Here is a 70,691-nt window from a genome sequence, read left to right on the forward strand (position 1 = left end):
CTGACTGTTCTTTAGTTGACTGGAATTCTGTTCAACATAGTAAGTGGAGGCAGAACGCTGACTGTTCTTTAGTTGACTGGAATTCTGTTCAACATAGGAAGTGGAGGCAGAACGCTGACTGTTCTTTAGTTGACCGGGGATCTGTTCAACATAGTAAGTGGAGGCAGAACGCTGACTGTTCTTTAGTTGACTGGAATTCTGTTCAACATAGTAAGTGGAGGCAGAACGCTGACTGTTCTTTAGTTGACTGGAATTCTGTTCAACATAGTAAGTGGAGGCAGAACGCTGACTGTTCTTTAGTTGACTGGGGGACTGTTCAACATAGTAAGTGGAGGCAGAACGCTGACTGTTCTTTAGTTGACCGGGGTTCTGTTCAACATAGTAAGTGGAGGCAGAACGCTGACTGTTCTTTAGTTGACCGGGGTTCTGTTCAACATAGTAAGTGGAGGCAGAACGCTGACTGTTCTTTAGTTGACTGGGATTCTGTTCAACATAGTAAGTGGAGGCAGAACGCTGACTGTTCTTTAGGTGACTGGGGGACTGTTCAACATAGTAAGTGGAGGCAGAACGTTGACTGTTCTTTAGGTGACTGGGGGACTGTTCAACATAGTAAGTGGAGGCAGAACGTTGACTGTTCTTTAGTTGACCGGGGTTCTGTTCAACATAGTAAGTGGAGGCAGAACGCTGACTGTTCTTTAGTTGACTGGGATTCTGTTCAACATAGTAAGTGGAGGCAGAACGCTGACTGTTCTTTAGGTGACTGGGGGACTGTTCAACATAGTAAGTGGAGGCAGAACGTTGACTGTTCTTTAGGTGACTGGGGGACTGTTCAACATAGTAAGTGGAGGCAGAACGTTGACTGGTGGTCTGTTCAATATAGTAAGTGGAGGCAGAACGCTGACTGTTCTTTAGTTGACTGGGATTCTGTTCAACATAGTAAGTGGAGGCAGAACGCTGACTGTTCTTTAGGTGACTGGGGGACTGTTCAACATAGTAAGTGGAGGCAGAACGTTGACTGTTCTTTAGGTGACTGGGGGACTGTTCAACATAGTAAGTGGAGGCAGAACGTTGACTGTTCTTTAGGTGACTGGGGGACTGTTCAACATAGTAAGTGGAGGCAGAACGCTGACTGTTCTTTAGTTGACTGGGGTTCTGTTCAACATAGTAAGTGGAGGCAGAACGCTGACTGTTCTTTAGTTGACTGGAATTCTGTTCAACATAGTAAGTGGAGGCAGAACGCTGACTGTTCTTTAGGTGACTGGGGGACTGTTCAATATAGTAAGTGGAGGCAGAACGTTGACTGTTCTTTAGTTGACTGGGGGTCTGTTCAATATAGTAAGTGGAGGCAGAACGTTGACTGTTCTTTAGTTGACTGGGGGTCTGTTCAACATAGTAAGTGGAGGCAGAACGGTGACTGTTCTTTAGTTGACTGGGGGTCTGTTCAACATAGTAAGTGGAGGCAGAACGGTGACTGGGGGTCTGTTCAACATAGTAAGTGGAGGCAGAACGCTGACTGTTCTTTAGGTGACTGGTGGTCTGTTCAACATAGTAAGTGGAGGCAGAACGGTGACTGGGGGTCTGTTCAACATAGTAAGTGGAGGCAGAACGCTGACTGTTCTTTAGGTGACTGGTGGTCTGTTCAACATAGTAAGTGGAGGCAGAACGGTGACTGTTCTTTAGGTGACTGGTGGTCTGTTCAACATAGTAAGTGGAGGCAGAACGGTGACTGTTCTTTAGGTGACTGGGGGTCTGTTCAACATAGTAAGTGGAGGCAGAACGGTGACTGGGGGTCTGTTCAACATAGTAAGTGGAGGCAGAACGGTGACTGGGGGTCTGTTCAACATAGTAAGTGGAGGCAGAACGGTGACTGGGGGTCTGTTCAACATAGTAAGTGGAGGCAGAACGGTGACTGGGGGTCTGTTCAACATAGTAAGTGGAGGCAGAACGGTGACTGGGGGTCTGTTCAACATAGTAAGTGGAGGCAGAACGGTGACTGGGGGTCTGTTCAACATAGTAAGTGGAGGCAGAACGCTGACTGTTCTTTAGGTGACTGGTGGTCTGTTCAACATAGTAAGTGGAGGCAGAACGCTGACTGTTCTTTAGGTGACTGGGGGTCTGTTCAACATAGTAAGTGGAGGCAGAACGGTGACTGGGGGTCTGTTCAACATAGTAAGTGGAGGCAGAACGGTGACTGGGGGTCTGTTCAACATAGTAAGTGGAGGCAGAACGCTGACTGTTCTTTAGGTGACTGGGGGTCTGTTCAACATAGTAAGTGGAGGCAGAACGGTGACTGGGGGTCTGTTCAACATAGTAAGTGGAGGCAGAACGGTGACTGGGGGTCTGTTCAACATAGTAAGTGGAGGCAGAACGCTGACTGTTCTTTAGGTGACTGGGGGACTGTTCAACATAGTAAGTGGAGGCAGAACGGTGACTGGGGGTCTGTTCAACATAGTAAGTGGAGGCAGAACGGTGACTGGGGGTCTGTTCAACATAGTAAGTGGAGGCAGAACGGTGACTGGGGGTCTGTTCAACATAGTAAGTGGAGGCAGAACGGTGACTGGGGGTCTGTTCAACATAGTAAGTGGAGGCAGAACGGTGACTGTTCTTTAGGTGACTGGGGGTCTGTTCAACATAGTAAGTGGAGGCAGAACGGTGACTGGGGGTCTGTTCAACATAGTAAGTGGAGGCAGAACGGTGACTGGGGGTCTGTTCAACATAGTAAGTGGAGGCAGAACGGTGACTGGGGGTCTGTTCAACATAGTAAGTGGAGGCAGAACGGTGACTGGGGGTCTGTTCAACATAGTAAGTGGAGGCAGAACGCTGATCTAAAATACCCAGTATGTGTCCCAAATGGCATTCTATTTCCTACATAGTGACCAGGGTCCTGGACAAAATGAATGCACTTCACAGGGAATAAGGTACCATTTGGGATACAGACCATGAATTAATGTCGACTTGCTTGCCTCAGTACCTAACCCACTCTGTTATTCACACAGGAGAAAGCCCCAACCGTGGCTTAGACAGCGAAGAGAGTCCCCCTACATCAGAACATCCTGAACACCAGGAGAATCAGAAAACTAAGATATCCCACTGCTGCTCAGTGTGTGGCAGAGAATGCTATAAGCTCTCAGTACTACAGATCCACATGAGAATCCACACGGGAGAGAAGCCGTACCCCTGCCCGACTGTGGCAAGAAGTTCGCTCACCAGGGAGCCATGAGACGACATCTCCTCACACACACTGGAGAGAAGCCTTACTCCTGCTCTGTGTGTGGGAAGAGTTTCACCCAATCAGGACATCTGAGGGAGCACCAGCAGTCTCACAGTGGAGAGAAGCCTCACCTGTGTCTGGTCTGTGGGAGAGGGTTCTCTAGAGCGTCAGACCTCAGGATACACCACAGGAGTTCATACAGGGGAGAGGCCATACAGCTGTGATTACTGTGGGAAGAGATACGTCCGCTCTCAGAAGCTACGGGCTCACTAAACGGACACACCACAGTGACAGGACACCCACTGATGCTGGAGAGGAGATGGGCGATGGAGTGAAGAACCAGGAGGCTTTGACAATAACACATGATAAGCCTAGTGTTCCTATAGGGGATGTTAGTGAGCTGGACAAAAACAATGATACACTTCATCATCAGACAGGAGAACAATAGACTGAGAACCATTGGAATAGACAGATCTAAATTCCACCTAACAATAGAATGAGAACCATTGGAATAGACAGATCTAAATTCCATCAAACAATAGAATGAGAACCATTGGAATAGACAGATCTAAATTCCATCAAACAATAGAATGAGAACCATTGGAATAGACAGAGATCTAAATTCCACCTAACAATAGAATGAGAACCATTGGAATAGACATAGATCTAAATTCCACCTAACAATAGAATGAGAACCATTGGAATAGACATAGATCTAAATTCCACCTAACAATAGAATGAGAACCATTGGAATAGACAGAGATCTAAATTCCATCAAACAATAGAATGAGAACCATTGGAATAGACATAGATCTAAATTCCACCTAACAATAGAATGAGAACCATTGGAATAGACATAGATCTAAATTCCACCTAACAATAGAATGAGAACCATTGGAATAGACATAGATCTAAATTCCACCTAACAATAGAATGAGAACCATTGGAATAGACAGAGATCTAAATTCCATCAAACAATAGAATGAGAACCATTGGAATAGACAGATCTAAATTCCATCAAACAATAGAATGAGAACCATTGGAATAGACAGATCTAAATTCCATCAAACAATAGAATGAGAACCATTGGAATAGACAGATCTAAATTCCATCAAACAATAGAATCAGAACCATTGGAATAGACAGATCTAAATGCCATCAAACAATAGAATGAGAACTATTGGAATAGACAGATCTAAATTCCATCAAACAATAGAATGAGAACCATTGGAATAGACAGATCTAAATTCCACCTAACAATAGAATGAGAACCATTGGAATAGACAGATCTAAATTCCACCTAACAATAGAATGAGAACCATTGGAATAGACAGATATCTAAATTCCATCAAACAATAGAATGAGAACCATTGGAATAGACAGATCTAAATTCCACCTAACAATAGAATGAGAACCATTGGAATAGACAGATCTAAATTCCACCTAACAATAGAATGAGAACCATTGGAATAGACATAGATCTAAATGCCAAACAATAGAATGAGAACCATTGGAATAGACAGAGATCTAAATTCCATCAAACAATAGAATGAGAACCATTGGAATAGACAGATCTAAATTCCATCAAACAATAGAATGAGAACCATTGGAATAGACAGATCTAAATTCCATCAAACAATAGAATGAGAACCATTGGAATAGACATATCTAAATTCCATCAAACAATAGAATCAGAACCATTGGAATAGACAGATCTAAATGCCATCAAACAATAGAATGAGAACTATTGGAATAGACAGATCTAAATTCCATCAAACAATAGAATGAGAACCATTGGAATAGACAGATCTAAATTCCATCAAACAATAGAATCAGAACCATTGGAATAGACAGATCTACATTCCATCAAACAATAGAATGAGAACCATTGGAATAGACAGATCTAAATTCCATCAAACAATAGAATGAGAACTATTGGAATAGACAGATCTAAATTCCACCTAAATGATTTACCGAATTCTGACGCAGGACACAGGCTGCTTGGGAGGAGACAGATGCTGGGTGAATTTCCCCTAGGTACAGATCTAGGATCAGCTTCCCCTGCCCGAATCCTAACCTTAACCATTAGTGGGGAAAATGCAAAGCTGACCCAAGATCCAGCATCTAGGGGCAACGTCACCCTACTCTGTTGGGGGAAAGAATGGGGAGGCTTTATCAGTTAGTGTTGACAGTAGCACTATGAGTGATGTTAGCAGGGTGTACAAACACAACTATTAACCTCATGATGAAGAACTATAGGCTCGGTTGGAACAGTTACAATGGACATGGTTCTAAATTCCACTTGAAGAAAGCACACAGTTCTGACCGAGAGATGAAATGATCAGTGCCGTTGTGAGTTTGTTATTGAACTTGAACCAGGAAGTACACCCAATATGTCCGCTAGACAGTTCCCGAAGGAGCGGTGTTCTAAATTGGAATCGTGGAATGCTTGTTCTCAGTCCACCCCATCCAGTGTGAGGAACCCAGTTGAAATGATTGTTTAATAGGTTGTGTAATAATGATGTTCTTTTATTGTGTATCATCCAAATAAAATGTTCAATCCCATGACATTTGAGCACAGAGAGCGAGCTGTGGCTCCGTCCATGCTATCATTCAGGTCATTATGCTGCCATAAGCTAGTAAGCAAGGTGTATCATGATGATTGAATACATAAGCTAAAGAACCTGCCTCTAACTTCATCTATGAATCTATAAAAACAGTTTCTGTTTACAGTACCATTTTATGCATGCTCTTTTCACACTACCGAGCCAAGCTGATGGATATCAAGGATAGGGTTTTATTTGCAATGCTTAAAAGACGGGCTTGGTAAACGTGGGGCTTTATATGGCGTGCAGAAAATGTAACCGGGCTATATTGAAGTGTTTACTATTATTTCTGCAGGGGAACTGTCAGTATACTCAGTTGAACTGTTGCCGATAAATAATAGTCACCCTCCAGTGGGTGGAGGACGAACAACCTGTTAGAATGATAGTATGCTCAGATTCTCTGTCTTGAATAGTTTATCATCTGGTAAATCTAATAGGAGTGACCTACTATTGGAGGTATTAATGTTATTATGGAGAATTGAGAGAATGGGTGTAGTAGTGAGATTTTTATTTAACATTTTACCCCCTTTTTCTCCCCAATTTCGTGATTATGATCTTGTCTCATCGCTGCAACTTCCCAACTGGCTCGGGGAGGCGAAGGTCACCAGGTCTCCAAGCTGCGCTTCTTAACACCCGCTCCCTTAACCCGGAAGCCAGCCGCACCAATGTGTCGGAGGAAACACTGTACAACTGACGACCGAAGTCAGCCTGCAGGCGCCCGGCCCGCCACAAGGAGTCGCTAGAGCGCGATGAGCCAAGTAAAGCCCCCCCGGCCAATCCCTCCCCTAACCCGGACGACGCTGGGCCAATTATGCGCCGCCCTATGGGGACTTCGGTCGCGGCCGGTTGTGACACAGCCTGAGATCGAACCCCCAGGCTGTAGTGATGCAGTGCCTTAGACCGCTGCGGCACTCGGGAGGCCAGTAGTGAGATTCTGCTGGGTCCCAGCACATTCGGGTGGAAGGGGAATGAAATTGTAGACCAGTTCGCCAAAAGAGCTTTGAAACTAGATATAATTGATATTAATGTTCCACTGGGTACAGGTGAAGCCAAATGTAAGATCAGAGCCATTTTGATAGATGTGTGCAGAAGAGATGGGACTCTGAGCACAAGGGCCGGCATTTATATGCCCTCCAAAGAAAGGTCGGTGGACCAAGATTCAAAGGTCAGATTATGAAGGAAGAGGTGGTGTTTGCTCGATTGCGCTTAGGACGTTACATCTGATTGGCAAGCATGTGAATGGTCGATGAAACGGTGGAGCATGTGTTGTTATATTGTCTTAAGTATGTTGAAGAGAGGGAAAGATTGAAGTGTAGGGTCATTGAGGTTGGACAGGGTTGGGGGGGGTTTGGAAGGGATTTTGGGGATGGGGGAGAGTCTATTAGAAGTTAGTAGGGATCTTTTTTATTTTCCCAGGAATACTGAGTTAGGTTGGATGATTTAGAAATGTTGTAAACCGTGATTGACCACACATTCCAACACAGTAGGTGGCGGCATGCACCTTTAACGTTGGTTTGCGGACCGCCATTATATCATAGAAGAAGATTACTGCAGGTTGTAAGCGACTTGCAGTGCCTGCCTTGTCACTCCTGCACACAAGGTGGCGCTATTGCACCAGGTAGTTTACTCATGCAGAAGAATCATACCCGGAAGTACGGTGATGCAGTAATGCAGCCAGTCGGCTTATTTACCTCAATTCAAAACAGTTTAGCTGGCTAGTTACTGTTAAAATGGCAACATATATGATTTATGCATGTATAGCCTTCGTTTAGCCAGCTGGCTAGGTTTCAAATCGTTTCACGACCAGTAAGTTGTTCAACTGACGTGAGTGACCTCGAGCTGAAGTGAACGCAAAAGAACAACAACAATCAATAACATGTCGGCAGAATTCACTCCTCTCGGTTCTGACCGACCAACAATGGACGAGGTAAGACACGGGAGGGACGAATGCCCGTTAGCTAGCCAGCCAAATCTACTAGCCTTGTCCTAGCTCATCTGACTCCAATGCATCACAGTACATGAATGGGCAAGCTTTGTCCCATAATCTGTTTGTGAAAACTCCATTGCTGTAATTGCATGACAATAAGTGACAAGAGTTGGCGTAAAAGAACGAACAGGTTATGCTAGGTGATTTTATGCTCCGTCATCTGGAAACTGATTTGAGTGTGGTTGTCAATTTGACAAAGTATCAAACTGTCCCGTTTGTTTACTGCTGCTGCTCAGTCAGTCTGTAGTCGCAACTTTGACACCATGCCACTGGGTGGGTCTTGTAAGGCAAGGCCAATCTTATCTGCAGAGCGGGTGGGAGCCGTCTTTTGTTCCTACCAAGCACTAACATAAACACACTGATCTAGGATCAGTTTTGCCTTAGGATTACCTGGACAAGGAGGGTCTGAGGTCAGCATTCCTACTGTTAGGTGCTTTGTGAAATACAGGCCCTGATTCCCTGATCAAAGTCTTGGACACTCATATAGGCTACCACAACAAGACACTCATATAGGCTACCACAACAAGACACTCATAGGCTACCACAACAAGACACTCATATAGGCTACCACAACAAAACACTCCATATAGGCTACCACAACAAGACACTCATATAGGCTACCACAAAAACACTCATATAGGCTACCACAAAAACACTCATATAGGCTACCACAACAAAACACTCATATTGGCTACCACAACAAGACACTCATATAGTCTACCGTAACAAGACACTCATATAGGCTACCACAACAAGACACTCATATAGGCTACCACAACAAAACGCTCATAGTCTACCACAACAAAACACTCATATAGGCTACCACAACAAAACACTCATATAGGCTACCACAACAAAACACTCATATAGGCTACCACAACAAAACACTCATATAGGCTACCACAACAAAACGCTCATAGTCTACCACAACAAAACACTCATATAGGCTACCACAACAAAACACTCATATAGGCTACCACAACAAGACACTCATATAGGCTACCACAACAAAACACTCATATAGGCTACCACAACAAAACACTCATATAGGCTACCACAACAAAACACCTACATAGGCTACCACAACAAGACACTCATATAGGCTACCACAACAAAAACACTCATATAGGCTACCACAACAAAACACTCCATATAGGCTACCACAACAAAACACTCATATAGGCTACCACAACAAGACACTCCATATAAGCTACCACAACAAAACACTCATATAGGCTACCACAACAAGACACTCATATAGGCTACCACAACAAAACACTCATATAGGCTACCACAACAAAACAAATGTTCCCCTCTCCAGAACTTAGTAGTCAAGGCTGCCTTCCGCCCTTCACCGTTTTTTAGGATGTTGTTGACAACCAGCCTCAGCCCGTCCCCATCCCACAGCCCCCTGCATCAGGAGAACCTGATCAAGAGAACCAAACAGAACCAACCAAGACCTTTTCTCACTGTTGTCCGGACTGTGAGAAAGAGTTACCCGCCCATGTGACCTGGGTGAGTTTGATAGGTTTTATTGGGCAGTTTTAAAAAGTACATATAACACAGTACATGAAACCTTACGTGATAACACCAAACAAGTCAATGACTTATTTCCATTGTGTTCCATAAGGTTAGACACCAGAGAGTACACACAGGGGAGAAGCCCTACTCCTGCTCTGACTGTGGCAAGAGGTTCGCCCACTCAGGAGGCCTCCGAGAACATGAGAGGATACACTCCGGAGAGAAGCCTCACTCCTGCTCTGTGTGTGGGAAGAGCTTCACCCAGAAGGGAAGTCTTAGGGTTCACCTACGGACACACACGGGGGAGAGACCTTATTCTTGCTCCATCTGCGGCAAGAGTTACACCCAAAATGAATTTTTGAAAGTGCACCAGCGAACGCACACGGGAGAGAGGCCCTACTCCTGCTCTGTGTGTGGCAAGGGCTTTGCTCAGATAGGAAACTTGAAGAAACACCAGCGGATTCACACCGGGGAGAAGCCTTACCAGTGCCAGGAGTGTGGTGCCAGTTTCACCCAGAAGGACAGCCTGAAGATGCACCAGAGGTCATTTATTTGTTCGGATTTGATCTCTTTGTTGTTTTACTGTTAAGTCTGTTGAGATTTTAAATGCATTTTAGATAAAGTTTGATTTGATTTAGGTCTCACACGGGAGAGAAGCCCTGCGTCTGCCCTGAGTGCGGGAAGGGTTTCCGCGACAACGGGCACCTGAAAGTCCACCTGAGAGTGCATACAGGTGAGGTTGATTTAACGACGTCTCCAAAACTCTGAGTGGTCCACAATGTGGTTATTTAATTAAACTTTAAACTTTATGCAGCAATTGGTCGCATACATTACAGATTTGTCGATACGGGATACACATGGTATACACCGTCCAACGAAATGCTTACTTGCAGGTTCCTTCTCAACAATAAGAAATAATAAAAAATAATAATACGAACATAAAGTAAATGGCTCATTATTGTGGAGTGACACTGTCTGTCTGTCTTTCCCACCCATCTGTCCATCCATCAGGTGAGAAGCCGTGACTCCTGCCCTGACTGTGGGAGACGGTTCCAGCCAGGCGGACGTCCTGAAGAGACACCAGATGGTGCATACAGGGGAGAAGCCGTACTTCTGTGGCCTGTGTGGGAGGAGGTTCGCCCAGCCTGCCACTCTGAAAGTACCACCTCCGGACCCACGCAAGAGAGAACCAGACAGGAGGTGAGTTCAACAACACTTCCCTTTACAGCCAACATGTTGCCAGAGTAACAATTTCAGTTGAACGATTTGAATGAACATTCCAGAATGTTACGGTGAAGCTGCAAATAGCTCATTTTTCTATGGATTATTTACTGATGCTTTTTAGCTGTAATATTCAAACTGCAAATACTAATCTTACTAAATGTAATAGAAAGCCTACATAGCAACTATTATTTGTAGTGGCAGTTTAGACACACAAACAGATACTTATGTTTGCCGCACACAACCTTCTCAGACTGTCAGCTACTTCGCTGCTAACACAAAACAAATACAGTGTTGTTGCTAACTTTCTAATGTTCACAAACCCTTTCCCTAGGGTGTCAACGCTGCCCAGTGTGTGGACAGGACCTCCCTACAGAGCAGGCTCTGAGAAAACACCTACAGACACACATGGGGGAGGACCTCGGTCACACCGGGGGACAGGAAGACGGGGAGGAGGAAGTTGGAGGTCTGATCAATTCTGATGGAGAAGACGTCGGCTGGGACCCTTCTCATCTTAGTAAGTGGAGACAGGCACCCTATTCCCTAAGTAGTGCACTACTTTTGACCCTCCATCCATTCATCAGATGAGAAACGGGAGAGAGTCCTGTCCATGGCTCTGGTAGTGTCATTATAACCAGTAATACCAACCTATCTCCACAGGAGAGAGTCCTGTCCATGGCTCTGGTAGTGTCATTATAACCAGTAATACCAACCTATCTCCACAGGAGAGAGTCCTGTCCATGGCTCTGGTAGTGAAGGAAGTCCCCCTACATCACACATCAACAAGGTGGGAGAAAATGACGATGAACTTTTCACATTTTACTGTAAGCTAATGTCATCTATTTCAGGGGCCAAAATGTATCAAGCATCTCAGAGTAGGAGTACTGATCTGGGATCAGTTTAGCCTCTTAGATGATGAAGAATGGACAAAGGGGGACCTGATCCTAGATCAGCACTCCTCCTCTGAGATGCTTTATTAATACGGACCCTGATCTTCAGAGGGTGTGTTACTTCCTTTATTATCGATCACTGTTTTCATTCTAGAATCCAGGTGACCAATCCAGATCCAAACCCAGGTCACTGGGTCCTGACCACAGAGGGGCCTTCAGTCAGACACTGGGGGGATGAACATTAAAGTAGTGGAAGAGGAGGAGCTGGAGGACTTGAGTCAAACTGTTGGGGTGACGGTTAAAGAAGAAGAAGAAGAAGAAGAAGAAGTCAGCTGATTCATTCAGTCCCCAGTAGAAGAAGTGGACTGGGAGGCTGTTGACCTTAGTAAGTGGAGGGAGTTCTGTTGAACTTAGTAAGAGGAGGGAGTTCTGTTGAACTTAGTAAGTGGAGGGAGTTCTGTTGAACTTAGTAAGTGGAGGGAGTTCTGTTGACCTTAGTAAGTGGAGGGAGTTCTGTTGAACTTAGTAAGAGGAGGGAGTTCTGTTGAACTTAGTAAGTGGAGGGAGTTCTGTTGAACTTAGTAAGAGGAGGGAGTTCTGTTGAACTTAGTAAGAGGAGGGAGTTCTGTTGAACTTAGTAAGTGGAGGGAGTTCTGTTGAACTTAGTAAGTGGAGGGAGTTCTGTTGAACTTAGTAAGAGGAGGGAGTTCTGTTGAACTTAGTAAGAGGAGGGAGTTCTGTTGAACTTAGTAAGAGGAGGGAGTTCTGTTGAACTTAGTAAGTGGAGGGAGTTCTGTTGAACTTAGTAAGAGGAGGGAGTTCTGTTGAACTTAGTAAGAGGAGGGAGTTCTGTTGACCTTAGTAAGAGGAGGGAGTTCTGTTGACCTTAGTAAGAGGAGGGAGTTCTGTTGAACTTAGTAAGAGGAGGGAGTTCTGTTGAACTTAGTAAGAGGAGGGAGTTCTGTTGAACTTAGTAAGAGGAGGGAGTTCTGTTGAACTTAGTAAGAGGAGGGAGTTCTGTTGAACTTAGTAAGAGGAGGGAGTTCTGTTGAACTTAGTAAGAGGAGGGAGTTCTGTTGAACTTAGTAAGTGGAGGGAGTTCTGTTGAACTTAGTAAGTGGAGGGAGTTCTGTTGACCTTAGTAAGTGGAGGGAGTTCTGTTGAACTTAGTAAGAGGAGGGAGTTCTGTTGAACTTAGTAAGTGGAGGGGGAGTTCTGTTGAACTTAGTAAGTGGAGGGAGTTCTGTTGACCTTAGTAAGTGGAGGGAGTTCTGTTGAACTTAGTAAGTGGAGGGAGTTCTGTTGAACTTAGTAAGAGGAGGGGAGTTCTGTTGAACTTAGTAAGAGGAGGGAGTTCTGTTGAACTTAGTAAGTGGAGGGAGTTCTGTTGAACTTAGTAAGTGGAGGGAGTTCTGTTGAACTTAGTAAGAGGAGGGAGTTCTGTTGAACTTAGTAAGAGGAGGGAGTTCTGTTGAACTTAGTAAGAGGAGGGAGTTCTGTTGAACTTAGTAAGAGGAGGGGAGTTCTGTTGAACTTAGTAAGAGGAGGGGAGTTCTGTTGAACTTAGTAAGAGGAGGGAGTTCTGTTGAACTTAGTAAGAGGAGGGAGTTCTGTTGAACTTAGTAAGAGGAGGGAGTTCTGTTGAACTTAGTAAGAGGAGGGAGTTCTGTTGAACTTAGTAAGAGGAGGGAGTTCTGTTGAACTTAGTAAGAGGAGGGGAGTTCTGTTGAACTTAGTAAGAGGAGGGAGTTCTGTTGAACTTAGTAAAAGGAGGGAGTTCTGTTGAACTTAGTAAGAGGAGGGAGTTCTGTTGAACTTAGTAAGAGGAGGCGGATGGTGACCTTAAAGAAACATGAAGTAATGAGGACTTACTATCACTGTGTCCCAAATGGCACCCGATCCTCTACTTTAGACCAGAGCTCTATAGCTGAATAGGGAACCATTTGGGACACATATCTTAAAGGTTGCGTCCCCAAAGGGCAGTGTATTTCCGATATTGTACTATATGTAACCTGTACTTGCTGTTCCCCTAGGAGCGTGTCCTAACCACTGCTCAGACAGTGAGGAGAGACCTCCCCACCAGGAGAATCACACAGCTAAAGACCGTCACCACACAGAGAACACAAGCCTCACTCCTGCTCTGACTCTATTTGAAGGACCTGATCAAAGCCATTGATTATGAAATAATTAGTTTCATGATATCATTAGCTACTGTACCCTATTGCAGATATGTATGTTTAATAATTGTGTTTGATTTAATAAATAACGGTTGCAACAACCTGCTTCTCTGCTCTATCAATCAATAGACCATTCAGTAAATGATCCACTGTTTCACATTCTAGTTGGCCTCTCACTCCAGTACGCAAATAGAATGAACCTAGGGAGATTTGGGGCAAAGATATGAATATGAATGAGCTGTGGTTTAGAACGCGCTGTGTGATTGGCTGAGCCATACATGGGATGAGCTCACCACCTGTTGAAAGGTACCAGCGCTCACCCATGACGGCAAAGCAGAGACCATCTGTGGGCTAGGGCGTCGAACGGCTTTTGTTGTTTTGCAATGAAATAACTTGTCTGTAGTGGATGTTTTGACGTGTCAGACAGGTTCACCGACTAAGCAGCTAAAGTGGCGGATAGCCTAGTAAAAAGCACGCCCAAAATAGTTAGTATGAGGTGCTGACTAATGGAGAGTAAACTGTTGTGGAAAATAAAGTGAGTATCACACGCTATACACAAGCGCCCAGTAATTTATTGGGTAAACCACCAACGTTTCAGCATGACTGTGCCTTCTTCAGGGTAAACGTCACGAACGCTTGAACCAGACTATGTAGACAAACAGTGCAATTATGACAACAGTGAGGGGTTGTGTCATAGTACTTAGGGTGATGAGGGATGGAAAAGTCGAATTGTTAAAGAACCAATAGATTGCAGCATGTTGAATATATTAGGCTATTATTTTCATCGTCATATTGCAACGTGATTAGATATTGTATATAATATTAAACATCATAAATCATTATTGTTTCATTAACCTGTTAGTTTAGCCAGAACTAGCTAAATCTGTTAATTAAGCCTAGGGTGACCAGACGTCCCCGATTTTGGTGGCCAGTTACCGGATATACAGTGGGGGAAAAAAGTATTTAGTCAGCCACCGATTGTGTAAGTTCTCCCACTTAAAAAAGATGAGAGAGGCCTGTAATTTTCATCATAGGTACACGTCAACTATGACAGACAAATTGAGTAAAAAAAATCTAGAAAATCACATTGTAGGATTTTTTAATGAATTTATTTGCAAATTATGGTGGAAAATAAGTATTTGGTCACCTACAAACAAGCAAGATTTCAGGCTCTCACAGACCTGTAACTTCTTCTTTAAGAGGCTCCTCTGTCCTCCACTGTCACCTGTATTAATGGAACCTGTTTGAACGTGTTATCAGTATAAAAGACACCTGTCCACAACCTCAAACAGTCACACTCCAAACTCCACTATGGCCAAGACCAAAGAGCTGTCAAAGGACACCAGAAACTAAATTGTAGACCTGCACCAGGCTGGGAAGACTGAATCTGCAATAGGTAAGCAGCTTGGTTTGAAGAAATCAACTGTGGGAGCAATTATTAGGAAATGGAAGACATACAAGACCACTGATAATCTCCCTCGATCTGGGGCTCCACGCAAGATCTCACCCCGTGGGGTCAAAATGATCACAAGAACGGTGAGCAAAAATCCCAGAACCACACGGGTGGACCTAGTGAATGACCTGCAGAGAGCTGGGACCAAAGTAACAAAGCCTACCATCAGTAACACACTACGCCGCCAGGGACTCAAATCCTGCAGTGCCAGACGTGTCCCCCTGCTTAAGCCAGTACATGTCCAGGCCCCGTCTGAAGTTTGCTAGAGTGCATTTGGATGATCCAGAAGAGGATTGGGAGAATGTCATATGGTCAGATGAAACCAAAATAGAACTTTTTTGGTAAAAACTCAACTCATCGTGTTTGGAGGACAAAGAATGCTGAGTTGCATCCAAAGAACACCATACCTACTCTACTGTGAAGCATGGGGGTGGAAACATCATGCTTTGGGGCTGTTTTTCTGCAAAGGGACCAGGACGACTGATCTGTGTAAAGGAAAGAATGAATGGGGCCATGTATCGTGAGATTTTGAGTGAAAACCTCCTTCCATCAGCAAGGGCATTGAAGATGAAACGTGGCTGGGTCTTTCCAGCATGACAATGATCCCAAACACACCGCCCGGGCAACGAAGGAGTGGCTTCGTAAGAAGCATTTCAAGGTCCTGGAGTGGCTTAGCCAGTCTCAGATCTCAACCCCATAGAAAATCTTTGGAGGGGAGTTGAAATCCGTGTTGCCCAGCGACAGCCCCAAAACATCACTGCTCTAGAGGAGATCTGCATGGAGGAATGGGCCAAAATACCAGCAACAGTGTGTGAAAACCTTGTGAAGACTTAAAGAAAACGTTTGTCCTGTGTCATTGCCAACAAAGGGTATATAACAAAGTATTGAGAAACTTTTGTTACCGACCAAATACTTATTTTCCAGCATAATTTGCAAATAAATTCATTAAAAATCCTACAATGTGATTTTCTGAAAATTTTTTTGAATTTTTTTCTCATTTTGTCTGTCATAGTTGACGTGTACCTATGATGAAAATTACAGGCCTCTCTCATCTTTTAAGTGGGAGAACTTGCACAATTGGTGGCTGACTAAATACTTTTTTCCCCACTGTAGCTGTCCCAGAAAATGTCCCTGATTAGCCTTCAGAAAGAAAAAAACAACTCTGAAGTTAAATTGAGGCTGATATTTCCATAATCAAGTGCGGTATCCAATCAGATTTGCATGTAAAAATGCATCCCGCGTATGAGCCTCTTTCCTGGTGAGGGGGCCTCCCTGTCTCCCTCCCCGAGGCTGAGTTAGCAGTGGAGCCCTGGGCTTCACTTTGTTCGACTACAGAGATTAGCTCACTCCTTCCTACTGTTAACACTTCACGGGTAGTTTGTGACACGGTATACAACACGTCAACTATTTCTGTGTACAACACCAACAAGCAATCCAATATTTATTTATAGTCCGCTCTGCGCTATTTTAGCGTGTTATCTCGCCTTTCATGCAGGATACGTTCAACCATGAGGGTTATACTATTTTTTTTAAATAAACGCTGCATTGTCTCAGTCACTCCTGCTAAGCGTTTCTAGTTGACCGGACAACACCCTCACGGGTGAGTCACACTCGCTAAATCCCGTAATAGCGTTTCAGCTAAAACTAATTTCTTGAAATTAATTCTTAACTGAAAGCACTTCATCTGAGTAAGGACAAACTATAGATACTCAGTGCTCTTCCCAGGGTTACCCTCGAGCTCCCCTGTGGTTTCCTGCTGGAGCCCACAATTATGGTCTGGTCGCGGGACACGTAAGGTGAACCCCCCTGAGCCTGTAGTTGTTATCATGCTACTGTTCTTCTTCAGCACTTTATTCAACAAGTCATTTAACTAGTTAATGAAAACCAGTAACACTTCTCTTTTGGTTCCACGGTTTCACCACTGATGGATTTTTTTATATATATAGCAATTACAATGCAGTAGCTTCTAACAATAGTAATTAAGTTCTGTTCTTACCTTACCCCAAAAGTCTTCTAACTTCTAATACATCAATCAGCTCCTGATCTGTCTTCCCAGAATCTCCTCTCCGGTCCCTATCTTTTATATTGGTTTTATACCCTTAAATTGCCCAAGCCCATGCCTCCTTTGACTACAGCCACACAAGACATCCTCCTCCTTCACGTGACATTTAAGCAAAGTTCCATAACACATTTATTCCTTTACACGTGATGTCTACACAGAGTCGGGTACCACGGTGGTACCTTCGTAAGTGACGACAATCCGTCGTGTCATCTGCTTCATGGCCCACGTGCCATCAGGTAACTCTACCAATTCCATCCCAGCGCCCGAGATCTGCGGGGGTGTTGCCATACAAGATGAACCTCCGCCCTCTGGCAGAGGATCATCTGCATACAGTCCACCTGCACCCATCATTTCCTCTGTCTCTGACTGGGTTCTGCTTCTCCCCAGCTGTCTGTGGTTGAGGCCTATTCTCTGTCTCTGACTGGGTTCTGCTGCTCCCCCAGCTGTCTGTGGTTGAGGCCTCTTCCTGTCCCTTCTTCCGCTTCATCTTCCTTGTCTCAGCGTTACCATAGCTCTGTCTGGAGACTGGAGGAGTCACCTGGTCATACTGACTAGACTTCTTCACGACACACCTCACGGTTCAGCTGTCAGATATTTCAGCACTAAATGTATCAGGGCATTGCATGCAAAGGTCTATAGGCTTAGGTGTCCACTGTATGATCTTAATATCTTAATATATACAGTACCAGTCAAAGGTTTGGACACACCTACTCATTCAAGGGATTTTCTTTATTTTTACTATTTTCTACATTGTACAATAATAGTGAAGACATCAAAACTATGACATAACACATATGGAATCATGTAGTAACCAAAAAAAGTGTTAAACAAATCAAGATATATTTTATATTTGAGATTCTTCAAAGTAGCCACCCTTTGCCTTGATGACAGCTTTGCACACTCTTGGCATTCTCTCAACCAGCTTCATGAGGAATGCTTTTACAACAGTCTTGAAGGAGTTCCACATGTTGAGCACTTGTTGGCTGCTTTTCCTTCACTCTGCGGTCCAACTCATCCCAAACCACCTCAATTGGGTTGAGGTCGGGTGATTGTGGAGGCCAGGTCATCTGATGCAGCACTCCATCACTCTCCTTGGTCAAATAGCCCTTACACAGCCTGGAGGTGTGTTTATGGTCATTGTCCGGTTGAAAAACAAATGATAGTCCCACTAAGCACAAACCAGATGGGATGGCGTATCGCTGCAGAATGCTGTCTTAGCCATGCTGGTTAAGTGTGCCTGAATTCTAAATAAATCATTGACAGTGTCACCAGCAAAGCACCCCACATCATCACACCTCCTCCTCCATGCTTCAGGGTGGGAACCACACATGCGGAGATCATCCGTTCACCTAGTCTGCGTCTCACAAAGACACGGCCGCTGGAACCAAAAATCTCAAATTTGGACTTATCAGCCAAAGGACAATTTCCACCGGTCTCATGTCCATTGCTCGTTTTCTTGGCCCAAGCAAGTCTCTTCTTCTTATTGGTGACCTTTAGTAGTGGGTTCTTTGCAGCAATTCGACCATGAAGGCCTGATTCACGCAGTCTCCTCTGAACAGTTGATGTTGAGATGTGTCTGTTACTTGAACTCTGTGAAGCGACTGCACTTTAAGAAACTTTCCAAAGTTCTTCACATTTTCCTGACCTTCATGTCTTAAAGTAATGATGGACTGTCGTTTCTCTTTGCTTATTTGAGCTGTTCTTGCCATAATATGGACTTGGGTCTTTTACCAAATAGGGCTATCTTCTGTATACCACCCCTACCTTGTCACAACACAACTGATTGGCTCAAACACATTAAGAAGGAAAGAAATTCCACAAATTCACTTTTAACAAGGCACACCTGTTTATTGAAATGCATTCCAGGTGACTACCTCATGGAAGCTGGTTGAGAGAATGCCAAGAGTGTGCAAAGCTGTCATCAAGGCAAAGGGTGGCTTTTTTGGTTACTACATGATTCCATATGTGTTATTTTATAGTTTTGATGTCTTCACTATTATTATACAATGTAGAAAAATAGTAAAAATAAAGAAAAACACTGGAATGAGTAGGTGTGTCCAAACTTTTTGACTGGTACTGTATATATATATATATATATATAGATATATATATATATATATATAGATATAGTGCCTTCGGAAAATATTCAGACCCCTTGACTTTTCCACATTTTGTTAGGTTACAGCCTTATTCTAAAAATGGATTAAAATGTTTTTTTCCCTCAATAATCTACACAAAATACCCTATAATGACAAAGCAAAAACAGGATTTTATAAATTTTTGCTAATTTATAAAAAAATTGAAAACTGAAATATCACATTTACATAAGTATTCAGACACTTTACTCAGTGCTTTGTTGAAGCACTTTTGGCAGCGATTACAGCCTCGAGTCTTCTTGGGTATGATGCTGCAAGGCTTGGCACACCTGTATTTGGGGAGTTTCTCCCATTCTTCTCTGCAGATCCTCTCAAGCTCTGTCAGGTTGGATGGGGAGCGTTGCTGCACAGCTATTTTCAGGTCTCTCTAGAGATGTTCGATTGGGTTCAAGTCCGGGCTCTGGCTGGGCCACTCAAGGACATTCAGAGACTTTAGGTGCCTTTTCGCAAACTCCAAGCGGGCTGTCATGTGCCTTTTACTGAGGAGTGGCTTCCGTCTGGCCACACTATCATAAAGGCCTGATTGGTGGAGTGCTGCAGAGATGGTTGTCCTTCTGGAAGGTTCTCCCACCTCCACAGAGGAACTCTGGAGCTCTGTCCGAGTGACCTTCGAGTTCTTGGTCACCTCCCTGACCAAGGCCCTTCTCCCCAGATTGCTCAGTTTGGCCGGGCGGCCAGCTCTAGGAAGGGTCTTGGTGGTTCCAAACTTCTTCCATTTAAGAATGATGGAGGTCACTGTGTTCTTGGGGACCTTCAATACTGCAGACATTTTTGGTATCCTTCCCCAGATCTGTGCCTTGACACAATCCTGTCTCGGAGTTCTACTGGACAATTCCTTGACCTCATGGCTTGGTTTTGCTCTGACCTTATATATGACAGGTGTGTGCCTTTCCAAATTTTTACATTTACATTTTAGTCATTTAGCAGACGCTCTTATCCAGAGCGACTTACAGTTAGTGAGTGCATACATTATTTTTCTATTTTTTCATACTTGGCCCCTGTGGGAATCGAACCCACAACCCTGGCCGTTGCGAAACGCCATGCTCTACCAACTGAGCTACATCCCTGCTGGCCATTCCCTCCCTACCCTGGACGACGCTGGGCCAATTGTGCGCCGCCCCACTGGGTCTCCCGGTCGTGGCCGGCTACGACAGAGCCTGGATTCGAACCAGGATCTCTAGTGGCACAGCTTAGCACTGCGATGCAGTGCCTTAGACACCACAAATCATCTCCAATCAAGTTGTAGAAACATCTCAAGGATGATAAATGGAAACAGGATGCATCTGAGCTCAATTTCGAGTCTCATAGCAAAGGGTCTGAATACTTACGTAAATAAGGTATTTATTTTCTTTGGTTGTTGTTTTTTAGAAAAAAAATTCTAACAACCCTTTTTCGCTTTGTCATTATTGGGTATTGTGTGTAGATTGCTGATGATTTTTTTTTTAAATCCATTTTAGAATAAGGCTGTAACGTAACAAAATGTGGAAAAAGTTGAGGGGTCTGAATACTTTCCGAAGGCACTGTATATAATGCCTATATAAAGGAAAAGAAGCTTAGGTCTAACCCCAGAGAGATAGAGATATGCCGATGGCATGCTACGACACCGACATGCATTTCTTTATGTCAGATGGCTACTGCATCTTCTATACAGATATAGATGTACAGAAGGAGGGTAATCTGATCATTTGTATAAAGATGAGCATTATAATGTTCGATTATAGGAGTAACTCTGGTAGGCCTAAAACAGTCTTCCTCACCTCAAGTTCAACTGTCGGGGTCAGTTCAAGCGGGTGCACTGCCTTCATATCATAGGCCTGCAGTAGCTTTAAACGCCAAACCTTCACAAATGTTTCTACACTTTATTAGGGTAATATCAAAAGTAAGTCAAGCCATTTTTTATAGGGAAAATATGAGCAGAAGAGTGAATGTAAACCAGGGGGAAAATGCACAACCCTCCCTTTAATAAATAACACACACTACCCTCCCTTAAAAAAAAATAACACACACAACCCTCCCCAAAGCAAAATACAAGTTTGACAACCCTCTCCTATTTTGGACCACCCCTTCCCCCCCACCCCGCCCCGAGTAAATGTCGATCTGTCCTTTACTGCCCCCAACTGAACTATAGTACAAATCCATTACACATTGTGATACAAAATGAGAAAAGGGGAAACAGGAAAAATTAAATAATATTTTTTAATAACCCTTCCAACTAACCCTACACTAATTAAAACCCCACTACCCCATTCCACTACTTTGACCCTCCCCTGCTCCTGCACCCTGCCAGCGGCCTGGGAGGACGGGACACCACCACTCAACACACCCTGTAACTCTTCTGAAGTCAAATCTTGTATACCCAAATACTACCACAACATCTATTTTCTGTGATTTACGTTCCATTTCTGTGGTACAGTTGATAACCATTGCTATGAATGCTAAGAAGCCAACCTTACTGAAGCATATAAATCACTGGTTGGCCTTTCCCTCGGTGCTGGCACAGATCTACTACTCACAGGGATCCTCTCAGGATCCCTCACCCCGACCCATCCTCCTCTACTTTCTTCACTGCCTCAGTTTAGGACACCTTCTGCACTACTCTGATTCTGGCCACCTCAACCTGCCTCTCTCACACCGGACACTTCCGATCCCCAGTAACATGGGCACCCCTATAGTTGACACACATAACTTTATCCACCGAAACTACACAATCCTCTATCCCATGCCATCATGCACACTTCCCACATAAACTAAGCTGACATATGGAATTGTTTTAAGATGGTCATACTATGGATTATTTAGGTATTTGATTTAGAATTTTAGGACCCCTTTAGGTATAAAGATAATATTATTTTTTTTTAAAGATTTTATAAAAATTGAATTTGGCCTTTAATACTATAGCCCAGAGAAACGCATTGAATAACAAATTTAATGGCAAAAATACAGTAAAAAATAAATAATTAGAAACAAGGTTTTTAAGTGTTTGTCCTATAAATAAGACACATAAGAAAGTTCTGGATATATATTTTTTATACACATTTTTAACCCCTACCTTCATACTTCCATAAAAACATTTTTTACCGGTACTGGTTACCTTCAGACGAGTGACACTTGTGGGGGTCGTGAGAGTCTCCCCCTTTCCATAGAGTGGTCATAATAGTTTGTGGGTCAAACAGTTCGGACGCTACAGACGTTTTTCGTGAGAAGACACTCGATACTGTGTGCTCCTTGTGCTCGCTGAAATCTACGACCACCGGGCAAAATTGCGTGAAAACTGTTTGTCCCATTGTAGAAATGTCCTTTCGTATGATACCCGGAGGCAAAGTCATGAATATCTGTCGGGTGATTGGTTGAGGCTCCTGGAGTGCGTGACATCACTCGAGCCCTTACCAAAACATGGCGGACAATTTCACTCGTCTCGGATCTGAAACCAGTAGTAACCACCGATTTCAGACAAATATGTTCAACTCATCGTTTATCCACTGACCAGTGCATTTACGGGGATAGTTAATGAAATGTAACTAGCTAGCTCACTGGCCAGGCAGTAACGTTAGGCGCTAACTAATCGTGGACTCGTCCTATTTTTTCATACAAGCAACACATACCAGACAGTTTGTGGAAAGGTAGAAATAACAATTAGTGGGCCCGTTTTTTAAATTATCGGACAGTGAAACGAAAATATATTGGTAGCTAGCTGAGCTAGTCATTTATTTCCCAATTCATTTGGTGGTCGGTTCTACTGCTCATACCGGCAGCATGAGTGGGCTAAACAGAAGGCTGTAGAGCGTCTGTGTGACATCACGTGCTCAAGAAACTCAACCAATCACCCAACGGTTTTATGCCAAGATTCATGAATATTAATGATGTTGAGTCAAACTGTTGGGGTGACGTTAAAGAGGAGGACTTGAGTCACACTATTGTTTTTTTTAACCTTTATTTAACTAGGCAAGTCAGTTAAGAACAAATTCTTATTTACAATGATGGCCTACACCGGACGACGCTGGGCCAATTGTGCGCTTCCTATGGGACTCCTAATCACGGCCGGTTGTGATACAATCTGGAATCGAACCAGGGGTCTGTAGCGACACATCAAGCACTGAGATGCAGTGCCTTAGACCGCTGCGCCACTCAGGAGTTAAAGAGGAGGGGGAGCTGGAAGACTTGAGTCAAACTATTGGGTTCATGGTTAAAGAGGAGGGGAGGAGCTGGAAGACTTGAGTCAAACTGTTGGGTGACTGTTAAAGAGGAGGAAGAAGAGGAGGAGGAAGTCAGTGGATTAATTCATTTTATCCCCAGTAGAAGAAGTGGACTGGGAGGCTGTTGACCTTAGTAAGTGGAGGACAAATGGTGATTTTAAAGAAACATTAAATAATTGTATTTTAATAATGACAGCCCACACAATAAATTATTTTTAACTTTCAAACCCACACCAGTGTCTGGACTTGGATTTTTTATACCACCCAGCACACATTTGTGGTAATAATTTTTCCTTTTGCTTTTCAAACATGAAGGAGAATCACACAGCTAAAGGCCGTCACCACACAGAGAACACAAGCATCACTCCTGCTCTGACTCTATTTGAAGGACCTGATCAAAGCCATTGATTATGAAATTATTAGGTTCATGATATCATTAGCTACTGTACCCTATTGCAGATATTTATGTTTAATTAATTGACACTACACATTTTAGTCATTTAGCAGACACTCTTATCCAGAGCGACTTACAGTTAGTGAGTGCATACATGTTTTTTGTGTGTTTTTTTCATACTGGCCCCCGTGGGAAATGAACCCACAACCCTGGCGTTGCAAAACGCCATGCTCTACCAACTGAGCTACCGGACTACACAGCACATTATCTTTCCTTTATTGAAGCTCCCTGATGGTGCTGAGAAACCTGATGACTGGCAGCGGTAGCATACCTACATCATGGGATGACAGTCAGTGTGACCTTCTGCGTAAAGGTGATCGTTGCAACAACTCGCTTTTCTGCTCTTGTCTATTCAAAAAAACATTCAGTACCTATTCGGAAATTTTCCAGTTTTACTTCTGGTTTGTCTTCACACCCCGGTACAGTAGGTGGCGGTAATGGGCATTTTCAGTTGGTTTGCAAACATAAAAAAATAAAAAAAATAAAAAAATAACACTACAGTAGAAGAAAAGGGTAAGAAGAAAATAGGAAGTGGTCGGTGAGAGGTGTGCAGAAGGACATGAGACAAAGGAATGTGTAGCATTGGGGTAAGTAGTGGTATGTGCTAATTGTAGGGGGTGGCCATGGGGCTGGGAATCAGAAATGTCCCGTGTGAGAGAAACAGGTTGAGGTTTCCAGGGTAAGAGTATATTTACATGTACATCATTTAGCAGACGCTCTTATCCAGAGCGACTTACAAATTGGTGCATTCAACTTATGATAGCCAGTGGGACAACCACCTTTTTTTTCTTTTTTTTATGGGGGTGGGGGAAGAAGGATTATTTTATACTATTCCAGGTATTCCTTAAAGAGGTAGGGTTTCAAGTGTCTCCGGAAGGTGGTCAGTGATTCCGCTGTCCTGGCGTCGTGGGGGAGCTTGTTCCACCATTGGGGGTGCCAGAGCAGTAAATAGCTTTGACTGGGCTGAGTGGGAACCGTGCTTCCGTAGAGGTAGGGGAGCTAGCAGCCCAGAGGTGGATGAACGTAGTGCCCTCGTTTGGGTGTAGGGTCTGATCAGAGATTGAAGGTAAGGAGGTGCCGTTCCCCTCACAGCTCCGTAGGCAAGCACCATGGTCTTGTAGTAGATGCAAGCCTCAACTGGAAGCCAGTGGAGGTGTGCGGAGGAGCGGGGTGACATGAGAGAACTTGGGAAGATTGAACACCAGACGGGCTGCAGCGTTCTGGATGAGTTGTAGGGGTTTAATGGCACAGGCAGGGAGCCCAGCCAACAGCGAGTTGCAGTAATCCAGACGGGAGATGACAAGTGCCTGGATTAGGACCTGTGCCGCTTTCTGTGTAAGGTAGGGATCGTACTCTGCGAATGTTGTAGAGCATGAACCTGCAGGATCGGGTCACCACTTTGATGTTAGCGGAGAACGACAGGGTGTTGTCCAGGGTCACGCCAAGGTTATTTGCACTCTGGGAGGAGGACACAATGGAGTTGTCAACCGTGATGGCGAGATCATGGAGCGGGCAGTCCCTTCCCGGGAGGAAGAGCAGGTCCGTCTTGCCGAGGTTCAGCTTGAGGTGGTGATCCAACATCCACACTGATATGTCTGCCAGACATGCAGAGATGCGATTCGCCACCTGGTTATCAGAAGGGGGAAAGGAGAAAATGAATTGTGTGTCGTCTGCGTAGCAATGATAGGAGAGACCATGTGAGGATATGACAGAGCCAAGTGACTTGGTGTATAGAGATAATAGGAGAGGGCCTAGAACTGAGCACTGGGGGACACCAGTGGTGAGAGCACGTGGTGCAGAGACAGATTCTCGCCACGCCACCTGGTAGGAGCGACCTGTCAGGTAGGACGTAATCCAAGAGTGAGCAGCGCCGGAGATGCCCAACTCGGAGAGGGTGGAGAGGAGGATCTGATGGTTCACAGTATCAAAGGTAGCAGATAGGTCTAGAAGGATAAGAGCAGAGGAGAGATAGTTAGCTTTAGCAGTGCAGAGAGCCTCCGTGACACAGAGAAGAGCAGTCTCAGTTGAATGACCAGTCTTGAAACCTGACTGGTTTGGATCAAGAAGGTAATTCTGAGAGAGATAGCAGGAGAGTTGGCTAGAGACGGCACGCTCAAGAGTTTTGGAGAAAAAATAAAGAAGGGATACTGGTCTGTAGTTGTTGAGGGATCGAGTGTAGGTTTTTTGAGGAGGGGTGCAACTCTCGCTCTCTTGAAGACGGGAGGGACATGGCCAGCGGTCAAGGATGAGTTGATGAGCGAGGTGAGGTAAGGGAGAAGGTCTCCGGAAATGGTCTGGAGAAGAGAGGAGGGGATAGGGTCAAGCAGGCAGGTTGTTGGGCGGCCGGCCGTCACAAGTCGCAAGACTTCATCTGGAGAGAGAGGGGGGAGAAAGAAGTCAAAGCATAGGGTAGGGCAGTGTGAGCAGGACCAGCGGTGTCATTTAACTTAATAAATGAGGATCGGATGTCGTCAACCTTCTTTTCAAAATGGTTGACAAAGTCATCCACAGAGAGGGAGGAGGGAAGAGGAGGAGGATTCAGCAGAGAGGAGAAAGTGGCAAAGAGCTTCCTAGGGTTAGAGGCAGAGGCTTGAAATTTAGAGTGGTAGAAAGTGGCTTTAAACGCGGACACAGAGGAAGAGAATGTAGAGAGGAGGGAGTGAAAAGATGACAGGTCCGCAGGGAGTCTAATTTTCCTCCATTTCCGCTCGGCTGCCCGGAGCCCTCTTCTGTGCGCTCGCAATGAGTCGTCAAGCCACGGAGCAGGAGGGGAGGACCGAGCCGGCCGGGAGGATAGGGGGCATAGAGAGTCAAAAGATGCAGAAAGGGAGGAGAGGAGGGTTGAGGAGGCAGAATCAGGAGATCGGAGGGAGAAGGATTTAGCAGAGGGAAGAGATGATAGGATGGAAGAGGAGAGAGTAGCGGGAGAGAGAGAGCGAAGGTTGCAATGGCACATTACCATCTGAGTAGGGGCAGAGTGAGTAGTGTTGGAGGAGAGCGAGAGAGAAAAGGATACAAAGTAGTGGTCGGAGACTTGGAGGGGAGTTGCAGTGAGATTAGTAGAAGAACAGCATCTAGTAAAGATGAGGTCAAGCGTATTGCCTGCCTTGTGAGTAGGGGGGGGACGGTGAGAGGGTGAGGTCAAAAGAGGAAAGGAGTGGAAAGAAGGAGGCAGAGAGAAATGAGTCAAAGGCAGACGTAGGGAGGTTAAAGTCACCCAGAACTGTGAGGGGTGAGCCATCCTCAGGAAAGGAACTTATCAAGGCGTCAAGCTCATTGATGAACTCTCCAAGGGAACCTGGAGGGCGATAAATGACAAGGATGTTAAGCTTGAATGGGCTAGTGACTGTGACAGCATGGAATTCAAATGAGAAGATAGACAGATGGGTCAGGGGAAAAAGAGAGAATGTCCACTTGGGAGAGATGAGGATTCCTGTTCCACCGTCGCGCTGAGTAGTGAAGAAGTTGTCATATGCTGAGGCAGTGAAGAAAGTAGAGGAAGAGGGGTTAAGGAGGGGGGAGTGGTGAGAGTAGGAGATATGTACCTGTTTAGAGGGATAGGCCAACAAGTGATAAATGTTTCAATAAGATTGGATTTTTAGCGTTTATAGCAATGGTTATTAATTGTAATTCGACGTAAGTCTAAGAAAATTGAGGTTGTGGTGGCAGCTGCAGAGAAGTATTTGGGTGAGCGAGACTTGACATCAGAAGAGTTACAGGGAGTGTTAAGGGGTGCTGTCCCATCATTTCAGGTTGAGTGCATGAGGTAGGAGTGAGTGTATTTAAATAGTGGAGAAGGGTGGGGTTAATTATTTTTCAAGGAAAGATAAGGGAGTTGTACTCCAGTCTAGTAGGTGGCGGTAATGTAACAAATCGGATGCCAACCGCCGTTAAACCTCATTGAAGAAGAAGAAGAAGAAGTAGGAAGTAGTCGACGAGAAGCTAGCTAGCTAGCATGTTTATTATTTAGCTAGCTAGCTACTTGACTTCAAAAATATTGTACTAACTAATTAACATTCTCTTTTACGGATTTTAGCTGTCTTGCCATTGACTACATTTTTGTTGGCACGTGGGTAGGACAATATGAGTGGAGAGAGGGAAACGTTGTTGGATGGAATCGAACAGAGTTTGTGGAATTTAACCGAGAACAATTTACGTTACCTGTGTGAACGTTGTGGAATAGCTGGCCAAGATGGCTCCGAAGTTAAAGGAAAGAATTATCGTTCGTTGCGTCGTAAAATAGAAGAATATTGCGAAAGTGATGATTTAATGAAATTAGAGGACCAGGGAATGTCTTGGTTACTGCAACTGCAAAACGACATCAAAACAATACAGGAAGATGCTATCCTCAGCCAGTCAGCGCAAGTGGACACACTGGACAGCACCGAACCAAGCAGAACCAAGAACGAGGAGGGCGCTGAGAGGTTGACAGACCCAGCTCCAGAGAGAGACATATCACCAGAACGGAGGGAGAAAGGGAGTGGCGTGAGTATTATTACTCACAATTACTTGTCAGATAATTATAGTAGATCGGAAAACAGATACAGATTATCTGGGCTTCAGCAGCCTAGATCTAGGAGCAGTTTAGCCTTTTAGATCATAACGAATGAATATTATATAGATAGGGGGGCGGAACCTGATCGTAGAGCAGTACACCTACTCTGAAACGCTTTATGAATATATGGGCCCAGATCCTTATAACTGTGTTAAGACTACACTGACACACTCTCTATTTTGTATCGTAGGACTCAGAAGACCCATCCAGACAGTCCCCACCCAGTTCTTCGGAACCCCAACACTCAGCGTCATCACCGGATCCTGACAAGAACCATGGTGACCAGAGGTCAAAACTGGGTAGTCTGCGAATAGTTCTACAAAAAGTTGTTGTCGTCAAGGAGGAGGAAGACGACTGGGATTGTTATGTTAGAGGTAAGTGATTAGATGATTCAGGACAGGTGTGTTGAGATAAGATGTACTTTAATGTCCATTAACCTACAGAGAACGAAAATGTGTCTTTGTGTTAGTGCTGGGTTGAACGAAAGACTGCACACTGTAGGTAATTAAGCAAGCCTAGGGACAGGAGTCTATCTCCTGTTTCTGTAACGGGAGGCAGCTTGATGTACAAGCCTAGGGACTAACGGGAGGCAGCTTGATGTACAAGCCTAGGGACTAACGGGAGGCAGCTTGATGTACAAGCCTAGGGACTAACGGGAGGCAGCTTGATGTACAAGCCTAGGGACTAACGGGAGGCAGCTTGATGTACAAGCCTAGGGACTAACGGGAGGCAGCTTGATGTACAAGCCTAGGGACTAACGGGAGGCAGCTTGATGTACAAGCCTAGGGACAGGATATACAAGTACAGCCCCCTCCCGTCTCTGTCCCATAGGTGAGAGTCCCAACCAACCATCTGCCAGTGAATATAATCCCTCTTCATCGGAAGATCCTGAACATTCCGAATCCGAAGATCCTGAACATTCCGAATCAGAAGATCCTGAACATTCCGAATCAGAAGAACCTGAACAACGACGAGTGAAAGGCAAAACTAAGACTCACAGCTGCCTAGCGTGTGGGAGGAAGTTTGTCTCCTTGTACACACTAAGGAGACACCAGAAGAGGACACACACAGGAGAGGAGACAGAGAACAGGACACATACAGGAGAGGAGAAGGAGAAGAGCAGCCTTCCCTCTGACAGTAAAGGACAGAGTCCTGCTTCAGGAGAACCTGAACAACAGAAGAGGAAATGGGGGGTCAGGAAGACCCACTCCTGCCCCGAGTGTGGGAGACACTGCCCATCCTTATCAGCACTGAAGGTACACCAGAGAATCCACACTGGAGAGAAGCCTTACCTCTGCTCTGAGTGTGGGAAGGGCTTCACTTATCAAAGTAGCTTGAGATTACACCAGAAGAAAGACTCAGCGGACAAGATTACCTGCTGCTGTGGACAAGAATTCTCCTCAAAGTGTGTTCTGGAGGTACACTTGAAGGTAGACACTGGAGCCAAGCCTTACACCTGCTGTGTGTGTGGCAAGGGGTTTGGTAAAAAAGAACGGTTAAAAGAACACCAGCGATCTCACACGGGAGAGATGCCTTACTCTTGCTCTTTCTGTGGCAAGGGTTACTATCAAAAACCGGCTTGGAAAGCCCACGAGCGAACACACACCGAGGAGAAGCCCCTGTGCTCCGTGTGCGGACGGACCTTCTCCAATAAGACTACGTTAAAAGTCCACCAGCGAACACACACAGGAGAGAAGCCTTTCCTCTGCTCTGAGTGTGGCAAGGGCTTCCTCAGTAAAGCATACCTGACGACCCACCAGCGATTCAACTGTTCTGGGGGAGAGGAACGACGGCGAGCAAAGAGGTTTCACAAGTGTCCGGACTGTGGGAAGGAATTCACTCAAGCAAACAAACTGGAGAGACACATGAGAACACACACAGGAGAGAGACCTTACCAGTGCTCTGTGTGTGGGATGAGGTTCAACCAGAAAGGGAATCTCAAAACGCATTTTAAAGTGCACACAGGTGAGTGTCCTCCTTTACCATTGATACATCATGATGGACTACAAGCAAACTGTCAGTGATCAAAACCATATTGTTTACAACATCTAGACCATGTCTTAGTAGACTCAACCACACCTTAACAATAACATTGTTGCATGTTGCATTGTTTGAGTCCCAAATGGCACCCTATTCATCTATAGTGCACTACTTTTGACCAGCGCCCTGGGCCCACTGTCCATCCGTCTGTGTGTCCATCCGTCTGTGTGTCCGTCCGTCTGTGTGTCTGTCCGTCTGTATGTCTGTCTATACAGGAGGGGATCCCAGTTTACTGGCTGACATCGACATGGAGGCGACTTCCTCTGAACAACCTCGGGACAACAGACGTAAAGCTGGGAGACCACAACGCTGTCTGGATCAGCATGACGAGGAGGGAACCCACAACCTACCGGCACCACAAACCCACAACCTCCCGGCACCGCCGAGGGAGGGAACCCACAACCTCCCGGCACCGCCGAGGGAGGGAACCCACAACCTCCCGGCACCGCCGAGGGAGGGAACCCACAACCTCCCGGCACCGCCGAGGGAGGGAACCCACAACCCCCCGGCACCACAGAAACCCACCATGTCCCCCAGGGGAGAAAAACACTATCTCTGCCCTGAATGTGGCAAGACTTACACCCGGGAATACGACCTCCGAGTCCACCTCAGAACGCACACAGGAGAGAGACCGTACCAGTGTGACGAATGCGGAAAGACCTTTGTCCGGAAACAAGGGCTCCGTCAACACCGGCGGTCACATGCTCCCAAGCCCATGGGACCGACCCGCCAGTTAGGCAGGCCCGTCAGCATGGGATCCAGTAGTAGAAGGTCTAACCAATCTCCCAGGGTGGGAAGCTCTAAGCAGCAGTTATCCAGGGTTGATAAACCCATGCCTCCATACCCTAGTGTAGAGAGACCCATGCCGTTCCATACAGTGGAAAGACCCATGCCTTTACATCGAGTGGAAAGACCCATGCCCTTACCAGACATGGAGAGAGAACACTGGCAGTACTGGCACCTTTAAACACCATGGCTATGTCTTCATCCCAAATGGTATTCTATTCCCTATATAGTGCACTACTTTTAACCAGGGCTCATTGGGTTCTGGACAAACGTAGTGCACTATAAACCGAATAGGGTGCCATTTTGGGGACACCATGTCTCTCATGACTAAACAGAAATGTTCTTCTTGCTTCCGTTGTGTGTGTCTGTGTGCGTGCATGTTGTTGCTTCCTCGTTTATGATCAGTATAATAATCGTGCCCACTGTGCAAGATAATCATGCCAACTGTAGTTGTAGTTCCGTACATATTTTATAAACTAAAATTAAGCGATTGCATTTTTGTCCTTTCTAGTGTTTAAAAAAAATCTTATTTTACTAATTGAAGCTGTAATGATACAACAAAATCCACTGTGGTCCAGTAAATGAGTGATGTCATAATGTCATGGTCCAGTAAATGAGTGATGTCATAATGCCATGGTCCAGTAAATGAGTGACGTCATAATGCCATGGTCCAGTAAATGAGTGACGTCATAATGCCATGGTCCAGTAAATGAGTGATGTCATAATGCCATGGTCCAGTAAATGAGTGACGTCATAATGCCATGGTCCAGTAAATGAGCGTTGTGGAAACAAACCTGGGCTCTTTGTATATGCCTTATAACATTTGATTTCATTAACTGACTACAAGCAGAGATGGCTAAATTGTAAGAGACCACTCTCTTTCACAGCCACTGTTCTTCCGCAAGAGACTTCATCTATTGTCTTTACCCTCCAGCCCAGATGGTGGCAGTGTGTGTGTTGCTTCCTCATCTGTGATCAGTACAATAAAGTCCACTGTGTTGCGTAAAATAATCATACCAACTGTAGTTGTCTTCCTGTGCATATTTTAATCAACAAAAATGAAGTGTTTGCATTTTAGTCCTTGTGTTTTTTTATATATATATATATATATATATATATATATATGTATGTTATGTTACTTATTGAAGCTGTCATGATACTAAGAAATCCACAGTGACTTGCATGTCATAATGCCATTGACCAATAAATTAACATTGGGGGGGGGGAAAAACGTATTTCTCTCTTTATTACCTTTTATCTATAAAAACATTTGATTTCAGGAACGATCAGATTGCTATGTTGCAAGAGACCTGTAATCTATTGTCTTTATCCTCCAGACCGCATAGCGGCGCTAAAGCGTACTCAAACGACAACCTCATACCAGAAGTCGGAAGACAGACAAGAGTTCGACAGTTTACCAAACTTCACTTATAACACCTCAGCGTTCAAAACACTAAGCAGAAAAAAATTATAAAAGACCGTTGCTTTTGATTAAATAGCATCAGGCGTTGGTATTTCCCAGCCTACAACCAACGAGACGCGAGGTTACGACCAACAACACTGCCAGTCAGCATGATAAATGTACAACTAAACTAGCTTTCTAGGTAGTTAGCTCAGGGATTCATTCCCGTAGCTATGGACGAGGTAAGAATCTCAACGTGTGCTAGCCACATCTCTTTTCTGCTCTGCAAACTGCTCGGTGGTTGCTGTACCAAATGTTGTGGCTAGCTAGCAAATCAAGTTGCTCAGTATTTTATAGAGTACAGTGAATGGTAGCAACATCAGTATTAGCTAGGAATGTTGTAGCTCGCTGATATGATTTTGTTTTCTAGTAAGGTAGCTAGTTAACTGGCCAGCTAGCTAGGTGAATGAAAATCCAATGAACAGTAGCTGGTATAATTAGGTTTACATTGGTTGATATCAAATCAAATATTATTGGTCACATACACATATTTAGCAGATGTTATTGCGGGTGTAGCGAAATTATTGTGTTCCTAGCTCCAACAATTCACAACAATACACACAAATCTAAAAGTAAAATAATGGAATTAAGAAATTTATAAATATTAGAACGAGCAACGTTGGAGTGGTATTGACTAAAATACAGTAGAATAGAATACAGAATATACATATGAGATGAGTAAAGCAGTATGTAAACATTTTTAAAGTGACTAGTGTTCCATTATTAAAGTGGCTATGTATCCATGTCTATGTATATAGGGCAACAGCCTCTAAGGTGCAGGGTTGAGTAACCGGGTGGTAGCCGGCTAGTGATGGCTATTTAACAGTCTGATAGCCTTGAGATAGAAGCTGTTTGTCAGTCTCTCGGTCCCAGCTTTGATGCACCTATACTGACCTCGCCTTCCGGATGATAGCGGGGTGATCAGGCCGTGGCTCGGGTGGTTGATGTCCTTGATAATATTTTTGGCCTTCCTGTGACATCGGGTGCTGTAGGTGTCCTGGAGAGCAGGCAGTGTGCCCACGGTGATGCGTTGGGCAGACCGCACCATCCTCTGGAGAGCCCTGCGGTTGCGGGCGGTGCAGTTGCTGTACCAGGCAGTGGTACAGCCCGACAGGATGCTCTCAATTGTGCATCTGTAAAAGTTTGTGAGGGTCTTAGGGGCCAAGCCGAATTTCTTCAGCCTCTTGAGGTTGAAGAGGCGCAATACCACACTGTCTGTGTGGGTGGACCATTCCAGATTGTCAGTGATGTGTACACCGATAGTTGTTAAACCAGTTATATTTAGCTGGAAAGGTTTCGTTCAAAGAGAAGTTGTCTTTTCCATAACAAGCAAAACATTTGCCTTGCTATTTACGATGGTGTCTTATTGCTAAATCTACCTTTAATAATGTAACTAGCTAGTGTGTTGTTAAAACTGCACTGTCACTATTCATCATAGGACTCTGAAGACCTGTCCAGCCTGTCTCTATCCACGGTGTCCCCGAGTCCTGACAGGAACCATGGTCACCAGGAGGACAGTAACCGTGGTGATCAGAAAGACACACCGCAGGGTCAAGACGTCAACAGTGAAACACCAACATTTAATATCGTAGTCAAAGAGGAAGAAGACTGGGAACTAGATAATACAGGTGGGTCGCTGGAGCCAGGCTAACTTGGGATGAGTCCCAAATGGCACCCTATTCCCTATATAGTCCATTACTCTTGACCAGAACCCTATGGTTTATAGGGTGCCATTTGGGGAGCCATCTTGGATAGCGTTGCCATAAATCCTACAACAGGAGAAGCACAGGAGAAGTTGTAAAATAAGGGAGAAACCCGGTAGGTATGCATATGCACACTGAGTCTGACTCAGTCTCACTGACTCTATCTGTCCTGTCTCGTCCCCACAGGAGAGAGTCCCAGCCATCACTCTGCAGGCGAGGAGAAGCCCTCTACACCAGGAGAACCTGAACAACACCAGATGATACGCAGAACAAGGCAGAAAAAGACCCACCCATGCCCAGATTGTGGGAGACACTGCCAAACATTATCTGCACTACAAATACACATGAGAACCCACACAGGAGAGAAGCCTTACACTTGCCTTGTGTGTGAGAAAACATTCACTATTAGACAAGCTTTGAAAACACACCAACGAACACACACAGGAGAGAAGCCTTATACCTGCTCTGAGTGTGGGAAGGGCTTCGCTCATCAAGATAGCTTGAGATACCACCAAAAGAGGAATTCTGAACAGATTAAAACAGACCCGGATGACAAGTTTGGCTGCTGCTGTGGACAAGAGTTCTCCTCAAAGTGTGTTCTGGAGGTTCACTTGAAGACAAACACTGGAGCCAAGCCTTACACCTGCTGTGTGTGTGGCAAGAGGTTCAATAAAGAATCGTTAAAAGAACACCAGCGATCTCACACAGGAGAGAAGCCTCACTCTTGCTCTTTCTGTGGCAAGGGTTACTATCACAAACCGGCTTGGAAAGCCCACGAGCGAACACACACCGAGGAGAAGCCCCTGTGCTCCGTGTGCGGACGGACCTGCTCTAACAAGTATACATTAAAAGTCCACCAGCGAACACATACAGGAGAGAAGCCTTTCCTCTGCTCTGAGTGTGGCAAGGGCTTCATCAGTAAAGGACTCCTGATGACCCACGAGCGATTCAACTGTTCTGGGGGAGAGGAACGACGGCGAGCAAAGAGGTTTCACAAGTGTCCGGACTGTGGGAAGGAATTCACTCAAGCAAACAAACTGGAGAGACACATGAGAACACACACAGGAGAGAGACCTTACCAGTGCTCTGTGTGTGGGATGAGGTTCAACCAGAAAGGGAATCTCAAAACGCATTTTAAAGTGCACACAGGTGAGTGTCCTCCTTTACCATTGATACATCATGATGGACTACTAGCAAACTGTCAGTGATCAAAACCATGTTGTTTAAAACATCAAGACCATGTCTTAGTAGACTCAACCACACCTTAACAATAACATTGTTGCATCGTGTCTGTCTGTCTCCATCTCTCTCTCTGTCCATCTGTCTGTCTGCAGACCGGGATCCCAGATTGCTGCTGCCGGACATCAGGGCGACTTCTTCAGAAGCAGCTAAACAACCTCCAGACAACAGACACAATGTTGGGAAACCACAACGATGCCTGAATCAGATTGGCAAGGAGGGAACCCACAACCTACCAGCAACAAAAACCCACAACCTTCTGGCACCACAAACCCACAACCTTCCGGCACCACAAACCCACAACTTCCCAGCACTGCAGAGGGAGGGAACCCACGACCTCCCGGCACCGCAGAGGGAGGGAACCCACGACCTCCCGGCACTGCAGAGGGAGGGAACCCACGACCTCCCGGCACCGCAGAGGGAGGGAACCCACGACCTCCCGGCACCGCAGAGGGAGGGAACCCACGACCTCCCGGCACCGCAGAGGGAGGGAACCCACGACCTCCCGGCACCACAGAGGGAGGGAACCCACAACCTCCCGGCACCACAGAGGGAGGGAACCCACAACCTCCCAGCACCACAGAGGGAGGGAACCCACAACCTCCCGGCACCACAGAGGGAGGGAACCCACAACCTCCCGGCACCACAGAGGGAGGGAACCCACAACCTCCCGGCACCACAGAAATCCACCATGTCCCCCAGGGGAGAAAAACACTTCCTCTGCCCTGAATGTGGCAAGAGTTACACCAGGGAATACAACCTCAGTGTCCACCTCAGAATGCACACAGGAGAGAGACTGTACAAGTGCTGTGAATGCGGGAAGACCTACGGCCGGAAAAACAATCTCCAACAACACCGGCGGTCACATGCTCCCAAGCCCATGGGACCGACCCGCCAGTTAGGCAGACCACCCAGTATGGGCTCTAGTAGCGGAAGGTCCATCCAATTACCCAGGGTGGGAAGAGCTAAGCAAAAAATACATATATCAATGTAAATATGAGAGACCGATGCCCTTACCGGACATGGAGAGAGAACACTGGCAGTACTGGCACCTTTAAACATGGGGCTAGGCCCATATCTTCATCCCAAATGGCACCCTATTCCCTATATAGTGCACTACTTTTGATCTGGGCCCATATGGGACCCATAGGGCTCTGCTGAAATGTAGTGCACTATATAGGGAATAGGGTGCCATTTGGGACATCCACTATGACTATACAGATACATTCTTCTTTCTGGCTTAGTGTGTGTGTGTGTGTATTTGTGTGTGCGGGTGTCCGTATGCACGCACGTGTTTGTGTGTGTGTGTGTTGTGAACAGTACAATAAAGTCCACTGTGTTGTGTAAGATAATCATACTAACTAGTTGTAATCCTGTGCCTATTTTAATCAATCAAAATGAAGCTATTGCATTTTAGTCCTTGTGTTTTTTGAAATATCTTATTTTACTTATTGAAGCTATCGTGATACTAAGAAATGACTTGCATTTCATATAATCCCATGTTCCAATAAATGAACATTAAGGGAAAAACTGCTTTCTCTTGTCGTGTCCCGTCGGCTGTTGGTGGCTATTGCTGTCAAACAAAGAGTCCGCTTAGGCTGCACCTTGATTAGAAGCTTTTATTAATATCACAAGTTTACAGCATAAGTTACAGACCCGCGGTGTCTGGAGAGGCACCGTCCCAAATTAATCTGAATGCTTCTGACTCCCCCTTTGTCTAGCTCCTACTTATAAACAATGGCAAAAATATGGGTGGCTCCCTCTTTCGTCCAATCACCTATCCCCCCTGGGGCGTCACCCTACAACTGCTACATTTGAACTAAGATAAACAACATTCCATTTCTTCATGAAAAACATTTAACAAAGGCATAATCCTAATACACTACATTTCCCCCCTTCGAGACTAACTAAAAGTCTCGAAAACAAACAGAATAGGATTATGACCAGTAACAATTTATCTTATTGAGTATCTTTAACATTAAACTAAAAACATTCTCCTCTAGAGTGTAAATACCTTTCTATGAAATATGAATAACTGTTTATGAAGTGTGAATACATTACTATGAAATATGAACAAATCTTTATGGAGTGTGAGAGCGAAAAACTGTCCGGCAGCCATCTTTCCAGATATCCATCCATCAATCAAGACAGTAAAATTCTCTCACGGTTCCTCTGCCCCAGGCAACCACCTAGGTACTCCCGATAAACTCATAAATCCCTATCAATGCATTTGAAACTATGATGCAATTAAATACACATGTAAGCCCCTGCAAACAAAATACTATCCACAAAATATCCACTCTAAGGCTGGTCAACCCATTGGACCCTACAGTGGACCTCTCCCTGCCTAGACTCCCTGTCCCTAAGCATCAACGAAATAAACAAAAACATCTAAGATCCCCACATGTATTCAATAACATCAAATATCATTCTACAAAAATTAATACCTAAGAATATGACACAAATTATGTATTACACATGCAAATATGTCTATATTTCATTGCAGACACTGGAATGTAGTCCACTACACTTAATCTCCCCGTAGTTTCGACTTCCAATGCATTGTTGATGATGGAATGGGAACCTTTCCCCCCCTTCCTGGTTCCATCTCCTCCAGTCATTGTCCTTTCATATTGTCCTTGTTTGAGTATTTCAATCTTTACATTTTCCCCCAAACGCTTCTGGAAGAAAAGAAAAGACCAAACAGTATCTTTTGCAAAACAAACACTTTCAAATTAAACATCAAGATCAACTAAGAATATAAAAATGATATATAAATGATGTATGAATCACATTATCCCATTCCCCCCTTTGATTCATAAAATCATACTAAAAATCACACTAATATTGAAAAAAATTGAAAAATGATCAAATAATCAAAAAGGATATTTATCCATTAATACTCCATCCAGACCCCCTTGTCCATCTTCATCCAGATCAGGAACAGTCAACAACGGCATCTGAGTGTTGTCTCCAGGCATCACAATTCCAACCCATCTTAATATCATAGCTTTCGCAAAGGTCAGTAACAAAGTACAAAAGCAAAACATCACACACAACGCTATCAGAGCTGCAACTAAAATCTGAACCATCACTGCTCCTATTGGGCCTAACTGATCTTGCAACCAAGACTTCACTGACCATCCAGCTCCCTCAGATCTCCCAAACGCATCCCTTATATTCTTCAACGCATCTATAACACTCGTGATATTATCGGAACTATCTGGGATCAAAGTATAACAATCATCCCCCGTTAGATTCATAGCCAAACATAAGCCACCTTGTTTTGCCAAAATATAGTCAAGAGCCATGTCATGTTTCAACAGCGTCAGTCTGTGACTTCTTTGAGTATTTGACAGAAGGTTAAACCCTCTTATTGTTTCATTCGCAAACCCCTGCAAAGTATATGTAATATTATCAATATGATCTGCCAAAAATGTTACACCATTGTCACAAGCCGGGCTAGAAACTCCGGTCTCAGATGTGGAGAGCTGGGGGTACTACCCCTTAGCCACAGAGGAGGTGTTGTAGGACCCAAATGAAACACCCAAGGCAATACTCCAGGCAAGTAGATTTAATGTTCCAAAACAGGAGGCAAAACAAAACAACTCCACGAGGGGAGAAAAACAAACTAAAGATAACTTTGAACAACTTACTAGGACAGACACGGTGGGACAAAGCAGGAGACACATAGTCAGGATGCAATAACCAAGTGAGAAACAAGGGGAAAACACACAGCTAAAATACACAAGGGGAAACAAGGCACAGGTGACCTGGATCAAGCTAATTAGGACACATGAGGAAGAACTAAGGCAGAGGGGAACACAGATGACCTCTAGAGGCCCGGAGACAAACAGGAGGCAGGAAGCTGACACACACGAGGAAGAACTAAGGCAGAGGGGAACACAGATGACCTCTAGAGGCCCGGAGACAAACAGGAGGCAGGAAGCTGACAGGACCCCCTCCTCTAGGAACGACTCCTGACGTTCCTTCCAGAACACCCTGGCCCCAGGGTGCGAAAATCTCGGATCAAACCTGGGTCCAGGATGTCCCTGGCTGGAACCCAGGAGCGCTCCTCCGGCCCGTAGCCCTCCCAGTCCACCAGATACTGCAGAGAGTTCTGGACCCTCCGGGAGTCCAGTATCCGGCGGACTGTGTAGGCTGGCTGGCCGTCAATGATCCTGGGAGGTGGCGGGGGTCTGCGTGGGGGGGGCAAAGGGAGAAGACAAGACAGGTTTAAGGAGTGAAACATGGAAAGTGGGGTTAACTCTAAGGGAGCGAGGGAGAACCAAACGATACGACACAGGGTTAACCTTTCTAGCAATGCGGAAAGGCCCGATGTATCTCTGGGAAAGCTTCCTGGATTCGACCCGGAGGGGGCAGGTTCTTAGTGGCCAACCAAACTCTCTGACCAGCTCGGAAACTAGGGGCCGTCCCGGCGGTGGCGATTAGCCTGACTTTGGTATCTCTGGGAGGTCCGAAGGAGGGCACGCCTGGCCTTCTTCCAGGTCCGCCTACAGCGTTGGACAAAGCGCTGGGCCGAGGGAACACCAACTTGCGCCTCCTCCTCTGGAAACAATGGAGGTTGTAACCGAACTGGCATTCGAAGGGGGACAATCCGGTGGCTGAGGACTGGAGGGTGTTGTGGGCATATTCAGCCCAAATGATATAGGTGGCCCAAGACGTGGGATTACTGGCCGCCATACACCGCAGGGTGGTCTCCAGATCCTGATTAATCCGTTCCGTTTGGCCATTAGACTCTGGATGGAACCCCGACGATAGGCTGGCTGTGGCCCCAACAAGCCTGCAGAAGGCCCCCAAAACCGGGACGAGAATTGGGGACCTCGGTCAGAGACCACGTCCCAGGGGAATACCAAATATCCGGAAGACATGGTTCATGAGGAGCTCAGCAGTCTCCTTAGCCGAGGGCAGCTTGGGCAGGGGAATAAACCGGGCAGCCTTAGAGAACCGGTCTACCACCACTAGGATGACGGTGTTGCCCTGGGATAGAGGAAGTCCCGTAACAAAGTCCAGAGAAAGGTGTGACCATGGCCTTCGAGGAACAGGTAAGGGATGGAGCAGTCCCTGGGGTCGCTGGCGTGTCGACTTTCCCTGGTTGCACACAGGGCAGGCCTCAACATAGACCTGCACGTCCTTCTTGATGGACGGCCACCAAAACCGCCGTCGGAGGAACTCCAGTGTGCGAGCACTGCCTGGATGGCATGTCAAGGGCGACTCATGACCCCACTGCAAGACGCGGCCCCGAACAGAGAGAGGAACGTACAGGCGACCGGCAGGACCACCGCCTGGATCGGGCTCCTGGACAAGAGCTTCTGTACCCTCTTTCTAGTTCCCACTGAAGAGGTGCGACGATCCTAGACCTCGGAATAATCGATGCCAAGGGCTTCTCTTGTAACTCGGGAGAATAGACTCGAGACAGAGCATCCGGCTTGACGTTCTTGGTGCCAGGTCGGTAAGTCAGGAGGAACTGGAATCGATTAAAGAAAAGGGACCATCGTGCTTGCCGAGGGTTCATCCGCTTAGCCTGTTGGAGATATTCCAGGTTCTTGTGGTCTGTGAGAACCTGGAAAGGGTGCTGAGCCCCTCAAGCCAATGGCGCCACTCTTCCAATGCCAGTTTTACCGCAAGCAACTCTAGATCCCCCACGTGGTAGTTGCGCTCGGCCTCAGACAGGCGGCGAGACATGAAGGCACAAGGGTGTAATCTCCCATCCGCACCCCTCTGTGACAGGACGGCTCCCACCCCCCACCTCTGAGGCGTCCACCTCCACCACGAAAGGTCTCTCTGGGTCAGGGGTCACCAGAATCGGAGCAGACGTGAAGCGGCGCTTGAGATCCTCGAAGGCCCCTGCTGCTTCCGGACCCCAGTGAATCTTGGTCCCTCCTCCCTTGGTAAGCGTCGTCAAGGGGGCTACCACCGAGCTGAAATTCTTAATGAACTTCCGATAGAAGTTAGAAAAGCCAATGAACCGTTGAACCTCCTTGACCGTGGCAGGTGTGGGCCAATCGTGGACCGCCTTGACCTTCTTGGGATCCATCTCTAGGTGCCCGGGAGTGACAATAAACCCGAGAAACTGAGTCTGAGAAACATGAAATTCACACTTCTCAGGCTTAACGTAGAGGTGATTGTCAAGGAGCCTCTGGAGAACCCTGCTAACATGCCCCTCATGCTCCTTCAGTGACCTCGAGAAGATGAGGATATCGTCCAGGTACACGAAGACGAACAGATTAAGCATATCCCGGAGAACATCATTAATCAGGGCTTGGAATACTGCGGGGGCATTGGTGAGCCCGAACGGCATCACCCGATATTCATAGTGCCCCGTGGGCGTGTTGAACGCCGTCTTCCATTCGTCTCCTTGCCGGATCCGCACGAGATGGTAAGCATTGCGGAGATCCAGCTTAGTAAAAATGGAAGCCCCTTGAAGCAGCTCAAAAGCAGTGGCCATGAGAGGAAGGGGGGTATCGATTCCGAACCGTGATCTTGTTGAGTCCCCGGTAATCAATACAAGGCCTAAGACCCCCGTCTTTCTTTTCAACAAAAAAGAAGCCCGCCCCAGCCGGGGAAGTAGAGGCATAGATGAGGCCGGCTGCCAAGGACTCCTTAATGTAGGTGTCCATAGCTGCGTGCTCGGGGGAGGACAAGGAAAAGATCCGACCTCTAGGAGGGCAGCACCCAGGGAGTAGATCAATGGCACAGTCATACGTGCGATGAGGCGGTAAGGAAGTAGCCCGGGCCTTGCTGAACACTGCCTTGAACCGATGGTAAACACTGGGGACTCGGGAGACGTCAACAGACTCTTGAAACTGGGTACTAGGGGCTGAGGGACTCTGAAGCATGCAGGTGAGTTGGCAGGCGGGACCCCAGCTTAGAATGGTGCCCGTAGGCCAGTCGATCTGGGGATTATGTCTGCATAGCCAAGGGTGACCCAGGATAATAGGATACTCGGGAGAGTCAATGAGATAGAAGGTCTCCTCCTGCTGGTGTTGAGAGATGGTAAGTCGCAGGGACTGAGTCGCCTCGGTAACCTTTCCTGGTTCCAGAGGTCTGCCATCTAAGGCTGTAACTGCCTGGGGTTGAGGAAGTAGTTGGGTAGGGATCTTAAGTTCCTTAGCCAAGGTTACATCCAGGAAATCACCTGCGGCACCGGAATCGATCATAGCCTGGACCCGATGCTGGTGGCCCCCCAGGACAGAGTGGCTGGAATAGCCAGGACAGCGTTAGTAGGAGGCGCTCTAACTCTCCCCATCACAGCCCTCCTGTAGCTGGGCGGGGACAGGCGTTTCCCAAAGCTCGGGGCAAGTGGAGCGGAAGTGGCCGGCAACCCCGCAGTAGAGGCACCGACGTTCCCTCATGCGACGTTCCCTTTCGTTGGGAGAAAGCCTGGAACGGCCTAACTGCATGCTCTCCGGGGAATCCTGGAGCAGTTCAGGAACCGGGGAAGCTCTGAATGACGGAGTCCAAACAGGAGAAACAGAGCTGCTCAGAGGAACTTGGGAATGAGACACCTGACGGCGAGCCGTTCTCCGCTCTCTTAGACGATTGTCCAGGCGGATGGCCAAGGCTATGAGGGACTCGAGATCACCCGCTGGTTCTCGGGTGGCTAACTCATCTTGAAGGGGCTCAGATAACCCTCCCTGAAAGCAGACCCTCAGCGCTTCATCATTCCATCCGCTCCTTGCTGCTATGGTCCGGAAATCAATGGCAAAATCTGCCGTGCTTGGGGCCCCTGACGGAGAGACAGTAGGCGCTTGGAAGCCTCCCGCCCACTGACAGGATGATCGAACACCCGCTTGAACTCTTCTACAAATGCAGCGTGGGAGTCACAACAGGCCTCCTGGGACTGCCACACCGCAGAAGCCCAGGCGAGCGCCTTGTCTGAAAGAAGGGTAATGATGTAGGCAATCTTGGAACGGTCTGTGGGAAAACTTGAGGGTTGGAGCTCGAAGGTGAGGGAGCATTGGGTGAGGAAACCCTGGCAAGAGCTTGGATCCCCAGAAAAGGGCTTGGGAGGTGGTAGTCGGGGCTCCGCCAACCGAGACGACCTGTCGTCACTGGGGGGTGACCTGGGGGAAGGGAGAGGACCAGGGAGGCGTTCAAAGAGCTGGCGGAGGGAACTCATCATTTCGGCCAGGAGTTGAGAATGACTAGCCATCAGCTCCTCTTGTCGGCTGAGAACGGCTTCATGGCGCTGGAAAGAAGCCTCATGTCGAGTGATCACCGCCAACAGGTCCGGGGAACTGAGTGTTTCTGGGTCCATGATTGACTTGGTTATTCTGTCACAAGCCGGGCTAGAAACTCCGGTCTCAGATGTGGAGAGCTGGGGGTACTACCCCTTAGCCACAGAGGAGGTGTTGTAGGACCCAAATGAAACACCCAAGGCAATACTCCAGGCAAGTAGATTTAATGTTCCAAAACAGGAGGCAAAACAAAACAACTCCACGAGGGGAGAAAAACAAACTAAAGATAACTTTGAACAACTTACTAGGACAGACACGGTGGGACAAAGCAGGAGACACATAGTCAGGACGCAATAACCAAGTGAGAAACAAGGGGAAAACACACAGCTAAAATACACAAGGGGAAACAAGGCACAGGTGACCTGGATCAAGCTAATTAGGACACATGAGGAAGAACTAAGGCAGAGGGGAACACAGATGACCTCTAGAGGCCCGGAGACAAACAGGAGGCAGGAAGCTGACAACCATACCATGGAAAAAGACCCCCCTTCTCCCTTAGACTTATCCTTCAATGATAGGCTTGAAGACTATGACATGTCGCCATGTCTCTTTTCACCCTATTTTCAACCCTAGATTTAGATTTATCTGTGTCCGGTGCTACCCCTCTTATAATGGTAGAAACCTCATATGGAAGCTTCAACGTTGACATGTAACAACATCCTATCCATCCATAGGGTAAGAATATATATATTTCATCACCACAAACCCTCCAAATATCTCTAAAATTCCCAATAGTCACATTGTCAGGCAAAAGTTAATCTTTCACCATCAAAGTATTGCTCTTCTTACTAACTGGAACATAAAAAGTAACATTATATTTCTCATTACTACCCTTAAGGTCATGCATACCCAAAGTTATCATATAACATCACAATCTGATATTCCCATAAACATACCCCTTACATCATATGTTTTATTAGAACAAATTATTTACTGTTGGAGTGACTACTGTAACATATTCTTCCTGAACTCCTTTGGTGACTGTGGAAACTTCAACAGATTTCAAATCTTCCATTATAAGCGTCATTCACGAATTACATAGCCTTTTAACCAATAATTCTTAACCGGAACAAATTTTAATGCTTGCACTAGATAAGTACACATATATTCTCCCTGATCTTTCTCTGTAACATTACGCAAAATAAATGAACAATCACTCATAACCCTCTTCCACTTCATATTGTTGTACAAACTATAGCTCCTTTGACTAGGTGCAACAGCTTCTACATCTGGTCCTGATAACAATACTTCTTCTCCATAATTATCTCTCCATGTGGGAGGAACGTCCCCATCCTAACCCTAATAACAGTATTTTCCTCTAAAATTGGTGCTGGAGCTATTGGTTCCCTTATAATCAAATGCGATATATTTATGGCTTTAATAACTATCAATGTTGAAAGAGTTAAATTGCTTCTCACTGTTGTTTTAATAGACTGAAGTGTTGATGCCATTGTTGTTACTTCATCCATTTTCCCCAAAGCTTTGAACTCTTTGCTTGTACTTCCATCTATCACCACTAGTGTCAAATGACGCAAATGTAACTTACATTCACTCTCTCTTCCTACTCTAAACCCTCACTTTCAAACCTTTGATTATAAAAAATACACCTACAATTACCTTGATCTTCCTACTCTAAAATGTCCTTCACCACTGTTCTCTCTCTTACTACTAACTTTGAAACTTAGCTTACTGTCTTAGAGTTATCTTCAACCCTAGTTCTCCTAACTTTTTTAATCTAATCTTTTCTCCTAACCTTTAAAAACCTTTTCCACTGATTTATTCACAAAATCCCTTTACCACCAAATTTTAGAATATGTGATTGGGAAGTCCCCACCTGCTTCTGACTTCTTTACACACAGACTTGGCAAACGACTAAACACCTTTTAGCCTAGCCTGAAATCTATTGGTGTAGGAATGTAACCCAGAATAACAGTCACCCCTTTTAACTTTATTTTTCAGACAGATTGTCTAATAGGCAGTCTAATAGATTATCATCCTTCCTATGATATTATCTTTTTAAGCCAATATGATTCCCAAAAACCCTACTTTTTAAAATCTTCTACCAGACAGCCGTCTAGTGTACATCTTATTGTACAGTTCAATTTACACCATGCATCTCTTTCCAACAATGCAATAGGTATATGTTCTAATATTAGTATGTCTATTTTAATTCCTCTTTGATTTTTTATAGCAGAGCTCAATTGGTTCCTTAAGAGTAATTAGCTGTTTTACTACCTCAAATCCCTATCCTAATTAGTTATTTTTACATAGTGAGATGTTTAACCTCTTTAGGCTGAACACAGATAAGTTTTTCCACTATTCACCATTATTTCTCATAGTCCTTTGTTTTCACTTCAATTGTTAGATATTTTTCCTCTTCTCTAATCGGTGCTATCAGCTGACACCCCCCTTCGGATCTTCTAGGCACTCTAGAATCCTTGCTCCTTTAAGGTTTCACCTGGAGAACAGGTGATCTTCACTTGCTCCTTTATCTTCCTCTGAAATGTCCTCTGTTGTTTCCTCCTGACTTATTGCAGTCACAGGTAAAGTGACCAACCTGTCCATAATTATAACAGTCTTCTGGAGATTGCTGGAAGTGTAGCTGAAATCTTCCTCCTCCTTCTAAGCCTTCTCGTCCTCTTCCTCTCCAATTCTGTGTCTGTCCAGAAACTGTCTGTGGACATGGATAACTGGTACCCCCCTTGGCTGGTACCATTGCATTTGATATTGTTCAGTTGAAGCTGTAACAGTGATTGTTGTTGATTTGGTTCACTCTGATTCTTCATAACCAAAGCTTCTCTTCTCCTCCAGTTGTATGATTGAGTTTTCTGAGAGTTTCTTGATCCTGTTCTTTCTTGCTGTTGACATATCAGGATTCTTCAAAAGCTTATATTCTAAGTTCTGTCCTCGAAATATAATCTTCCATCATCTTCTTACTATTGGCCTTTCTTTGACCTCAATGTATTATTCTTCTCCTCCAATTCTTGGGATTCTTTTCTCAGCAGTTTCTCCTTCTGTATCTTCTCTTCTTGAGTTGTTCATCCAGTTGTGTTACTTCTTCTAAACTATTCGCTTTATCCAGGCATGATAAGCATCGGTCTATATCTCCTTCTATTTCTTCTGTGCCAATCATTGTTGAATAAAATCCTTTTGAATACACAGCACCTTTAGTCTCCTCTTTATCGTTGTCTTCATCTGAACTCGAATCTCTTGTATCCTTCTTCCTTCAACTTCCATCAGAGATCAAATCTCTAGTATCCTTCTTTCCTCTCTTGCCAACTTCCTTCTGATCACAGAGTCATATCCACCCATGATCTCTTCTCAATCACTCTGATCTTCATCTTCATCATCTTCTTCAAGTTCCATCTTCCTTAACCTCACTCTTCTCTTCCAGACATCTCATTTTCTTCCTTCTGGAGTTTTGGATTCATCTTTATCGTCGTTTCTGCTTGTCCTCTATCTATTATTCGTTCATCTTCATCTCTGATGCAATAATCACCCTGCTGGAGGATCACCGGAAGCTGAGGATAAACATCCCTAAGCTCTACTTCCTTCTCGTAAGGTGGGTGTCTTTTTGCTGAATCCGTATGTGAGAAAGGTGTACTAACTTCTGCCATTAGTTTTTCTGTCGCCTTTCCTTCCTTTAGCATTTTCCTCTATACCTTTGTTTATCTTATCGCTGGAATCTTTTATCAGTTTTTGTTTGAGAATGAAGGGCAACTTTTATTTTATTTGCCGGATAACCTAGCAATACTTTAGTTAAAGGATTTACTATTTTGTACTATACCAACCGGTGTAATCACCTTCATAGCCTTGCTGTCCTTTTTTCCCCATTATAACAACCCTTTTATATTCCTTTATTGTGACTTATTTTATTTTAGACTATATAGCCTATGGCTTCCCCCCTTTAATTATTAATATAAACTAAACAACCCCAAAAAAAATAATTTCTAATTAAAATAAAAAATCAATTAAAAAATCAATTAAAAATTATGAATAATTAAAACCAATTTTTTATTCCTATATCCTATCTTACCAATTTATCAATTAGTGGCTATCTTACCACAACCCATCAAATGCAAGTAGTCAACTTCAGACTACAATACCCATAAACAAAGCCTGTAAGCCTACAACTCCCATAAACCCCCTTGCTCTATAAGCACCTAATTATCTTAATTTTACAGAATAATGTCAGTCCTTGATTCCCAACACAACTCCAATCAACCCAAGTGATGCACATAGCCTCCAAAATGCAATTTTTAATGAATCAGTATTTGCCAAGCCTATGTGAAATTGTCATAACATCAGATATCCTGTAGGGGAAGATTTTGTAACCAGACCAGTACCAAAACCTTTTTGACTCGATCATCTGTCGCGTCACGTGACGTGTACGTCAGCACCCCCTCTCTTTCTCTCTCTCTCTCCATTGTTCCTCTCATATGACAAAAGAACAGAGACACAAAAAGATTTTTGTAGTTAATGCAATCACTGAGTTATTTCAACCATATTCAATATTCCTTCGTTCACATTCGCTCTAAGAATCACCTCAGGACTAAATAGCTCAATAACATTTTTATTTAATTTTAATTTATTTTAATCGTCTTTTAATTTAATTTATTATAATCCGTCAACATATATCTAATTTATCAATTCAATAGGTCACAAAACAAGTTTCATCTTTAACCAACAGCCGATGTAACAACTAGAAGATTTAATTCATTTTCAAATCTTTCCTCTTTGTTCCCTCGTCTGTGTTTCTCTGTCTCCCCCTGCGGCACAGCCCCACAGAAATATGACACTTTACCCACAATCCGTGTTGTAGTTTTAGCAAATCCCCTCGTGTTGTAGTTTTAGCGCCGTAAAATCAAGCGCATGCGCAAATCCATTTAACAATACGATTGCCAAACAATAGAACGCCAGCATTATACCTCAGTTCTCTATTTTACACTTATAGTCAGACAATAACACTTAACAGAGCTCACATTTGCGTAGAACTCTGAATTCCACACACACAAACACATTTAAGAGGGTTATTCCATCGCAATGGGACCTCTAAGGACACCCGTTAGCATGTAGCACGCAACACAATTAGCATTTAGCCTTAGCATTTAGCATTAGCCGCTATGTACAATGTGGCATGAAACCCAGCCAGCATTTAGCATTAACATTAGCCTTAGCCTTTAGCTAACTGTGGCCTACCCCACGCAACAAGTACCCTGCACTGCCCTTTCCTTTTGACTTATTTTCCTACCGTTTTGTGCTACCGTGAGTTTAATGACCATCTACTGAGAAATTACACCCAAGCGGACCCCCCGTCGGACGAAAGTCGAGCCATAATCACAATCAGATAAACTCCATCAACTCGAGTTTTTCTTTAAAACCCACCGACTTGCACATTCTAACGCGCAAACGGATTTTCGGCCCATTCTAAATGGCCCACTTCGGGGTCTTTACGCGGTACAGTGCCCTAATGTATACGCATATCTGCCTTAATTGTACATCTGCCAATATCTGCCTTAATCGTACATCTGCCAATATCTGCCTTAATCCCTACCATCGATTGCTCTAAAATTCCAATTATTTACCGTTTACCAATGCAACCACATTTTAGAATAATTATTACAGACTCCTAGTCGACCGCAATAGCACCACATCCGCACAATCCCAAGTAATTTTACATGGTACACCTTCACCAGCGCACATTCACAAGCCTGCCAAACAACTAATGCCCAATAATTTGTGAGAATCTCACCTTTTTTAGCCGGCTTGAGCGGTAGTCACCTCGCTGCTTATGAATGAAACAAAGGGAAGTTGCAGGCCAATCTCAGCGGAGCCTCCATTATGTCGTGTCCCGTCGGCTGTTGGTGGCTATTGCTGTCAAACAAAGAGTCCGCTTAGGCTGCACCTTGATTAGAAGCTTTTATTAATATCACAAGTTTACAGCATAAGTTACAGACCCGCGGTGTCTGGAGAGGCACCGTCCCAAAATAATCTGAATGCCTCTGCCGCCTCTTTGTCTAGCTCATACTTATAAACAATGGCAAAAATATGGGTGGCTCCCTCTTTCGTCCAATCACCTATCCCCCCTGGGGCGTCACCCTACAACTGCTACATTTGAACTAAGATAAACAACATTCCATTTCTTCATGAAAAACATTTAACAAAGGCATAATCCTAATACACTACACTCTCTTCATTACCCTTATCTATAGACCCTTTTCCAGTACACGACACACACACGTCACAGATGCGCGACTCTTGGCGGCAGTAAGAAAAGCCATCGCTGTCTGCTCCCATTCAACATAGCCTAAATTTACGTTTTTATTACTTCTAAACAAAATAACTTTTGGGGGTTCTTATAGGCTTACAATTATGTTTTGATTCTTGCTTGAACAGTCGCTAAGATTATATTTGGTTGTGATCTTTGCAAAAATAACTATTGTGGATGCAGCAGTTGTTATCTAGAATGTTAACGCTCATTGATATAGCCTGTAGCAAAAGCTAGCCAAAGAGCCATTTTACTGGTTGAAGTTGAAGTGTCTTTTAAGTACAATGCAGTTGATTTGCGATGACACAAACATTATATTAATCAGGACATTCATACAAGCCTTAAAATCCAATTATAATCCAAAAGTAGTGTGAAATGCACTCATAAAGCTCCTGAGTGGCGCAGTGGTCTAAGGCACTGCATCGCAGTGCTAGCTGTGCCACTAGAGATCCTGGTTCAAATCCAGGCTCTGTCGTAGCCGGCCGCGACCGGGAGACCCATGGGGCGGCGCACAATTCGTCCAGGGTAGGGGAGGGAATGGCCGGCAGGGATGTAGCTCAGTTGGTAGAGCATGGCGTTTGCAACGCCAGGGTTGTGGGTTCGATTCCCACGGGGGGGCAGTATGAAAAAATGTATGCACTGTATGTCGCTCTGGATAAGAGCATCTGCTAAAATGTAAATAGTCTTTTTTTGCTGGCGTTCTGAAATAACTCCCCCTTATTCTTCCACCAATTTTCGCACATCGCCCTCGTGCGGCAATGTTTGCAAACACAGAAAAGGATCTGTAAAACATTTGATTTCAGAAGGGGTCAGATAGCTTCATGTAACTGCTAAAATAAAAGAAACACCAACATAAAGTGTTTTAAAACAGCTTCAATGAGCCTTGGCATAGATTCTATAAGTGTCTGGAACTCTATTGGAGGGATGCGACACCATTCTTCCATGATACATTCCATCATTTGTTGTTTTGTTGATGGTGGTGGAAAACGTTAGCTCTGGCGCCGCTCCAGAATCTCCCATTAGTGTTCAATTGGGTTGAGATCTGATGACTGAGACGGCCATGGCATATGGTTTACATCGTTTTCATGCTCATCAAACCATTCAGTGACCACTCGTGCCTTGTGGATGGGGGAATTGTCATTCTCGAAGAGGTCACTGCCATCAGCATATCAATTATTCACCATAGGTTTCAGGCAGGGCCCTCCAACCCTGTTCCTGGAGAGCAACCTTCCTGTAGGTTTTCGCTCCAACCCCAGTTGTAACAACCTGATTCAGCTTATCAACCAGCTCATTATTAGAATCAGGTGCGCTATATTAAGGTTGGAGCAAAAACCTACATGACCGTAGCTCTCCAGGAACAGGGTTGGAAAGCCCTGGTTTAAGGTGATCACTCAGAATGGCTGTATTTATTGATGTTTACATTGCCCTCTAAGTCAGGGGTGCCAAACTAATTCCGCTGAGGGACGAATGTTTGCAGGTTTTTGTTTTTTCCTTTCAATTAAGACCTAGACAACCAGGTGAGGGGAGTTCCTTACTAATTAGTGACCATAATTCGTCAATCAAGTACACGGGTGGAGCGAAAACCCGCAGACACTTGGCCCTCGGCGGAATGAGTTTGACAGGTGCTCTAAGGCAGAGTTTCCCAAAACCATGCCAGGAAAAATGCATCCTACACGTAACATAATTTGTTTCCCTCATTTACTCAAGAGTTTCGTTTATTTTGGCAGTTACCTGTAGGTTGCAAGAGACCAGTGGTGGAAAAAGTACCCAATTGTCATACTTGAGTAAAAGTAAAGATACCTTAATAGAAAATGGCTCAAGTAAAAGTGAAAGTCACCCAGTAAAATACTACTTGAGTAAAAGTCTAAAAGTATTTGGTTTTAAATATACTTAAGTATCAAAAGTAAATGTAATCTCTAAAATATACTCAAGTATCAAAAGTGAAAGTATAAATCATTTCACATTCCAAACCAGAAGGCATTGTTTTTTAAATGTATGGATAGTCAGAGGCACACTCCAACACTCAAACATAATTTACAAAAGAAGCATTTGTGTTTAGTGAGTCCCCCAGATCAGAGGCAGTAGGGATGACCAGGGATATGCTCTTGATACGTGGGTGATTTGAACCATTTTCCTGTCCTGCTAAGCATTCGAAATGGAATGAGTACTTTTGGGTGTCAGGGAAAATGTATGGAGTAAAAAGTACGTTATTTTCTTTAGGAATGTAGCGGACTAAAAGTAAAAGTAGTCAAAAATATCAATAGTAAAGTACAGATACCCCCAACAACTACTTATGTAGTACTTTAAAGTATTTTTACTTAAGTACGTTACACCACTGCAAGAGACCTGTAATCTATTGCCTTTAACTTCCAGACCGCATGTTGGCGCTATTGCACACTCAAAAGATAACCTAAACCGGAAGTAAGAAGCCAAAGAGAGTTTGACAGTTTATTTACCATTATATTTAACTTCAAAACATTGTAACGTTAGCAGAGATATTTATAAAAAACAATACAGTACTTTTTGATTAAATATTCTCAGTTGTTGGTATTTCCCAGCCGGCTACATCCAACGAGACGCAAGGGTACAACCAACAACATTGGCAGTCATCATTCTAAATTCAAACTTAACTAGCTTTCTAGCTAACAGTTAGCTAGCTAGCTCAGGGATTGATTCACAATGGACGTGGTAAGACTCAGAACGTGTGCTAGCCACATCTCTTTATTGCTCTGCAAACTGCTCGTTTGTTGCTATACCAAATGTTGTGGCTAGCTAGCAAATCAAGTTGCTCATTATTTTGTAGAGTACAATGAATGCAAGCAACATCATTACTAGCTAGCTATGTTGTTGTTGCTTGCTGACGTGATTTGTTTTCTAGTAGGTCGCTAACGTTAGCTAACATTAGCTAACTGACCAGCACTAGCTAGCTAGGTGAATGAAAATCCAATGAAAATTAGCTGGTGTAATTTGGTTTGCATTGATTGATAGTTGTTAAACCAGGTATACTTAGTAGGTACGGTTTCTTTACTGAGAAATTGTATTTTCTATAACAAGCAGAAACATTGCCTTGATGTTACGGATGGTGTCATATTGCTGAGGCTATCTTTCCTAATGTAGCTAGTTTGTTGTTAAAACTGTGCTATCACTCTTCATCATAGGACTCTGAAGACCTGTCCAGCCTGTCTCCATCCTGCTCCACTGAACCCCAACTCACGGTGTTCCCGGGTCCTGACAGGAACCATGATGGCCAGGAGGACAGTAACCACCATGGTGCCCAGGAGGACAGTAACCATGGTCACCAGGAGGACAGTAACCATGGTGATCAGAAAGACACACCACAGGGTCAGGAGAGAGTTACTGTGAGTCTGGACGTCAACAGTGAAACACCAACATTTAATATCATAGTCAAAGAGGAAGAAGACTGGGAACTAGATAATACAGGTGGGTAGCTGGAGCCAGGCTAACTTGGGATGATTCCCAAATGGCACCCTATTCCCTATTCCCTATGGCTCCCGAGTGGCACAGCGGTCTAAGGCACTGCATCTCAGTGCTTGAGGCGTCAATACAGACCCCCTGGTTCGATTCCAGGCTGTATCACAACCGGCCGTGATTGGGAGTCCCATAGAGTGGCGCACAATTGGCCCAGCGTCGTCCGGTTTGGCCGGTGTAGGCCATCATTGTAAATAATAATTTGTTCTTAACAGACTTGCCTAGTTAAATAAAGGTTTTAAAAAATTAAGAAAAAAATATAGTGCACTACTTTTGACCAGGGCCCATGGGGCTCTAATCAAAAGTGGTGCACTTTATAAGGAATAGGGTGGCATGATTTGGGGCTCAGTCTTGTGTGTTGCCATAAATCTGAGAATGGGAGCAGCACGGGAGGTGGTGTAAAATAATGGGGAAACCCGGTAAGTATGTACAATAAACTTAGACCCCACTGACTATATCTGTCCTGTCTCGTCCCCACAGGAGAGAGTCCCAGCCATCACTCTGCAGGCGAGGAGAAGCCCTCTACACCAGGAGAACCTGAACAACACCAGATGATACGCAGAACAAGGCAGAAAAAGACCCACCCATGCCCAGATTGTGGGAGACACTGCCAAACATCTGCACTACAAATACACATGAGAACCCACACAGGAGAGAAGCCTTACACTTGCCTTGTGTGTGAGAAAACATTCACTATTAGACAAGCTTTGAAAACACACCAGCGAACACACACAGGAGAGAAGCCTTATACCTGCTCTGAGTGTGGGAAGGGCTTCACTCATCAATGTAGTTTGAGATACCACCACCAGAAGAAACATTCTGAACAGATTAAAACAGACCCCGATGACAAGATTGGCTGCTGCTGTGGACAAGAGTTCTCCTCAAAGAAGGTTCTGGAGGTTCACTTGAAGACAGACACTGGAGACAAGCCATACTCCTGCTGTGTGTGTAAGAAGACCTTCACTCATAAAGCGTTACTGAAAGTCCACCAGCGATCCCACACAGGAGAGAAGCCTTACTCTTGCTCTCTGTGCGAGAAGAGTTTTACTCAAAAAGGAAATCTGACAACACACGAGAAGTCGCACGCTGGAGAGAAGCATCCTTGCTCAGTCTGTGGAAAGAGCTTCACTCAGAAAGGCTATCTGAAGATTCATCAGCGGCTTCACTGTTCTGAAGGGGAGAAGAGTCCCTCTGCATCAAGAGAACTTGAACGCCGACAGAGGAGAGCTAAGGCGACTCACAGATGCCCAGACTGTGGGAAGGAGTTCCCTCAAACATATTACCTGGAGAGACACATGAGAACACACACAGGAGAGAGGCCTTACCAGTGCTCTGTGTGTGGGATGAGTTTCACGCAGAAAGGAAATTTAAAAACGCATCAGAAAGTGCACACAGGTGAGAACCCTTTATATTATCATTGATTAATAATTATTATTGATTAATCATAATTGATGACGACCGCCTACACTCCTAACAGCTTAACATTTAGCATGTTGCATGTAAAACATGAATGGAAGTGTTAGGACCCTGGTTTGCAAGCTACAAATAGTGTGTGGACTACAAAGGAAAAAAACTAAATGGCATTAAAACAAACAGGAAATAGGGCTTTAAATGGCAGTAAAACGAATAGGCAATAGGGCTTTAAATGGCATTAAAACAAATAGGAAATAGGGTGCCTGAAATTGCTCAAATTTGCTACTAATCACACAACAGATTGGCATTCAACTAAATTGACTTGATGTTCTCTCACATTGTTTCTTTCCCACAGGAGATTATCCCAGTTCCTGGTCCGCTGGTGAGGAGAGTCCCTCTACATCGGGAGAACCTGAACAACACCAGGAGAACCACACAGCCATCAAATCTCACAGCTGCCTAGTATGTGGCGAGGAATACTCAGACGTCCCAGAATTACACAACCACATGAGATCTCATTCAGGAGAAAAGCGTCTCATCTGCCCTGTGTGTGGCAAGACTTACCCCAGAGAATTTGACCTCAAAGTCCACCTCAGAACACACACAGGAGAGAAACCCCACGAGTGCACCGAATGCGGGAAGAGCTTCGTCCGTAAGCAAGGGCTCCATCAGCACCAGCGGACCCATGACGCCAAGCCCATCGGACCGACCCGCCAGTTAGGCAGACCTAAGCAGTCAGCCACCATGGACAGGCCAAAGCACTTAGCCAGGGCTCAGATGTCCAAGAAAGTACCTAAGGTGGAGAGTGATATGGAGATGCAGGACTGGCAGTACTGGGACAATTAACCACGACTTTGTCTTTTAGTAGGTAGAGTTCTTGTTCTTGCTGAAGCTGTGTCTGTGTGTGTTGTCGCCATCTCTGATCAGTGTAAGATAATCATGCTAACTCTCACTCATCTCATCAAGCAACATATTTTGATCACCAAAAAGGAAGCATTTTTTTTGTCCTTTTTTTTGGTAAATGTTTATTTTCATTATTATTTAACTTCCTCGATGCTGTGATGGTGCCAATAAATCCACAGTGACTTGTAGCCCACTTGTGAAATGTTTCTCACTGATAATAACCATGTCATGACTAATAAATGAGCATTTGGAGAGAAACTGCTTTTCTCTGGTTATGACTCCTGTTGTCTTTCCCTCCAGCTCAGACGGTGGCAGTAATGTACAGGCAGGAGAGGACCTAAAGGAAACATGGAAGTAGTAAAGTAGCTAGCTAGCTAAGCTAACATTAGCTTGCAACTAGCTAACATAACCTTTCTTTGAGCTGAACGCAACAGGGAAAGAACAACATTTTGTACTCGTAGCAAAGCCAGCAATGGTGGATTAACTCAAGCACAGTGTCCTTCTCAAGATATTTTGGAGTTAATTTACAATGCATGAGATGAGCTAACGTCAGCTAGGTAGTTAACTAGTTGGCACCATAGAGATCCTATTAAATTACTAGAGGGGCTATGCCATAAACCCTCAAAGTTCCATAGTGGTGCCAAAATGGCAGCCATCTTGGTCAGGGAGAAATCCAAACCAGTCTAATTGAATTGATTCATGCTTACAAGCAAAAACTAAAGCAGGAAGCACCAGTGACTCGGTCAATAAAAAAGTGGCCAGATGAAGCAGATGCTAAGCTACAGGACTGTTTTGTTAGCACAGACTGGGATATGTTCCAGGATTCTTCCGTTGGCATTAAGGAGTACACCTTCAGTCACTGGCTTCATCAATAAGTGCATCGATGACGTCATCCCCACAGTGACTGTACGTACATACCCCAACCAGAAGCCATGGATTACAGGCAACATCCGCACTGAGCTAAAGGGTAGAGCTGCCGCTTTCAAGCAGCGGGACTCTAACCTGGAAGCTTATAAGAAATCCCGCTATGCCCTCCGACGAACCATCAATCATGCAAAGCATCAATACAGGACTAAGATCGAATCGTACTACACCAGCTCCAACGCTCGTCGGATGTGGCAGGGCTTGCAAACTATTACAGACTACAAAGGGAAGCACAGCCGTGAGATGCCCAGTGACACGAGCCTACCAGACGAGCTAAATTACTTCTATGCTCGCTTCGAGGCAAGTAACACTGAAACATGCATGAGAGCATCAGCTGTTCCGGACGACTGTGTGATCACGCTCTCCGTAGCAGATGTGAGTAAGACCTTTAAACAGGTCAACATTCACAAGGCTGCAGGGCCAGACGGATTACCAGGACGTGTACTCCGAGCATGTGCTGACCAACTGGCAAGTGACTTCACTGATATTTTCAACCTCTCCCTGTCTGAGTCTGTAATACCAACATAGGAGCGCCAAGTCTAGGTCCAAGAGGCTTCTAAACAGCTTCTACCCCAAGCCATAAGACTCCTGAACATGTAATCAAATGGCTACCCAGACTATTTGCATTGCCCCCCATTACGTTGCTGCTACTCTCTGTTTATTATCTATGCATAGTCACTTTAATAACTCTACATACATGTACATATTACCTCAATTACCTCGACTAACCGGTGCCCCCTGTATATAGCCTCCCTACTGTTATTTTACTGCTGCTCTTTAATTATTTGTTACTTTTATTTCGTATTATTTTATATTGTATTTTTTTGTGCATTTTTGGGGTATTCTTTCTTAAAACTGCATTGTTGGTTAAGGGCTTGTAAGTAAGCATTTCACTGTAAGGTCTACACCTGTTGTATTCGGCACATGTGAAAAATAAAATTTGATTTGATTTGATTTGAGATCCTATTAAATTAGATTAGGTGAGATTCTACATGTTATTCTGGGTGTAAGAACCTGTGACGGAAACCATGACTGCTAGACTGTAAGTCAGGGTTGGGGTCAATTTGAATTGAAGGCAGTCAATTCAGGAAGTGATTTGAATGTAAAATTGAAAAACTGAAAAAAATATATATGATACTTTTCAGCTTATTGAGAAATCATTGGAAATAGATGCCTTGTCTTTTTATTTATTTTGGAATGTCAGTTTACTTCCTGAATTGATTGACTTAAATTCCAATTGGCCCCAACCCAGGTGGAAGTAAGTGGTTTGAGTGACTGAAAGTTTATCAGACTTAGTTTATCACAGCTCACCATTAGCGACGTTGCATCATGTAACACTTCACATCAAAGAAACACACTGGCAGCGTTACCATTCTCTACCCTCTTTCACGCCCCCCTCGTGCATCTAAAGCATGGCTGGAGGGAGTTTCCAACATATTACTTACACCAATCCATTCCTTTAAATACATTAGGGGGGAGTGTGCGAGTGCACAAGGGTAGAGAATCCGAATGTAACCACTGACCTTTTGACTGATTCCTCGTAAACTCACACTGAGTCTTTCTTTCCTGCAGAAGAGCCTCTTGGTTTGTACCCTGTTGAGGAGAATCCCTCTACAATAAGAGCACCCGCACAACACCAGGAGAAAGCAAAAGAAATCTCACCACTGTTCAACGTGTGGAAAAGAACTGCCAAGCCCATATACACTAAGGTTACAGAAGGAAACACACACAGGAGAGAAGCCTCACTGTTGCTCTGTGTGTGGGAGGGGATTCGCCCAGAAAGGAAATCTGAAAACACACACAAAGGTGAGAAGAAGCCTTAGCCCAACGCCGGACAATGGAAAGACAGTTTTATGTAAAAAAAAAAAAAATAATTCATCTCACGCTGCCTTAAATTATTCTGAGCCAGACTATGAAAAGACATTTGTCAGTTTGATGTAAAAAAAAACAACTTAATCTCAGCTTCAACCTCTTCCATGCAGGATTGAATCCCAGGTTGGGGTCTGCTGGTGAGGAGAGTCCCACTACATCAGGAGAACCTGAACAACACCAGGAGAACCACACAGCTAGGAAGACTCACCTACCAGCTCCACGGATAGACATGAGAACTCATCAAAGAGAGAACCAGTCTCACCAATGCTCTGTTTGTGGGAAGCAATTCACTGAGAAAGGACAATTAGAAGACCAGTAGTTAGTGCATATTAAAGAGAAGCCTTACCTCTGGCCTGACTGTGGGAAGAGATTTGTCAGTGGAAGCAACATTTGAATTCACCAGCGAACGCACACTGGAGAAATGCCTTACCACTGCTCTGTGTGAGAATAGTTTCTTTACAGCATCGGGGCTTAGAAGTCAGGAGAGAACTCACACTGGAGAAAGACCCTACAGCTGCCCTGTGTGTGGAAAGAGTTTCAAGCAACAAAATCACGTAACAAAACATGTTAGAAGTGATGTTAGTAATGTTACAGTTGATTATGAGCACCAAGCTATGCATCAATGGTTTACTACCTTTCATATAAACAATACATCTGTGAATGTCTGAAGGACAACACTTTTAAAATAAATAAATAATGACTACCGGTAGAAGCCATCTTCTTCAGACATGTTCTTTTCTCCACTTGTTTGTCTGTCTGTTACGTGTTTTGTTCCTGATATATTTTGTAAGAACAAAACTAGGGCCCTTCTGCACAAAGCTTCTGTTGGTCATAACTAATTAGTCAAACAACACATTCTTTACTTGACACCATTTATTTTAATTGTCTGTATATTATTTCACTTAATTGATGTTATTTATGGTGCCAAGAAATCCACAGTGACTTACAGACCACTAGTGAAATATTACTCACTGATCATAAGCATGTCATGATGGAATAAATTAGCATTGGGGATGAACATCTTATCGGTTTATTACTCTTATCTATAAAACATGTGATTTAAGAAACAGTGTCAGTAGGCTACTTTGTATCCTGATATATTGTTACAGGCTTTGGACTTTGTCTTTCCCCTCCAGCCCAGATGGTGACAGTACATGTGCATCAAAGCTGGGACCAAGAGACTGAAAAACAGCTTCTATCTCCAGGCCATCAGGTTGTTAATTAGTCACCACTAGCCAGCCTCTGCCCAGCCTGGTACTCTACCCTGCATCGTACAGACTGCTGCCTACACTGGTCACTTTAATAATGTTTACATACTGTATTCTAGCCAAGGCTCATCCTATATAACTAATGCTATACACACCTTTTCTTTTAATATACTGTCTATACACACCATTATATATATACATTGACATTCCAGCCCCGGACATTGCTCGTTCTGATATTTCTTAATTTCTTTATTTTTACAAAATGTGTGTTTTGTATTGTTTGGTATTACTGCACTGTTCGAGGTAGAAACATAAACTTTTCGCTGCACCTGCGATAACATCTGCAAAATATGTGCACTTGACCAATACAATTTGATTTGATTTTGATTTGATTTACTAATGCACACCAAGAAGACGACGTAAACCAAACCCGGAAGTAGTAATGCAGCTAGCTGATGTTAACGAACAAGTTTATTTATCTCACTTCAAAGCATTGTAGCTAGTTACATACAGCTAATATCACCAGATAACATTTATGATACGGCTATGGTAAGTATTATTCACTGACTGGACTAGCTAACGTATGGAACTATGAAACGCCGGGTTAACGCCTCTGCCAGTTTAGGAACTAACTTACAGTAGCCCAGTTGTAGCTGCGCGCTATCGCTAGCTAACATTTCTCCCTCACAGCACAGCAAGAGACTGGAATAGCTCTGGCACAACAACGTCTTCCTCGAGATATTTGAAGTCCATTCACAATGCATGAGGTGAGAAGACAACCTCTAACTTATTAGTTTGCTAACGTTAACTAGCTAGCTAAATTAGCTAACTAACGCGTTAGCTATGCAACTTCACTTGTCAGAGTTGAATAAGTCGATACGTTGTCAGGACAGTTAGCTAGCTAGCTAGTTATCTCAAAATAATAACTTATCAACCCTAACTAGGCTAGTTGTTAGGACCGTAACAAAGCGTAATATACATTATCGATACAATTTGTGATGTGCTCTCACCTTGGCTTTTTATAGTTTGACGAACATCAACAGTCAAAATGGCTGGGTTCTGACTGTAACCATGGTGACCAGCAACACCAGAACAGCAAGCGACTCCAGGGTCCCGAGATGGTCCAAAGATTTAACATTGTATTCAAAGAGGAGCCTGAAGATGATCATGAACCTTGGGGTCAGATTAATACTGGTGAGTGCAATACCTTTCAATAGTTGTCCCATGTAGCAAAGACCAGATGGCAAACTATTCCCTTTACTATTCCCACTACATTGATGCTATAATAGGGAACCGAGTGCCATCTGGGACGCATATACCATCTCTGTGGAAACTGCTTTTGTATCACCAAGAGCAGACAGACGGCTTTATTAGTTCATGCTGATAGTCCAATAAGATCCCACTTGAGAAAAAGCTGCCCCTTGTCCTCTGATAGGTCAGGTGGAAACATCACCATGTTGCTTAAACCTATCAGGTCTCGACAAGTACATAGGGTGTAGGGGCTATTTGGAATTGGGCCTCTAATGATGTTCCCAATTGAGCTAGACTGACCGGACTCTTCCTATATCCCCACAGGAGAGAGTTGCAGCCATCACTCTGACAGTGAGGCGGAAAGTTCTACCTCAGGAGAACCTGAACAACAGGACCAGTCTGAACACAAATCCAAGAAGACGCACAGCTGCAGAGAGTGTGGAAAAGAGTTCCCTACCTCGTATAAACGACACCGACACCAACAGATCCACCTAGGGGTGAAGCCTTACCGATGTTCTGCATCTAGGAAGAACTTCACCCACAAAGAGAACCTGAAGGTATACCAGCTAGTCCGCACAGGAGAGAAGCCTTACTCCTGCCCTGTCTGTGGCAAGGGCTTTACTCAGCAGGGAAATATGACTGCCCACCAGAACACACACACCGTAGAGAGAGAGAGTGACAACACCGAGGAGGAAGAAGAGGAAGTTGGTGGATTGATACATTCTGAAGGAGCGGTAGGTCATTGGGATCCTCGTCAGCTCGGTAAGTAGCGGTGAAAGGATGCCTTTAAAAACATACAAAATAGGCCCAAAATGGCACCCTATCCCCTACACAGTGCACTACTTTTGACTAGGGCCCATAGGGGTAGTGCACTATAAAGGAAATAGGGATTCATTTGGGATACACTCAACCTACACTACTCTAGTTGTTGACCTATTTGCTCTATTAGGACATCCATGTTACTTTCCCCCACAGGAATGAGTCCTGCCTCCAGCCACGGCAGTGAGGAGACTACCTCTACATCAGAAGTACCTGAGCAACACCAGGAGAATCATCAGACAGCCAGGACGTCTCACCAGGAGAATCATCAGACAGCCACGACGTCTCACCGGGAGAATCATCAGACAGCCACGACGTCTCACCGGGAGAATCATCAGACAGCCGCGACGTCTCACCAGGAGAATCATCAGACAGCCGCGACGTCTCACCGATGCTTTGACTGTGGACAGGAGTTTCCTGGTGCCTATGACCTCATGCTACACCAGAGGACACACTATATAAGGAACAGGGTGCCATTTGGGAAGCATACCATGACTGCACACCAGCAAACATACACTGTAAAGAGAGAGCGTGGCGACACTGAGGAAGAGGAGGAGAAAAGGGAGGAAGAAGAGGAAGTTGGTGGTTTGATTAAATGTGAAGAAGTACCTACTTGGGATCCTCCTCAACTCGGTAAGTGGCTAGGAAATGATGCTATTAAAGAACATGAAGATTTGGTCCTAAATGGGACCCTATCCCCTATACAGTGCACTACTTTTGACCAGAGCCCATAGGGAAAAGGGTGCCATTTGGGACACACTCAACTATACTACCATAGTTCTGGACCTACAGCGAACTGCCAAAATAAAGGAAACACCTAAATAAAGTGTCTTTAATAGGGCGTTGGGCCACCACAAGCCGTCGGAACAGCTTCACTGCACCTTGGCATATATTCTACAATAATAATAATAGTAATATATAATATGCCATTTAGCAGACGCTTTTATCCAAAGCGACTTACAGTCATGCGTGCATAATTTTTTTTTGTGTATGGGTGGTCCCGGGGATCGAACCACAAGCCGTCGGAACAGCTTCACTGCACCTTGGCATAGATTCTACAAGTGTCTGGAACTCTATTGGAGGGATGCGACTCCATTCTTCCATGATAAATTCCATCATTTGGTGTTTTGTTGATGGTGGTGGAAAACGCTGGCTCTGGCACCGCTCCAGAATCTCCCATAAGTGTTCAACGGGGTTGAGATCTGGTGACTGAGACGGCCATGGCATATGGTTTACATCGTTTTCATGCTCATCAAACCATTCAGAGACCACTGGTGTCCTGTGGATGGGGGCGTTGCCATCCTATGGGGCGTTGCCATCCTATGGGGGCGTTGCCATCCTATGGGGGCGTTGTCATCCTATGGGGGCGTTGCCATCCTATGGGGCGTTGCCATCCTATGGGGGCGTTGCCATCCTATGGGGGCGTTGCCATCCTATGGGGGCGTTGCCATCCTATGGGGCGTTGCCATCCTATGGGGCGTTGCCATCCTATGGGGCGTTGCCATCCTATGGGGCGTTGCCATCCTATGGGGGCGTTGCCATCCTATGGGGGCGTTGCCATCCTATGGGGGCGTTGCCATCCTATTGGGGCGTTGCCATCCTATGGGGCGTTGCCATCCTATGGGGGCGTTGCCATCCTATGGGGGCGTTGCCATCCTATGGGGGCGTTGCCATCCTATGGGGGCGTTGCCATCCTATGGGGCGTTGCCATCCTATTGGGGCGTTGCCATCCTATGGGGCGTTGCCATCCTATGGGGGCGTTGCCATCCTGGAAGAGACTACACCCGTCAGGATAGAAATGATTCCCCGTAGGTTGAAGGTCATCACTCAGAATGGCTGTGTATTTATTGGCGTTTACCTCTAAGGGGTTGAGTGGACCTATTACCTTGGTCTCTAAGGGGTTGAGTGGACCTATTACCTTGCCCTCTAAGGGGTTGAGTGGACCTATTACCTTGCCCTCTAAGGGGTTGAGTGGACCTATTACCTTGGTCTCTAAGGGGTTGAGTGGACCTATTACCTTGGTCTCTAAGGGGTTGAGTGGACCTATTACCTTGGTCTCTAAGGGGTTGAGTGGACCTATTACCTTGCCCTCTAAGGGGTTGAGTGGACCTATTACCTTGGTCTCTAAGGGGTTGAGTGGACCTATTACCTTGGTCTCTAAGGGGTTGAGTGGACCTATTACCTTGGTCTCTAAGGGGTTGAGTGGACCTATTACCTTGGTCTCTAAGGGGTTGAGTGGACCTAAACCATGCCAGGAAAATGCACCCCACACCATAACAGAGCCGCCAGAACCCTTCACAGTGGGAAACTTTGTATCCCTCATTTACTCAAGTGCTTCCTTTATTTTGTCAGTTACCTGTATATTATTTCCCCCCCACAGGAATGAGTCCTGCCTCCTGCCACGGCAGTGAGGAGACTACCTCTACATCGGGAGAACCTGAACAACATCAGCAGAACCCCAACACAGCCACCACGTCTCACCGCTGCTTTGGCTGTGGACAGGAGTTCCCCTCTGCCTATGACCTGATGCTACACCAGCGGACACACAGAGAGAGAGACTTCTACGAGTCTGTCTGTGGAGAGCTGTGCTACCAGAAAGACTTACTCAAAACACATCCGAAAGTTGACACAGGTGAAAAGCCACAGATATCCTTTTAAAGAAAATTACATTAGAATCTTGTGTGTGAGCAGTCATGTTGGAAACCATGACTGCAAGAGTGTAGCGTAAGTGGTTTGAGTGACTGAGAATATGGTTTATCACACTAAGTTTACCACAGCTCAACGTTAGTGACCTTACAATGTAAAACTCAACTACATTGCTGACGTTGCATTGCATCAACCAATGGTTGCGTGCCGTGTCATCGACTGCACAGTCGGGTGTCAGATTGCCATATCATATGATGTGGTTTGATGATAATATTTATGTTAAACACCTATCCATGTGTCGTCAGATCTGGCATGCGTCTGCAATGCAGTCAGCGTGGAATGTGACCAGTGATAACTCACTCTTCTTTTTTTTTTACACATTGGCCTTTCACTAGTAAACTGACACGGCGGCCGTGTCCGAATACCCATGCTAGCGTACTAAATAGTATGCGAAAAATAAAGTGTTATAGTATGTGACATTTCTAAAATAGTACTCCAAATGCGTCACCTAATACGCGTGTATTCTACTAGAACAAACGGCCGAAATGAGTATGCAGTTTAAGTATGTAGTACGCTAGTATGGGTATTCGGACATGGCCACTGTCTTTCTTTCCTGCATCAGGAATAGCTGTACAACACCAGAAGAATCCCAAAGCTAAGAAGTCTCACGGCTGTGTAGTGTGTGGGAAAGAACTATCTGATGCCATGAAGATGAAGAGGCACATGAGAACACACACAGGAGAGAAACCTCACTGTTGCTCTGTGTGCGGCAGGGGATTCACACAGAAAGGACATCTGAAAACACACATGAAAACACACAGAGGTGAGAAGAAGTCTTAAATTAGTGTCCCAGACTATGGAAAGATTTTTCAGCTGGAGTTTATTGTGAAAAAATATACTTCAGACATAAGACTTTTTAAATGTTCATTGTTTTATCAGATTGTTAAATGTTGAGTAGTTCTGAAAAGATTGTTAAATGTTGAGTAGTTCTGAAAAGAGAATGTATGTCCTAGCAACGTTTGACTGCATTTCCCTTGGACTTTCTGACTTCTTCATGAAGCACATGCTGGTTTCACTGACTTCACATTATCTCACGCTGTGTCTTCAATGCAGGATTGAACCCCAAATTGTGGTCCGCTGGAGAGGAGAGTCCCTCTACATCAGGAGAACCTGAACAACACCAGGAGAACCACACAGCTAAGACATTTCATAACTGCATAGAATGTGGGGAGGTGTGCCAAACTCTACCAGCACTAAAGAAACACTTGAAAACTCACACCAGAAAGAAGCCTTCTTACCAATGCTCCCTTTGCGGGGCGGAATTCACTGAGAAAGGGCAAATCCAAGACCACCAGTTAAAGCATGTCAGAGAGAAGCCTTACTCCTGCCCTGACTGTGGGAAGTGTTTCGTCAATGAAAGCTACATCAAAATTCACCAGCGAACACACACTGGAGAGAGACCCTACAGCTGCCCTGTGTGTGGAAAGAGCTTCATGAAAAAATTCGACTTAAAAAGTCATTTACTGACACACACTGGAGAGAAGCCATACCTTTGCTCCATCTGTGGGAAGACGTACAGTAGAGAAGGAACTTTCAAAATCCACCAGAGAGTTCACACAGGAGAGAAACCATACCTGTGCACTGAATGTGGGAAGTGCTTCAGCTGTAGAGCAAACCTTCATTCACACAGGAAAAGACATGCTGGCAAACCCATAGGACCTAAACGGCAGTTAGGCAGACCTAAGCAACTGCCAAACTGACAATGGGACTGGACAAATTAACTTATGTAGTGTCTCTCCTGATCAACAACAACAAAAAATAGTTATGCTAGTCTTGATTATGCATTTCCCATAAACGGACATAAACAATAGAATATAAAAGAATGCATCTGTGGATGTCTGAAGGACTGAAATATGTAAGCACAGGACCTAAACGGCAGTTAGGCAGACCCAAGCAACTGAGAAGGGGACAGTACTGGTCAAATTAACTTACGCAGTGAGTTCATTTCATGTAAGACATCACAGCACAGCTGAAAAATATACAGTACCAGTCAAAAGTTTGGACACACCTACTCATTCAAGGGTTTTTCTTTATTTTTTTACTATTTTCTACATTGTAGAATAATAGTGAAGACATCAAAACTATGAAATAAAACATATGGAATCATGTAGCAACCCAAAAAAGTGTTAAACAAATCAAAATATATTTTATATTTGAGATTTTTCAAATAACCACCCTTTGCCTTGATGACCGCTTTGCACACTCTTGGCAATTCTCTCAACCAGCTTCATGAGGTTGTCACCTGGAATGCATTTCAATTAACAGGTGTGCTTTCTTAAAAGTTAATTTGTGGAATTTCTTTCTTTAACACTTTTTTGGTTGCTACATGATTCCATATGTGTTATTTCATAGTTTTGATGTCTTCACTATTATTCTACAATGCAGAAAATAATACAAATAAAGAAAAACCCTTGAATGAGTAGGTGTGTCCAAGCTTTTGACTGGTTCTGTATGGCCCATGGAAATCAAGAGAGGGTGGTCTACAGAGAGACGTGGGATGGGCTGAGAGTAGCTGAGGGGTGGGATTACAAATCCATGATCTGTAATGGTTAGGACTGAAAACACCATATGTCATGTATACAGGACATGTTTTAGAGTGGTGTTGTGGAGAGCAGTGGCTAGCCAGCATCAACAAAGCCGGAGCAAAGAAGAAGGACATGAGGGGACAGTGAGGTGCGTTGCTGAGGCTGCGGACCTGACTGTCTCACTCTGACTGACCGGCTCCCTCCAAGACCATCAATTACTCTCAATACCATCTGATCTGTTTCAACTCCCAGATTACAATCTATCCTTCAGCTCCCATCCTTGCAGATTTGTATGTTTTTTTTGTTCAAACTGCTGTGTGCTGCAATTGAGTTTTTAGCTGCCAGGTACGGCCTCCATGTAGTAATAATAATAGAGTGATGAGGAGGAGCGGCAGAAGTCAAGGCATTCATGCTTCTAGCGCTTCGCCCAGCTGTTGTGAAGGAAGTTGTCAAGGAAGTGAGTTTGTGTTTTATACAGGACCTCCCGCCCCCACCTACCATCAACCAATCTTGTCAATGTGGAGCTATACGGAGCCCTCCGCATTGTTACAACAGCGATGAGGAGCGGAGCTCGATCTCGCCTCCGGAGGCTCTGCAATTGCGTCACACCCTCCATACGGAGTCTCTGGACAGCACTGCCGGATCAAGCACAAATCAGTTATTAGTGTTCAAAAGTAATTTAGCCATTCATAGTCATGACGGGTTCGAGCTACAGTGTCTTCAGAAAGTATTCTCACACCTTTACTTTTTCCACATTTTGTTGTGTTACAGCCTGAATTTAAAATGGATTAAATTGATATTGTCTGTCACTGGCCTACACACAATACCCCATAATGTCAAAGTGGAATTATGTTTTTAGACATTTTTACAAATTAATTAAAAATGAAAAGCTTAAAAGTCTTGAGTCAATAAGTATTCAACCCCTTTGTTATAGCAAGCCTAAATAAGGAAAGGAGTAAAAATGTGCTTAACAAGTCACATAAATTGCATTGACTTACTCTGTGTGCAATAATAGTGTTTAACATAATTTTTGAATGACTACCTCATCTCTGTCCCCACACATACAATTATCTTTAAGGTCCTTCAATCAAGCAGTGAATTTCAAACACAGATTGGACCACAAAGACCAGGTAGGTTTTCCAATGCCTTGTAAAGAAGGGCACCTATTGGTAGATGAGTAAAAAATAAAATAAAAAAGCAGACATTGAATATCCCTTTGAGCATGGGGAAGTTATTCATTACACATGCATAAATGGTTTACTACATTTCCCATGATCCATTAAAGGACATAAACAATGGAATATAAAGGAATGCATCTGTAAAAGCCCTAACAAAGAACTACTGACGCTGTAAATTAGAGTGAGCTAAATAGAACGCTGCGATGCACCTGACTTCATATGTACAGTGCATTCGGAAAGTATTCAGACCCCCCTTGACTTTTTCCACTTTTTGTTATGTTACAGCCTTATTCTGAAATGGATTATATATATTTTTTAATCCTCAATCTACACACAATACCCCATAACGACAAAGCTAAAACAGGTTTTTAGATTTTTTTGCATATTTATTACAAATAAAAAATGAAATACCTTATTTACATAAGTATTCAGACCCTTTGCTATGAGACTCGAAATTGAGCTCAGATGCATCCTGTTTTCATTTATCATCCTTGAGATGTTTCTACAACTTGATTGGAGTCCACCTGTGGTAAATTCAATTGATTGGACATGATTTGGAAAGGCACACACCTGTCTATATAAGGTCCCACAGTTGACAGTGCATGTCAGAGCAAAAACCAAGCCATGAGGTCGAAGGAATTGTCCGTAGAACTCCGAGACAGGATTGTGTCGAGGCACAGATCTGGGGAAGGGTACCAAAACATGTCTGCAGCATTGAAGGTCCCCAAGAACACAGTGGCCTCCCTCATTCTTTAATGGAAGAAGTTTGGAACCACCAAGTCTCTTCCTAGAGCTGGCCGCTCGGCCAAACTGAGCAATCGGAGGAGAAGGGCCTTGGTCAGGGAGGTGACCAAGAACTTGATGGTCACTCTGACAGAGCTCCAGAGTTCCTCTGTGGAGATGGGAGAACCTTCCAGAAGGACAACCATCTCTGCAGCACTCCACCAATCAGGCCTTTATGGTAGAGTGGCCAGACGGAAGCCACTCCTCAGTAAAAGGCACATGAAATCCCGCTTGGGCAGAGCTCCAGAGTTCCTCTGTGGAGATGGGAGAACCTTCCAGAAGGACAACCATCTCTGCAGCACTCCACCAATCAGGCCTTTATGGTAGAGTGGCCAGACGAAAGCCACTCCTCAGTAAAAGGCACATGAAATCCCGCTTGGAGTTTGCCAAAAGGCACCTAAAGATTATCAGACCTTGAGAAACAAGATTCTCTGGTCTGATGAAACCAAGATTGAACTCTTTGGCCTGAATGCCAAGCGTCATGTCTGGAGGAAACCTGGCACCATTCCTACGGTGAAGCATGGTGGTGGCAGCATCATGCTGTGGGGATGTTTTTCAGCGGCAGGGACTGGGAGACTAGTCAGGATTGAGGGAAAGATGAACGGAGCAAAGTACAGAGAGATCCTTGAAAACCTGCTCCAGAGCGCTCAGGACCTCAGACTGGGGTGAAGGTTCACCTTCCAACAGGACAACAATGCTAAGCACACAGCCAAGACAACGCAGGAGTGGCTTCGGGACAAGTCTCTGAATGTCCTTGAGTGGCCCAGCCAGAGCCCGGACTTGAACCCGATTGAACATCTCTGGGGACCTTTTAATATTTTTATTTTATCCATTTTAGAATGAGGCTGTAAAGGTACAACATTTGGAAAAGGGAGGTCTGAATACTTTCCGAATGCACTGTATCTGTCCCTACCAAATGAATCATGACTACCTGACTCTTCATATGTATCTGTCCCTACCAAATGAATCATGACTACCTGACTCTTCACATGTATCTGTCCCTACCAAATGAATCATGACTACCTGACTCTTCACATGTATCTGTCCCTACCAAATGAATCATGACTACCTAACTCTTTATATGTATCTGTCACATTTTGTTATGTTTTATTCTTACCAAATAAATAATGACTACCGGTAGAAGCCATCTTCTTCAGACATGTTCTTTTCTCCACTTGTTTGTCTGTCTGTTACGTGTTTTGTTCCTGATATATTTTGTAAGAACAAAACTAGGGCCCTTCTGCACAAAGCTTCTGTTGGTCATAACTAATTAGTCAAACAACACATTCTTTACTTGACACCATTTTTAATTGTCTGTATATTATTTCACTTAATTGATGTTACTTATGGTGCCAAGAAATCCACAGTGACTCAC

The 70,691-nt window shown here is 44.6% G+C and overlaps 6 protein-coding genes and 1 long non-coding RNA gene across 8 annotated transcripts in view; all 7 read left to right on the plus strand.

Annotated features, from left to right (window-relative positions):
* Positions 1–3,220, plus strand: part of LOC123481069 (zinc finger protein 250-like) — a 12,114-nt gene extending 8,894 nt beyond the window's left edge. The window contains exon 7 of the mRNA XM_045222713.1: positions 2,997–3,220. Coding sequence (XP_045078648.1) covers positions 2,997–3,220 — 224 coding nt within the window. The remainder of the gene's footprint in view (positions 1–2,996) is intronic.
* Positions 3,221–9,373: 6,153 nt separating this feature from the next.
* LOC123491585 (zinc finger protein 239-like) lies at positions 9,374–10,529 on the plus strand. Its single transcript, XM_045222722.1, has 4 exons — positions 9,374–9,385; positions 9,435–9,868; positions 9,964–10,063; positions 10,428–10,529. Exons 1-4 carry the CDS (start codon positions 9,374–9,376, stop codon positions 10,527–10,529), a joined length of 648 nt encoding a protein of 215 aa, XP_045078657.1.
* Positions 10,530–11,672: 1,143 nt separating this feature from the next.
* Positions 11,673–13,714, plus strand: LOC123492008. Its single transcript, XR_006661581.1, has 2 exons — positions 11,673–11,821; positions 13,470–13,714. It is a non-coding gene; the product is annotated as an uncharacterized LOC123492008 (long non-coding RNA).
* Positions 13,715–27,860: 14,146 nt separating this feature from the next.
* LOC121574708 (zinc finger protein 665) lies at positions 27,861–32,389 on the plus strand. The gene is made up of 4 exons (XM_045223615.1): positions 27,861–28,416; positions 28,677–28,860; positions 29,318–30,451; positions 30,742–32,389. Exons 1-4 carry the CDS (start codon positions 28,015–28,017, stop codon positions 31,491–31,493), a joined length of 2,472 nt encoding a protein of 823 aa, XP_045079550.1. The 5' UTR covers positions 27,861–28,014; the 3' UTR covers positions 31,494–32,389.
* A 286-nt stretch (positions 32,390–32,675) lies between these two features.
* Positions 32,676–37,132, plus strand: LOC121581137 (zinc finger protein 658B). The gene is made up of 4 exons (XM_041896539.2): positions 32,676–32,956; positions 34,213–34,402; positions 34,664–35,626; positions 35,812–37,132. Exons 1-4 carry the CDS (start codon positions 32,948–32,950, stop codon positions 36,708–36,710), a joined length of 2,061 nt encoding a protein of 686 aa, XP_041752473.2. The 5' UTR covers positions 32,676–32,947; the 3' UTR covers positions 36,711–37,132.
* A 15,375-nt stretch (positions 37,133–52,507) lies between these two features.
* Positions 52,508–56,322, plus strand: LOC121581144 (oocyte zinc finger protein XlCOF6). The gene is made up of 4 exons (XM_041896553.2): positions 52,508–52,933; positions 53,404–53,686; positions 54,215–55,129; positions 55,503–56,322. The coding sequence occupies exons 1-4, from the start codon at positions 52,925–52,927 to the stop codon at positions 55,991–55,993; spliced, it is 1,698 nt and encodes a 565-aa protein (XP_041752487.1). The 5' UTR covers positions 52,508–52,924; the 3' UTR covers positions 55,994–56,322.
* A 4,151-nt stretch (positions 56,323–60,473) lies between these two features.
* On the plus strand, positions 60,474–66,572 carry LOC121581118 (zinc finger protein 2 homolog). Of its 2 annotated transcripts, none has more exons than XM_041896514.2 (8): positions 60,474–60,603; positions 60,745–60,821; positions 61,080–61,248; positions 61,630–62,067; positions 62,281–62,757; positions 64,505–64,756; positions 65,393–65,593; positions 65,884–66,572. In XM_041896514.2, exons 2-8 carry the CDS (start codon positions 60,813–60,815, stop codon positions 66,528–66,530), a joined length of 2,193 nt encoding a protein of 730 aa, XP_041752448.2. In that variant the 5' UTR covers positions 60,474–60,603; positions 60,745–60,812; the 3' UTR covers positions 66,531–66,572. The 2 variants fall into 2 exon arrangements, with proteins under 2 accessions (XP_041752448.2, XP_041752454.2); XM_041896520.2 differs by having other exon boundaries at positions 60,750–60,821.
* The last annotated feature ends 4,119 nt before the right edge of the window (positions 66,573–70,691 follow it).

This window comes from Coregonus clupeaformis, chromosome 1, assembly GCF_020615455.1.
Source record: "Coregonus clupeaformis isolate EN_2021a chromosome 1, ASM2061545v1, whole genome shotgun sequence".
In the NCBI taxonomy this organism is placed as follows: domain Eukaryota; kingdom Metazoa; phylum Chordata; class Actinopteri; order Salmoniformes; family Salmonidae; genus Coregonus; species Coregonus clupeaformis.

Excerpts from the sequence above, each read along its gene's own strand:
- LOC121581118 (XM_041896514.2), top strand. Across the intron at positions 62,758-64,504 it reads TTGGGATCCTCCTCAACTCG|GAATGAGTCCTGCCTCCTGC; the intron begins GTAAGTGGCTAG and ends TCCCCCCCACAG. Across the intron at positions 65,594-65,883 it reads ACACATGAAAACACACAGAG|GATTGAACCCCAAATTGTGG; the intron begins GTGAGAAGAAGT and ends TCTTCAATGCAG.
- LOC121581137 (XM_041896539.2), top strand. Across the intron at positions 34,403-34,663 it reads CTGGGAACTAGATAATACAG|GAGAGAGTCCCAGCCATCAC; the intron begins GTGGGTCGCTGG and ends TCGTCCCCACAG. Across the intron at positions 35,627-35,811 it reads GCATTTTAAAGTGCACACAG|ACCGGGATCCCAGATTGCTG; the intron begins GTGAGTGTCCTC and ends GTCTGTCTGCAG.
- LOC121574708 (XM_045223615.1), top strand. The coding sequence starts at position 28,015 with ATGAGTGGAGAGAGGGAAACGTTGTTGGATGGAATCGAACAGAGTTTG. Across the intron at positions 28,417-28,676 it reads GGAGGGAGAAAGGGAGTGGC|GACTCAGAAGACCCATCCAG; the intron begins GTGAGTATTATT and ends TTTGTATCGTAG. Across the intron at positions 30,452-30,741 it reads GCATTTTAAAGTGCACACAG|GAGGGGATCCCAGTTTACTG; the intron begins GTGAGTGTCCTC and ends CTGTCTATACAG.
- LOC123491585 (XM_045222722.1), top strand. Across the intron at positions 9,869-9,963 it reads AGCCTGAAGATGCACCAGAG|GTCTCACACGGGAGAGAAGC; the intron begins GTCATTTATTTG and ends GATTTGATTTAG. Across the intron at positions 10,064-10,427 it reads TGAGAGTGCATACAGGTGAG|AAGCCGTACTTCTGTGGCCT; the intron begins GTTGATTTAACG and ends CATACAGGGGAG.
- LOC121581144 (XM_041896553.2), top strand. Across the intron at positions 53,687-54,214 it reads CTGGGAACTAGATAATACAG|GAGAGAGTCCCAGCCATCAC; the intron begins GTGGGTAGCTGG and ends TCGTCCCCACAG. Across the intron at positions 55,130-55,502 it reads GCATCAGAAAGTGCACACAG|GAGATTATCCCAGTTCCTGG; the intron begins GTGAGAACCCTT and ends TCTTTCCCACAG.